Source organism: Podarcis erhardii (genome assembly GCF_964252035.2).
Source record: "Podarcis erhardii genome assembly, chromosome: 3".
Lineage (NCBI taxonomy): Eukaryota > Metazoa > Chordata > Lepidosauria > Squamata > Lacertidae > Podarcis > Podarcis erhardii.
The window spans coordinates 74,572,363-74,633,310 of record NC_138507.1 but is presented as its reverse complement, the minus strand read 5'-3'; the positions used below and the strand labels follow the sequence as shown (position 1 = coordinate 74,633,310).

The following is a 60,948-nucleotide window of genomic DNA, read 5'->3' as shown; positions in this document are numbered from 1 at the left end:
CCCCAAGCGGCCATCCAGAATCTGGACCCGTTTTGTCCCACCAGGAAATCTAATGTGATCATCAAATCGCTGGGTGAAAACAAAGGCAAAAAAAACCAAACACCCAAATTCCTCCCAAGTGTTTAGGAATGGGGAGGAGGTGTGACCATGCCTCATTCCTTTCTCCCTCTCGCTCCTCCCCTTCCCCAGACGAAGAGCTGCCAAATTGGGGTGGGGGGGGGAGGAGGGGGGATTCTTGTGGTTCAGGATGTGGCTGGATGTGGGATCGCCTTCCAGGTAGGCGAGCGAGCAAATTGTCCGCTCGGAATGGGGAATTATGTCATTGCCGCGGAGGGACGCCTTCCAAGAGCGTTTCCTCCGCTGGCTGATTGACAGGTCTCGCATGCGAGAGGAGCCTATATAAAGCAGGCGAGCCGAGCGCCGCTTTGAAAGGCAGCCCGCCTAAGAGGCGAAGCGGGTTTTTTTGCGCGCACCTCCGCGGCCGAGGACTTGCCCTTGCAGGGAGCTGAGTTGGCTTCGCGCTCTCGCCACGGGACTTTGGGAACTCGCCGCCTGCTCGGAGTTGCATTGGGAAGCGGCAGCTCTCAAGAGCATCGCGGGGGACTTGCGTGCCAGGTAACGACCCTGGGACCAGTGGGGACAGGTTAGAGCCGGATTGTGGGTGGATGGGTGGAGATCAACAGAGGGACGCCCCCGAGAGACCCAGGCAGCACCACCTCCAAGGACTGAACGGAGACTTGCTCCCTAGGGTCGTCTTAATAATAAAGAAAATGGGCTGGAGCCAAATCAAGGGGGCGCGATCGCAGGACCTAAGTCCCGTTGATTTCAAAGGAGATTAAGCGCAAGCATCCTGCGTATGCAGTTTTCCAACCTAGAAGGGTGCCTAGGACCGGAGCCTAAGGCTGCAATCATAACTCTGCTTACCTGGGAGTAAGGGCCATTGAATTCAGCGGGTGGTATGCAACTAAATTTTACTCAGAGTAGGCTCATTGAAATGAATGGACCTAACTCAAACGTGAATTCCAGTGCGTCTGTTTTGAGTAAATCGTATGGGAATGCCTTTCAACAGAATGGGACAATTAAGATTGCACTGGACCCAATTATTGTCTTTTCAACCCCTTTCCTTGGGCAGTTTCTCCGATTTTTTCCCCATTCATTCCCTAATTCTTCCTTGTAAAGAAAGCTTTTTTTTTACTTGGGCTCAAAAAGGGAGTAGATCTTTAGGATGAAGAAAGGGCACCACCCACCCCTGGGAAGTTTTCCTGTGCAAGCCACGTTGTCAGGAATGGCAGCTGGGAACACACACAAAAAGCAAATGCTCACAGCAGCTTGACAGGACAGGGGCCAATGCAAAGTCTGATCAAGATCTAGTGCATTGTATGGTGCAACCCTAGATAGCTTCCAGAAAAAATGTTCAAGGCTAAGATGCAGGAACTCCTTTGGGGCTCTGTCACGAGGAAGTTCTCATGTACAAACCCCTGTGAGAGTGATGGGAACTCTTTCTTTTCACTGGAGTTTAAGCAGAACAGCAGAGCTTCCTAAGGGGAAACTGGCCTTTGTCACTCTATATAGCATCACTGTAGACTCTCTGTGTCTGGGGATGGCACTGATTTTCTTATGATAAGGGCATGGGTTGATAAGGTGACTTCACAGTACGGTGCGATCCTTGTAGCCCGTACAATCCAACCATAATTAAGCAGAGGAATTAATTATGTGCACAACCCCACTTCTGGAAATATTCACCTTGCACAAAAATACCCAGTTTTGGTGTCTTTGGGAAAGTGCAGCAAATAAGGATGCAAGCTGTGGATGGGGGAGATTTACCCAGAAACAAATTCCACCTAGTTCAATGGGACACCTAGTGAATCTATTCTGGATTGCAGCTGCAAACCTATAATTTTGGCTGGGGCAGGTCTTGAGATTTAAATTTGCATCTCTTCAAGAAGTTTGGATATATAGAAATCATCAAGAAATGTATCCAGCAGAGGGCTAGGTTTACTCTCCTGAGTCCATTCAGACACAGGACAGATGTGTAGCCCATTCCTGTGCTTGTTTACTCAGAAGTAAATCCCACTGACTTTTCTAAGATCTGGGCTGCAGTTCTAATAGTGTCTACTCAGAAGTAAATGCTGCCAAATACAATGAGGTTTACTCCCAGGTAACTGGAGTTTGGAATGCAGATTGGATTGGAGATGCACCATCATTTCATCCTGATGTAACACAATTGGTATAGAGAAGCAGGCTGTCTCTGTCTTTCCAGCAGTAAAAGAGTATGTATGTGTGAATGAGTGTGACTGAGACAGGGAGAGACTGGAATTTGCTATTGTAGCTTAATATATAAGTTAAATTACATGTGAAATGCTGCTGGAAATGCCATTATCTTTCAAGAATGTAGCTCTACGGCTTGCCAAAAGTGGATTTAAGAGATGCAATAACTAGTAGACTATCTGAGAGCCCAGACGTCTCATGGAAAACTTTTGAAGACAATTCTGGTTGTATCATATATATTTCCTTGAATTTATTAGGAAGGATATTAAACACTTGAGCCTCCCCTCCCCCTCCCTGTGCATCTAAAGCGTGTGCTTTCACTAATGTTATCATAATCAAGTCAGGATCAAGCATCTGGGTTCTCACACATATAGAGGCATTGTCAGAAGTAACAAATGTCCTGTTTGCAGGGTATACCAGGATTCATAAAAAATGCCCCAATGATGGGTTGATTTTTAATCTTTGTCTACCGCACAACAGTGAAAGTTTTCTGGTTTGCAAGTTAAAAAATACAACAGTGAAACATAAATATAGAATGGCAATTAATTGATGAAGGACGATAAACAATAAACAATAAAATAGCATCTGACAGAACCAACATTTGCTTTCAAAATAGTTGTTTCTGTTGTAAGCTTGTGGGAGACATGGGAAAATTTAAAAACAGACAAAAGTATCAACAATTTGCACATCTTGCTTTGTTCCTAGGCATTATGCAGGACAGGAGCTGGCTGTTGTGGCTGACGATCTTGCTAGCTTTGTGGATTTCCTCAGAGGCTCAAGGTAGGTCTTTAAATATCTGTAGCATTGAGGCCAAGTATTTCCAGAGTGGACTAAAGCTCTGGCAACCATAGCCTGATGCTTAAAAGGAGCTTGGCTTCTGCTCACTCACTTGGCTTGGTCTTGAGAATAATTGCTCAATTATTTCTTTCCACAGCATGCCTGAAATATGAAACTAGCCTGCGTAGATAATATACCTTACTATAAATGCATCAAGGAAAGTGGAGGGATATGTATGTAGATCAAATTGAGGGTTGGCATCAATTGGTCAACTTAATCTGTGGTGTAAAGACCTCCTCCTTCTAGAGCACCAACTACTTAGTTGGCTAAAATGTATTTATATTTTGGTTCTCCTTGTTGGAAATTAGGATTCAGCTAGCAAGCTGAAAAACTACAAAAAAATGCTTTGTTATTATTGTTTGTTGCATTGATACCCTACTATTCCCTAAGAATATTCAGAGCAGCTTATATATGGCATCCCTATGGCATCCAGGTTCTCACTTTGGATATTTGCAGACAGTTTGATCTGAAATTTTGTTGGACTAGATCCAGAGAAGAATCCTACACAGCCAGTGGGGTTTCCTGGCTCCCTCCCAACTACAGTAGGGTTTCCTGCACCCCTCTTGCCCACTCTATTGTATCACCTCTGCCCCCCAAAATCAATCCTGAGAGTTGAGGCACATGATGGGGTCTGGGAGTCTGCAGCAACACATAGAAATTAGGAGAATTTGTTGGGGCAGTCATGCACAAGTAGAAATGTATATTTCAACCTGAGCGAGGCATCTCTGGATCTAAGCCATTCAGTTTCATGAAGGATATTTTCCACACATTTTCCAAGAAGCAGTACCAAGTAGATGGAGTCACTGAATTTGGTGTTTTGTGCCAAATGAACAGCCATTATTCACATCCCATTAGGAAGAAGTAATAGGCAAAGACACATAAGAGCCACCATTTTCAGATTGCAAGCATCTCAATTGGATGGGGGCTTCAATGGTAGGACTTGTAAGATTGCCTATATGTGGTCCCTGGTTCAATCTCAGATAGACGGGCTAGGAGAGAATCTTCTACAAGTCCCTTAAGAGGACTGCCAGGCTAGGTGGACTGCCAAGTTTGATTGATCACTCATGTGCATGGACTGCTACTACTGTTTCTCTATAATGTTTGATGGTTCCCTGAGCATGCACCCACCCTAAGCTTCAGATCATTTTCTTCATCATTTAAGTCAGTGTGGCTCATTGGAAGTGTGTTGGATTTTGATCAGGGAGACTTGAGTGTCCTTGGACAAATTAACTTAAATTTACTCCATCTGTGAAAATTGGAATATTTGTGACCTGCCTCATAAAGTGAGGGTGAATGAGAGCACCCCATGCCTTACATTTCTTTGTTAATCATGTTCCTTCATGTTGTTGCCTTTGCAGATGACGGCCAAGAGGACGAGTCCACTTTTGACTTGCTGCAAATAAGCAACATAAACAGGAAGACAATTGGAGCAAAAGTATTTCGGGGCAACAATTCCAGCCTCCCAGCATACCGCTTCATCCGGTTTGATCACATACCTCCGGTTAACTCAGAGAAATTAAAGCAGATTATTAAACTGATCCAGCGAAACGAGGGCTTCCTTCTTGTAGCCACCTTCAGGCAGGACAGGCTGGCCAGGGGCACCCTCTTGGCACTGGAAGGCCCTGGCACCGCTCAGCGCCAGTTTGAGATTGTTTCCAATGGCCGAGAAAATTCACTCGAACTTTCCTATTGGGTAGATGGCTTCCGGAAGAAGTATCTTTTGGAAGACGTGGACCTAGCCGATTCACTATGGAAGAACATCACAGTACAAGTAGCCGGGGAAAACTACAGTCTCTATGTTGGTTGCGACCTCATTGACAGTGTGAGCCTGGAGGAGCCTTTCTATGAAAACCTGAAAGCAGAGAAAAGTAGAATGTATGTGACAAAAGGATCTGCCCGAGAAACTCACTTTCGGGTAGGTAACCTACAACACCTGTGAGGTCAATGACGTGCAGTTCAATCCCTGTGCATATCTACTCAGGGGTTGTAATGAATTCAGCGAGGCTTCCTCCGAGGTTGGTGTGAATAAGACTGCAGCCTTATAATGAGATCCTGACAGAAGGCAGCCCACATAGTAGCCCCACTGAGACTTTTGTCTTGGACTGTGCAATGGGAAGGGTGGCAAATTTGCGCAGCAGAGGGATAAATCTGTGGGCAAGGGAAGAATGTGGTGAAATGGTGACTGCTCTGCCTCAGACAGAAGAACGTATTGTGCTGGTCCTGGATCCTGTTTAGTTTGCCTTATGTATGCTTAACAATGTAAACTCTTAGGCCAGAATTAGAGGGGATTCAATTGGCACTTTTGGAGAACCAGCTTCTCCCTTGACTCTGGTGCAATGACAGTGCTGTCCTCTTTCTGACAACTCTTCACACATACTTAGTCTAATTGTAAAGGGATGCAGGAATATTTGCCCCAAGTGAGGAAGGGGTATCTCTGTTTGATTCATCTTCGCTCTGTGCCAAGGTCACAGAAGTGAAAATGGAGATGTTTTCCATAAAGGTGGGTGAGCACTATGCAACAAGTCTCTTCAGCTGTTTGTCCAGAAGCCACTCCAAGATGGGAGAAGGAGTGTTTTAACCCTGACACTTTTTGGCCCACTTGCTATATCCAAACCTCTGAATGTCCACCAAGAGTTGTAGATTAGCAGCATGGAGGCCATATAGGCTTCAGTCCTCTACACACTTACCAGGGAGTAAGCTCCATTAAAGTCAGTGAGGCTCGCTCCAGAGGAGAAGTGTATAGAATTGCATTGGCAGCTTCTGTTAAGATTTGCTGCTCTAACATCTACACCACACTGGCTGTCATGTCTGGGGTAGGATGGGATGGGGGAATGACTCAATAATATCAGCCACACATTTTGTTAGCTACACTTGTGAGGAGAGGAGGGAGACACGGGGTTGCTGTTTTTGGCAGGAAACCATTGTTCTGCACTGCATCTTGTTCTGGCCTCAATGGCAAATGTCATGGTCAGGTAAAAATAAACCTGACCATGGCCATTCTATCTTTTGGCTATTAGAATGCTACCTTTGCTTTTTGTTCAACTGGATGATTCCTCAGAGCATGAGCCAAGAGCTCCACTTTCTGATGGCTAAAGAATTAACTTAACCACATGCAGTAGGGGCCGGTGTTCGTTGGGACGGCAAGGTGCAACCAATGACAGATGGAGCCAGCAAATTCTGGTTGTGTTCCTCTCTTTTGCTTTTCCCTGATGAAATTTTCCAAGGCCAACACTGAGGGGCAGTGGGAGGAGGCTGACAGGCAGTGTCATCCCACAGCCTGGATGTAAGGAAGGAAGCAAACAGGTGGGGGCTGGCTGAAGACAGACTGAAGCTGGTGGGGCAGTGGCTACTTTGTCCTAACATGCCAACCTCCACTGCTCACCTGAATTAACCAGAGTTTAGGTGGATGGTTTGGAGTGCTTTTACTGAAGCTCACTGGCTGATGCTCATTGGCTGCTGAACACTGGGATTTGGTTTGCATGTGACACTAAGCCAATCCATGTGGGTTCCCACAGCAAAAGTCATGACTGTTGCACTCTTCCAGTTCTGCCGCTGCCTTGTTACTCAGGACTAAGTCAGAGTTTGGCATAGCATTGCATTCAAATCTGGGCTCATGGTTTGTCTCACTTCAGGCAAATCATGAGTTGTAAACAAGGTTTGTTCTTCGTTTATTGCCTTTGGTTTGACTGGAGCAAAGGTGTCATCTTCTTAAGAGGATTGAGGAGGCCCGTGTCTGATGTTTTTCAATTTTTTTATGTGTTGTAAGCTGCCCAGAGTGGCTGGGGAAACTGACAATTAGAACTTCTGGCAATGCTGAAGAGAGCTGGTGGAATATTTTATCCCATGCTGAGAAATTACTGTCCTGAGCCAACATATTAGCTACAAACAATAGTATTTATTCTAGCAATTTGGATATGTGGTCACTGTGCCCCTGTGCAGGGATGGAGGACCTATTCGGATTGTCTGTGCTTGAAGACTGGTGGAATCTGATGGAATCCTGAATGCTCTGGGGGATTGTGTCATCGAGTACTGTCCAGCAGAGCTTTTCTGGGTGGTGGAACTTTTGGAGCCCTTGTAAACCTACCTTGAAAAGCTGCAAAGCACTTTGAGGGCAAAGTCACACACATTTGGTCTGACCTTGACACCACTGTTAATGCAATCTGCTGGAGGCATCTAGAGCACTGTCTTGGCTGGTTTGAGACATGGGAACATGGATAAGGAATTTGAGTCTTTGGCCAATACATCCCCTTTCCAAAGACCCTAAAGACACAACTGTCAATTAGTAGGAACTATCCTGGTTTTGGACAAGTTGCTGGAGAGGGTGGAGGCTGAGCAACTGCAGGCGTGCTTGGAGGAAGCCACTTATCTTGACTCAATTCCATTATGCTTCAGGCTTTGTTTTAGCAGTGAAGTAGCTTTTGGCCACCTGGATTGACAAGGGGAGGACAAGGGGAGTACAACCATATTGATGCTCCTCAAATCTCACAATGGCTTGTGACCATAGTCTCCTCCTGAACTGACTCTGTGAGTTGGGAGTAGGAGGTGGGGTTTTTCAGTGGTTTCTCTGGTTTCAGATATTACTATTAGCATTAGGGATCTATAGGAAACTTTTCAAAGCAGTCATTAGAAGATTCGAGGGAAAGTGTCATCACTATGCAGATGACAGATTTCTCCTTGACATTGGCCTCAGATGAAGCTGTGAAGATGCTTGACCAGTGTCTGAAGGCAGCACTAGGTTGGATGAGGGCCAACTAACTAAAGCTGAATTCTGACAAGACAGAAAGGTCCCAGGTTCAGGAATTAGGAAGGTGGCCTGTTCTGTAGGGGGTTGCATTCACTCTGAAGGACCAGGTGCAAAGTCTGAAGGAACTATTGGATTCAAGTCTGAAACTTGAGTTCCAGGTGATCACAGTGACAAGGAGTGCTTTTTTCCAGCTATGACTACTTCACCAGCTATGGCTCTTCCTGCACAGGGATTTCCTGGTCACAGGGACCCATGCTCTAGTAACCTCCTGTTTAGATTCCTATAATTCACTGTATGTGGGACTGCCCTTGAAGATGTTCCAGATACTGAAACTAGTTGAAAACGCTGCAGCCAGATTTTTGAGGTGTCTGTGTGAGTTCATGATACAGTTGTTCTTAAACACTTGCACTGGTTGCTGATTAGACACTGGGCCAAATTCATGGTTTTAGACTTGATTTAAAAATCCCTAACTGACTTTGGACCCATCTACCTGAAAAAAATGCAAGTTTTAAGGTTGTCTCTGGCAGTCCTGTTAGCAGAATTATATTTAAGGGAGGCTCATAGTTTGCAAGAGGGTCTTTTCAGCGAAGGCACCCTGACTTTGGAATACCCCCCCCCTGCACGACGTGTGGCTGGCACCATGGGTAATGTGACATCTGACCTGTTTTGATGACAGTGTTTGATTGGTTGTTATGCAGGACTTTTTTTTGCTTCATTTCTCTGTTTAATTATGTGGTGATCAGCCCTGGGGTCTGCTGAAGAAGGATGGAATATATGGTATTTAAATGAATAAAACAAACAAACAATTTATGCATGATTAAATTCAGTCAAGGTTGAAGAAATTCTGAAGGAGGCGGGAAGTAGACTAATGATCTGCTGTTACCTTAAATGATACAAACATTTTGTGCGTGTGTGTCTTCTTTGCAGGGTCTCCTCCAAAATATTCATTTAGTTTTTGGAACATCAATAGAGGATGTCTTGCGCAGCAAAGGATGCCTGAGGAGCCAGTCCGGTAAGAAGAAGAAAAAGTGCCATTCTTATTGCTCACAGTAATTTGAGGGAGTGGCCACACATACCATCAGTTTCTATTGGCTCCTTCCGATAATATGCAGAATGAAGAAACCAATTAAAATCTGTACTGACAGAGAGTTCTGCAAAGGCTCAGTTTCATGCTGCTGTCAGATGAGCTTCACCAACTGGGGCGACAACCAATCATGTCTACAGATGACCTCTGTGATGGAGCTTAGGATGGGTTTAGGCCAGGCATCCCCAAACTCGGCCCTCCAGATGTTTTGGGACTACACTTCCCATCATCCCTGACCACTGGTCCTGTTAGCTAGGAATGATGGGAGTTGTAGTCCCCAAACATCTGGAGGGCCGAGTTTGGGGATGCCTGGTTTAGGCTGTCTCTAAGGTACAATGGACCTAAATTGTTCAGGGCTTTGTATCTCCTTTGTACTATAAAGAATGATATTGCCAGGTGACTCTCTTGTATGAATGCTGATCTTTAAAGAAGCATCATTTATCCTTGACACACATATACAAGAGAGGATTTTAGGTCTAAACATCTCCCCAGACATGTTATTTATTACTTATTTTAAAAGGCTAAAGCTTCCCCCCTTTTTTGCCTCTCTCTTAAGACACAAAGCCTGAGACAAGTGAACGTCAACATTTGTGATCAAATGTGAAGTATTTGGTGAGCTGCATTGAAAGGCCGGGTTCTACTTTTCAATATGAATAAATAAAATTGCTCATTAGTAGTAGCATTTCTACTTGGAACCATTTTGACTTTCAGAGTAAATCGTGTTTACTACCGGGGAAAAAAACCAGAAAGTGGAAAGATGCAAGACTCCCATCATAGGCTGGTCCCAGATGTTGCCTTTCACTTCCACAGGCTGTCTGCCCTTATTGCTTCTGCCATAGCTTGTGCCAACAAAGCTACTGCACTGACTTTAGTAATCTTAAAAACATTCAGTTCAAAATCTGAAATTAATGATCTCAAAAGTGTCACATGTGGAACTTACATAAATTTTCATGGCAAGAATACGTCTTTTCATTGAGTCAAGATGACACTCAAACAAGTGGCATTTCATGATAAATTACTTAATTGTGCTGTGTTGCATTTTTAGAGTTTCCGGTCTACAGCCAAGATATTTAAAGTTCTTAGCACTGGAAACAATTCATTATAAACTTTTGGAAAATGTTTACTTAACTGTTGTCACCATGTTTAGATTGATTAGCTCCATTAGCTGCAATTAATCATTTCCCTGCCCAAAGTTTTTTGTTGATTCTTTAGCTGTATTTCTATGTCTTTGTTTATTTTCAGATCTAATATGCAGTTCTGCCCTTTATAATATTATTTGCTGTCCTGGAATCATTCCTGATTTACATTAATACATCAAGTCAGATCATGACCTTCTTCGATTATTTTTGTTACCGTGCCATTGATAGTACAAGCAAAGGAATAGAGTGACAGATTTATGAGCAAATTTTAAGGGCCACCCTCGAGTGGGCTCCTCCCTTTGTTGTAATACTGAAAAATAGAATGGCTTTGGCATGGTTTGCATGACATGGTAAGCCAAACTATGGCTTATTGAGGCCACATGGATGTGTAGGCTCCTCAAGAGAAGCTCTCAGCTGCTTTGCTCCTTCCTGGTCTTTTTTGTTCCTCATCCCACACTGTGATAAACTAAGTCGTGGTATGGCATCCTGTGTTGTCTGAACCAGGACATGTGGTTAAGCTCTCTCCTAACTAAGTCCAAGGTATCGTCAAGGTTTATTCTTAGCTGCAGCTCATGGGTCGCAAGGAGAGAGCTAAACTATGAGCCTGGGTTTGCCCAACATGCTAAGCCAAACCTTGTTTTAGCTCAGCAAAGTGCAGGGGTAAAAAAGACCAGGGATCAGCAAGGTAGCTATGAGCTCTTCTCTGGGAGACCACACGTTTGTGTGGTCCTGGTAATCCTTACTGCGAACGAGGCCTTTATAATGCAATGCTGTTTGGTAAATAAGTTTGTATTCTGTTCACCACCGCTAAACATATGGCTGCTTTAGTATTTCTTGAGGGTACCTAAGGAACATTAGTTTTAGTGAAAATATGTGAGGTATGATACGCAGATCAAGCCTACATGCTTACTCAGAAGTAGGTCCCAGTGGGTGGAAGCCAATATAGTGCTAAGTCTCTCCTTCCGTCAGGGCAAAGATTTCTCCTTGGAAAGTGGGATGTTTCTTGCTTTCCTCCCCCTGTTTTCCCCTAAATCTGTTCTAGGGGTTCCCCTCTGGAGCAAGCATTTGGGGAAAGCATGGGACACGCTGGGGGGAGGAGAATGCAGAAAGTCCTGTTACACAAATGGAGATCCTTGCACTGATGGGACACAGCAGTTATATACCACACACCAATTTCAGTAGGACGTCCTCTCTGGTACATATGCATAGCATCTACCTGACATCATAGAATGGGGATGGCCATGCTTGCCTGTGGCCTATGAAGTATTCAGTGCCCTCAACCTGATGAGTGGTAGGAGCGCAGCTTGCTCCAATAGCACAGCAGGGGTGGCTTGCCAGATGTGGTTGGACTCCAGCTCCCATAATCTCTGGTCATTGGCTATGTTGCCTGGGGCTGATGGGAGTTGGAGTCCAGCAACACCTGGAAGTCCAGCAACATCTGAAGGTCCACAAGTTCCTGATCCCTGATTTTATTTCTGCTTGTGATTTAGTATATAGTATGCTGTACCTGATGATGTGCACTCCATTTACAGCCGAATTGTGCCAATTTTATTGTAGGGTCTCTCCACTCCTGAGGGGGTTAGTTTGTGCAGCAGAATAAACTTTCAGCCCCCCCCAACTGCTCTCTTTAGTGGCTCCCAAGAATGTGGGAAATCACCACCTCAACAATAAAATATGAGCTCCTATAAGTCATACTGAAAGTTGCCCAAAATCATAATGATGTAAAGGTATCAGAGTATCGTCTTGCATATCTACAATGAGATGCATGTCATCTGAATTTGCACTATTTTTAAATATGTGGCTGAGACTCCAAGAGGATGACAGTAACACAGCTCCGTGCGTGCAAAGGAAATGCTTGCTACTCTTTCCCCATTCAGTGATCTGGTTTTGGCCAAGAAACATAACAACTAGGGGAGGAAGCGTCCCTGAGTTTACAGTCTGGTTATGTTGTCAGTACATGCTCTTTTGGCATAAGCACTGTGCCAGCAGCAAGTATGCTTTGACTGACGTATATTGCTGCCTGCAAAAGCATCTGCTGCAAATGCGTCTGCTTAGAAAAAGCTATGCTGCTTGTGCTTCTTCATTCCCTTCAGACACACATTTAAAATAAATTGTGCTGGGTAGGGCTATGCTGAACCTTTACTTCCTTGATTTTGGAAGCCAGAAAGTAGTGCTCAGAGAGAATAACATTCCCCGAAAAAAGAACCTTGCAAGGAAAAGCCTATGCACATTTACTCAGAATTAAGTTGCACTTGGTTTAATGGGCCTTACTCGCAACTAAAGGTGCATAGGGTTGCAGTCTTAATTCATCCTTTTTCATGGCTTCTTGCCACTGCTTATATCTATAGCTATTGCTTTCAATTAATCAAGCCAAAATGTTCCTCTTATCAGCACTGTGTTCTTATAATTCTTTGGGACTAAAATGTCAACAAGCATTCAACCCATTCTTGCCCCCGTGCCAGAGTGATCATGAAACCCTGGGAACATGTGATATTACATCATCATCATCATCATATTTGTATACCACCCTTTATCCATAGATCTCAAGGTGGTTCACAACATAAATTTACAATATAAAAACCACAAAATACATAATAAAAATAAGAACAAAAGCAAACTAATAATCCCCCTTCCCACAACACATTTAAAAGGGCATCAGATGTCAAACAGTTAGACTTAAGCTTTTAAGTGGATAGTATTTAACATTGCATATGTTCAATTGCCCTGTCCTGTGTTCCTAAAAGACTTTTCCATTGCCTCTAAACCTGCAGACCTCTTTGAGAGCTGGAATCTAAACTGTGAAAAGGAATGACTATAATTGGAAGGGGCCGACATCCAATCCTTCTGTTATACCCTTGAGTATAATTTGGCATCAAGATTGTTCCAAGAGAGATACAGTTACAATCCACCTTTAGTACCAATGTATAATTTGAGCCAAAAGTTGTAATCAGGGAAAAGCTGTTGCATATATGTAATGGGTTTTATTTTACTTCCTCCCTTCCAGCTGAAGTGAACACAATTAATGAGAGCACCGAGATCCTTCACCTTCCTTCTGTCATGACAGAGTATGTTGGTGAAAACACAGAGAAAAAGGCAGAATTCTGTGATCGCTCTTGTGAAGAGCTGGGGTCTATGTTTACGGAACTCACTGGACTGCGTATTGTTGTCAACAGCTTAACAGAAAAGTTAGAAAAAGTGGTAGGTATCACCAGTGTATTCTGCTCTAGATGTCTGCTCATTCATTTGCAGCGATTGCTCCTCAAGATCAGCAACAACAAATGAACAGTCAAGTCACTGGCACTACAATAAACCCTTTGTTTGGGTATCTACCAGACATTGATAAAGAGAACACTTATACATGTTGGAAACATACCAAAATATTGTATGAAAATTGTCTGAGAATAGTGGGATGGTGTATTAGTTCTGATGTCACCTCAGGAGATTCCCATGTTATGGGAGGACACACTAGGTAGAAAATTCTGAGTGCTGTGAAAGGGTGGAGTGGCTTGTGTTCTAGGTTCTAGCCATCCAGCCATGCCCTTCTCGAGGATGTTCCATTCCATTCTCTCTCCCTCAGCTTTCCATTCTCCCCCCACCCAACAATCAGTTAGCAATCTTCAGCCAGTTAGCCTGCTGGGGCTTTGAGTGTGTTTTTGTGCTGCTCAACACACAAGTTGAAAGACACTGCAAGGTGTTATATGTGGGTACCAATGTACACAGGTAGATCTCAGCCATGCAAGGAGGGGGACCTTCATTGGGCAGGGTCCCTGTTCACGAGAAGGAGCTCTACCAGCTTACATCTGTAGGCGGGGAGAACTCCTGTCATCTGTTGAACAAGCAGACATCCATAGAGCATGGCAATCATGAGTTAGACTGCTGGGCTCCGCAACCGGCTTCCATATGTTTTTTCAGCACATGGAATGATTCGTGTGAACCACATTAAGGACAGCCTTGATGCTGCTGAGACAATACTTTGTCGTGGGAGACAGCTGGATGATATTTTGTTCCAGTTGCCAGAGAAAGGATGAACACACAGGCCCCAAGGTTTGGGGGGGGCGGGGAGAGAAAGGGTGGAGAGAGAGGGTGACAATTGAGAGGACTAGATTTGCCTCCGTGCTCAAATGGTGTGGTTAGGTTAGTGCCAGGTGATTTGGCACCATCTAGATACCTGTGTGACACTGGCAAAACGGCCCTCTCCACCACATGCGGGGTACTGTTGCACTTGCTGGTGCAACTATTGCATTCCAGCAACTGCATTTAGGAGTCTGATTACTGGGACGCAGGGACTTGCTGGTAGGTAGCTGTGCCTTCTGGGACAACGTCACAGGGGCAGATGAGGGAAGGATAAGTGACCCCCTACCCAGTTCCATGCCTACCCAGCTCCTGGAAAACCGTAGTCCCTGGAAAGGCTCTTGGTGGCTAATCCTTAAAGTATTTGTGTGTTGCACATACTACCACTGCCAGGGGTGACATGTCCCATTTTGCCACTTGAGGTGACATGGAACGTGCCTGCTGCACTGCGCCACTGCCACTGGCAGAGAAGCAGCATCGACATCAGCATCAATATCCAGCGAGATCTCATGAGAGTTCACTGAAAATCACCAAATCTCTTGTGCTCTGTGAAATCTTGCAAGCTTTTGGTGAGATCTCACAGCAAATCAGCACTGATACTGCACGCCACTTCTCTGCCAGCGGTGGAAGTGGTGGGGCAGGTGGGGTGCCTTCAGGGGCTCCCACCTTCTGAGGTGGCTGCTTCACCCTACCTCACGAAGTCATCAGGCCAGCCCTGATCATTGCACGGTGTTAATGCATATGCAGGCACCCTGATAAATCATATAGAAAATACATGAATGTGCCTTGTTTGTCATTGCCTGGCTTTTGTTCCATTGTCTGCTTTAGTCTGTGTTATGAATCAACTTCACATATTTGAAAAAGACCTGAAGTAGTCTAGCACATGTCTCAAGAGTGAAATCATATTCCATTTTGAGGAAGATGAGTGATACTCTACAATCTCTTCAGTAGAATTTATGGAGATCTGTGTAAGTGCTGCAAGCCCAGATTGTAACATTAGCTGGGACGTTTGCACCCAGAGGAACAGTGCACTCACTGAATTGTTTGCTTCTTTTCTGGCTCAGTTTAGCTGGGTAAAAGAAGGAATCTGTTCTGAGCAGCTTAGCTTTCTATGCTGAGGGTTAGTAAGAGTTTCATCCTTCTCCGACTATGGTGCATTGCAAAAAGGCCAACTCATTGCTACCTGTTTCATTGTACAGTCTGAGGTGAATGAGAAAATTGTGTCGGAACTGCTTGGCCCCAACAAAACACTCAAGAACCAGTCGGCTTGTTGGCAAGATGGCCGTGAGTTTATGAATAATTCACATTGGGTTGTGGACAGCTGCACGAAATGTCACTGCCAGGTAAGGCATCAATGAATCATTTACCCTTCCCCACCCAATCACACGGAGTTTCTTTTCAGCTGCATCCAATCAAGTGTACATTGGTACTTTGGTTCCCAAAATCAATCCATTCTGGAAGTCTGTTTGACTTCCAAAACGTTCGCAAACCAAGGCGCGAATTCTGATTTGACTGATTGGCCCCGGAAACAATGCCAACAGCTGAAATAGACATTTGGCTTCCAAAAAACTGTTCGGGAACCAAGGTACCACTGTAATGGGCTATTTTAATATGCATCTATCTCTTTCTGTTGGGCTTTGCACTGCCCTGTAATTTCAATTTATTATTATTATTTATTTGGCAGGTTGCCTTTGCTAAACTGTTATGATGGACAGCCACATATTCTTGGGGTTGAATCAATAAATCTGTGGAGCAGACTGCCACTCACGCAATGGGATTTCCCCTTCCTCTTCCATAACCCTCCAGAGCAGATTTTGGAGGAATGTAAGGAGCTGCAGAGTGGCGAAGAAGAGCAATTCCCATTGTGTGGATGGAAATCTGCTCACCTCACCCCAAGTTGAAATCCTTGGCCTTTAGTAGCCAGGGCCGTCCTCTCTCCCTCATGCTGCACCACTAACTAAATCTGGCGTCATCAACCCTAATGGGGATGCAGCTGTACAGTTTGGCCCACCTGCTGTCACTGATGCAAAACTACAACTTTATTATTGATCGACTAGAGGGTGTTATAGCCCGTTCTTCTGTGTGACATCTCATATTGTCAGCTGCATAAGTCTCTGATGGAAAATAGCATGGTGCCAGTTGCACTTTTTGATGTGCATTTTTTGTCAGTAAGGCAAACTTAGGTACTCAAGCCTAATTCCTGCAATGAACATTTTGCCTTGCAGAGGGTTGGCCTGGAGAACCCTTGGATCCCTCCCAACTCTGCAATTCTATGATTATATTACTTTTTCCTTCATTTGAAGAATGTCCTGCCAAAAGATAGGGTATTTAGATTGACTGATATTGGAGTAATGGTTCCATGTGTCCCCCCCCCCCCTTTGCACATACAGAACTCTAAAACGATATGCAATAAAATCACATGCCCAGCTGTTCACTGTGTCAGCCCCACTTTTATTGATGGCGAGTGCTGCCCTGTCTGCTCTCACTGTAAGTATGGCATGCAAGGATAGCTTATTGTTAAAAGCTTGCATAGTAGGGAAGTCTCAGCTTGAATACCTCTTGCTGGGTCTACAAAGAGCAAGGCTGCAGATGATTCCAGCTAGACTTCCTATGTCAGTGTTGCACACTCAGCTAGCTATACACTATGTGCCGTTACTGCTTGGGTGATTCCTGAATGTTTTGCCATCTGCATCATTTTCTTCATTTGAGGAAACTACTGCAGGGAATAACATATGACAGAAGGAGGAGCAGGAGAGGTGCAAGATTCTGACTTCTGGAATGATTGCCATTTTGCTAAGGCAGGGACCCTGTGACCCTCCAGTTATTGCTGAACTATAACTCCCATCAGCCTCAGCCAGCATGGCCAGGAGTCAGGGCTGATGGGAGCTGTAGTCCACATTGAAGTGATCATCTTCACACAGGGATTTCCCACTTCAGTTTTTACAAGGGGAAGAGGTTGCCGGTTTACTGCTGTGTGATGCTCACGTTCCATGTGAACAAACCAAGTATATCAGCGAGAAGCCTTGAGAAACTACCTTTCTCTCAGAGAGGAGAGAGATTTGCATGTGGAGAGCAAATTTTCAAATGGGACACTTAAAAGAAGATATTATTGAAGTAAATCAAACAAAAATAACAGAGGTACAAAAAAGCAACACAGTATATCAGGGAGAGACTTACTATTAAGTTGGTAGAGTACTTAAGACCATTAGGAAATCTACATATCACATTGCACTGTGCAGAGGGAGTCCTTTGTGTCTACCTTGGTTGTATATAAAATAAATTCCCACCAAACCACATAGAATTTTTCCAGGGTCCATCAAGCCTTTGGCAACATGTAATTTATGAGTTGTTTTTCCCCCAGTTAATGCTAAAATCCATGTATTATTATACTAAAGCGAATATCACAAGTCCTGTAAGGATTTCCATTTGGGGGCAACTGAGGTTTTGGCAGCCACTAGTAGCCATGTCAAGAGGTCCTGAGAGCTGAAACCTTTCAAATTGTTTGCCCCATAGATTTTGTAAACAAAGTGGCAGTGAGGCTGGAATGTGATGTTTGAGTATTTTGGTCATTTCTTGACAATTGTCCAGAATTTGAATACTTGTGAGCAGCCCCAACACAGAACACTATCGGAGCACATAGCTTTACAGACCAAATGGACAATATGCTTTGATAGTGATGTGTAAGTCAAACAATGCCAACAATAATAATGTGTAGCTAGTTGGGCTGTGTCTATTCAGTGCTTCAGGCTGTATATGGGCTTAAGCTTTGAAGAGCTAACCCAACAGATGCATTGGTTCACCTGTTTATTTTGGCTTATTTTTTGGCTCCCTAATGTATCTGCAAATTCCAGCAGGCTTTTACATGTGAACAAGACCGTTCAGGGCACCTCTATGATTCTTCTGATTTGCAGCTGACGACAGTGAAGAAGGCTGGTCACCCTGGTCTGAATGGACAGAATGCTCTGTCACTTGTGGATCTGGAACCCAGCAACGAGGAAGGTCATGCGATGTCACCAGCAATACTTGCCGAGGGCCCTCCATTCAAACAAGAACCTGTTCCCTCGGGAAATGCGACAATCGCAGTGAGTGTTTGTAATGTCAAGCTTTTATCTTTGTAATTTCTCCTTTGCTTCTCAAACAAGCAAATGCTACTCTCCTGGAATCAATCTTGTATGCAAAAGAAACACACCCACACATGAAAGAACTTGTGTGACATTTTTTTTAGATTCATCAGATGTTTAGATGTGACCTGAACTACTCTCCTTACCCACAAGGCAAAGAGGTAGATAATAGATAATTGACAGGTGAGGACACCTCTCTTTGTGTCCCACATAGGACTATCCAGCTATGGTTAGCACATGGGGGCAGTAAACATATGGCCACTTTGACACTGATAGACATGGCTTAAAGTTGGTGTGGACTGTCAGATAATCACAGCTGCCAGTGGTATTTGTACTGCAGATACAGTTTTCCTTACGTTGCTAGGCATTAAAGGGGAATTTCCATTAGAGCCTTTGAGGATTTAGGGACAGGGCCTTGAACTGTGATTCTTTTTCTCTCCTTGATTAGTACGGCAAGATGGCGGCTGGAGCCACTGGTCCCCTTGGTCTTCCTGTTCTGTGACCTGCGGGGTAGGCAACATAACTCGCATACGTCTCTGCAATTCCCCCATCCCACAGATGGGTGGGAAAGGCTGCAAAGGAAGCGGAAGGGAAACAAAAGAATGTGAAGGAGTCCCATGTCCGAGTAAGTGTTTTGGTTTGCATTCAGCCTCTGATAAGGCTGCAGTCTAGATGTCAACATTACTTAAGCTGAAATAACCTAACCTATACATTTGGGATCAGTAACTGGGGCTCTGTTAGACTGAATCCACATCTACTTGGCCCTTCAGATAAAGTGATAAAAAGTATGCATGCCATAAAGGAATCTATGGCAGTAGAACTTTCTGGCACACTATTTTAGAGGGTCTGCCTTGAACGGGCAACTTTTTACTCACTTTTCAGAGAACCCCTTCTGGAAAGCTGGTTGCTGTGCAAGGCAATAAATAAATTATGTAACAGGTGGTGTGGGTGGCATCACTCATCTGACCTCTGGTCTACCAGGAGGTAGAGGGGGAAAGCATGAGTTGGCATGGTGGAAATGCACCAGTGAGAACACCAGATCAACTCATTCTACTGCCTCCAATTCCTGATAAGAGGTAGTGATGCAGAAGTCAGGTGACTGATGGTGCTCCACCACATGGTCCACTACTGAATAGAATATCATAACATTCTACTAGACTTAGGCTGCATTTCTGTGCACATTTATGAGGCAGTACGTCACACTGAATTCAATGGAACTCACCTATGTAGGGGTCCACTATTTGCTCAGAGGTTTCCTAGGTTTATATTGGATAGTGTAGATGTTCTATAATTGATGTTCTATAATGGAAGCCTAACATTACAGTATTCTCATTATTTGAGTTTAACATCTACATGAAAAGCATGTTCTCGCTGGAGAGTGTAGTCTACAGTTTCATATGTAACCAGTAATGAAATTCAAATAGAAGAACCTCAGTCTTATATCATGAAATTTGCATCTTCCTATTATGTTTATTTCAATGAAAATGGGCTGAAACTGCTATAGCCTGAGGATGTGCAATGTTTTCATAAACTGATATCTACCTTTCAACTACTAATTGCTTCTTCACAACCTATTTGTTGATCATTCTTCCTGATTTGTCTGCCTACAGTTTTCAGGGAGGTTAGACAATGTCAGCTTTATGGTGAGCATTCATTCTGACTAGGAGGCTATATAACAACATCTTCCAGATCTTTCCTCCATCAATTTCTGTACTGCAAAATGTATTGGGGTTTTTTTTTTGGGGGGGGGGGTTGGATGCGAGGGTAAAGCAGATTTGTTGTGCAAGAGCATCCAATCTTCTTTGATTGTGCAATCTGAATTTGCCAGGGTGCATCTGAATCCCACTTGCAAAATCACACCCAGTCTTTTCTATGAAAATGACATAATTCAGATTTGTTGCATGTATTTGTATATATGCATGGGCAAAGTCATGTGGAGAGAAACCTGGGGTAGATTACTATGTGGGCAAAAATATGCATTCTTTCTTGCACTGCATTTTCCTTCCGGAGTGCCAGTTGTCTTATTGGATTCAGGGGAGTGAAGAGGCTGCCATCTACAACCCTTTTGTTTTAACAAAACAAATTCCTTCCTTTTGTTTTAGTTGCCCCATTGAAGTGAATGGGGTACTTCTGAGGAGGAGGATTGTGGATTATGGCCAAAACAGAATTTGCAGTTTGAGCAGATTTGCAATTTGAGCAGATTCTTTTCAGTTTCCTTGACTAGACCAGAAAGACAATTTGTATTCATCATACTGGTGAAGTGGCCAGGTGAAATAACTTCTTGACATCACTGAATGACACCACTCTGTGTGGTCAGTGTGTTGTTTTCTTAACTGTACTGTGCTTGCCCATGCTAATTTTTCCTGTTGCCTGTCCTACTCCAGTCAATGGTCGATGGAGCCCTTGGTCTCCTTGGTCTGCATGCACTGTTACCTGTGGCGGAGGCATTCGGGAAAGATCTCGTCTCTGCAACAGCCCAGAGCCTCAGTATGGTGGAAAGGCATGTATGGGAGATGTCATACAGCATGATATGTGCAACAAACAGGATTGTCCAATAGGTGAGTGTGGAATGTGCTGGATAGTTAGCTGTGTTCTAAACAAAGATACCTAAGTATACTTCATGCCTCACATGGGATCTGGTACTCCAAACCATTCTGCTAGACCAGCCTACGATTGTTGGAGCAGAAACTACACAGTGGCAGAACATAGGATTTGTATGCAGCAGGCTTTGGGCTGGGTTCAGCTAATGGGTCCTGCCTGTGGAAGCTCACACAAGGACTTGCCAGCACAATGGGGCTTTCTCCCCACTCCCACTGATTGGCTTGGTATGTGTGTGTCAGAAGAACGCCAAGAACAGTGCACAGGGGAAGGAGAGGAGAGATTGCTCCTCTAGCACAAGCCTGACAGAACAATTTCCTTAATGCTATATTGAATTCCTTCTCTGAGATTCAGTCACTTCCATCTCCAGTTAGAAGGATCTTGGCTGAGAGTGCTAAGAAAGGCACCTGCCTGAAACTGGAGAGTGGCTTCCAGTCTGGAGTAGACATTTTGAGCTGGCAGTTTCAGACATACTCCATCCTTACTGCTGTGCCTTCGTATACAACTTGTCCTTTTGGCATCGTCGATCTGGGACTGGTATAAAATATATTTGTAGTAAATTTTAATACAGTTGCTTCGAAGTGGGTTGGGAGATTTAATATAGAAATGATGTAAAGCTGTTTTTCTTCCTCTGTATTCAGATAAGGAGATTGGCTTAGTACTGGCACAATTAATGCTCTTTCCCCTTGCTTTGGCAGATGGATGTTTGTCAAACCCTTGCTTTCCTGGAGCAGAATGCAACAGCTTCCCAGATGGTTCTTGGTCCTGTGGTGCATGTCCTGCTGGTTACCTTGGAAACGGAACAGTCTGCGAAGACCTTGATGAGGTAGACACAGTTTTGGTTCATACAGAAATGCCGTTTTGACCCCACCCAATGGAAACACTTAGCCAACTTCGTTGGAGGTTCCTCAGTGATATAACTCAATACTTCTTTCTGGTTGTATGTGTGTGTCTTTGTTTTTTGTAGTGTGCAGTAGTGCCAGACGTTTGCTTTAAGTTAAATCAGAACCACCGTTGTGTAAACACCAATCCTGGATTCCATTGCTTGCCATGCCCTCCTCGCTACAAAGGAAGTCAGCCTTATGGGGTGGGCCTAGAGGCTGCCAAGAAAGAAAAACAAGTAAGTGCTGTTGAAAGAAGGCCAGTAACGGGATGGAAAATGTGATACATCTGCTATAAAAGTATGGCACAAAGAGGGTGATGAAGTATCAGTCCTGAAGACTTCATTGTCTTGGAGCATCTCGAAATGAGCAAGAGTGCAGCTTGCATGTTTAATAATGTACTCCTTAGATTGGAAACCTGGCATTCAAAACCACTCCAAACTTTTTAATAAATTGATCTCAAAAGTCATTTCTTTATATTAAAAAAAAAAAAAATTAGGGCCAATTGAAAACGGCCAAGAAGGTGTAACAGTGCATAAGAGGCGAGGGATTAATTCTTCACATAGCACAGGATGTAATGATGGCTGCTAACTTGGATGATTTTAAAATGGGATTAGAGAAATCTATGGAAAGGCTACTAGTTGTGATAGCTATACATTATCCCCAGTAACAAAGGCAATATGCCTCTCTGACTGAACACAAACAGGGAGAGTGCTCTCGCGCTCATGTTCTGTTTCTGGGCTTCTCATGCTCATCTTGTGAGAACAAAATACTGGAGCAGATGGGTCTATGGCCTGATCCAGAAAGCCTGTTCTTATGTTAGCCCTTCAGCCACAGGTTCTTCACTAACATATTCTTAATGCATTGCACTTGAGAACCAGCACAATTAATATAAGGGATTGTTTGACACACTCTGTATGAAATAGGTCACTTTGGGGAGATCTTTATTCAGTGAACACGAGAAAATGCAACTAAATTAGATTTGATAAAAAGAAATTCCCCACCCTCATTTTAAAATAGTTTCATTGGGTTTTACTCAGTCCCTTCATAGTTCTCCATGTTCTGGCTGACACGGTTTGTGAAGTCTAAATGTGAAACATCCGTTAATGTTAAACTACTCTAGCAAAGCTGTCAATCAAAACAATAGCAATACAGAAGTACCAGTCACGACTTGTGGAAAAGAAATCACAGTCCATTAGGCTGTCTCTCTATGTAAAAACAAAAACAAAAACCCAAAGGCAGCTAAATAGCTGGTTTGGTGCTACATCCTGAAACTGCTGCAAAGGAAATGGGTGGGGTTGATTTACGTTAGTTAATGACATCCAGAATCAGCAAATGTAAGAGAATTTTTGTGAATTCTGCTTAAGGCGACTCTTTAGTTAAATAAAGCATTATTCATAATTACTGCATTGACAAACGTGTGCAGCTAATTAGCTCAGTCAGCAAGGAAATGTTCCTTGAGGCTCTGCCCAGGATTTTAATAAAAGGTTGTTAAATCTGGGCCCAGCTAAAGGATGTGTGGCTCAAAGCTCAACAATATTATGGGAAACTAAAACTGCTGTTTATCTACTCTTCTGAATAATCAGATATTTTGGATGCTTCATGTGTCATTTGAGGGTAGTGTGTTGCCTGCTTGACTATCGGTACTGAAAACTGTTTAAAACAAGGCATTTGAAAAACAGACATTTTGGGCCAACTTAGTTGAATTCAAATTTGGCTTTGAATGGTTTTTCCAGCACTATGTGGAACTGAGTAGGTCTTGCCATCCTAAGCATCTCTTCTCACCCACAATTCTCACCCACAGATACTGTTGTGGTCCCAGCCATTCCAGGCAGGTTTTCCTGGTCCCAGCCACCATATATTGTCCTGTTCCTAAAGTCACCTGTACTGCAGAAAGTATCCTGCAAATTCTTTTCAAGTATTGTAACTTGCTATGATGAGGATGACATCAAAGCAAATATATAATAAACAAGTTCATGTCCCTGTAGCTCATAATAAATTTATTTAGAGAAAATAAAATGGGATACCTTGCATCAAAGCATCACTGTCTCCTCCTCCAATTTAGCTGGGTCTGGTGCTGCAGTTATTTAGCTTAATTTAGCCCCAGACCCTTATGCCCCTACAGAAGCATGGTCTGAATGATTATGATTTGCTTTTTCAGGTATGTGAACCTGCCAATCCTTGCAAAGACAAGACACACAACTGTCACAGGTCGGCCGAGTGCATCTACCTTGGGCATTTCAGTGATCCCATGTACAAGTGTGAATGTAGGACAGGCTATGCTGGTGATGGATTCATTTGTGGTGAAGATTCTGATCTGGATGGATGGCCAAATCATAACTTGGTCTGTGCTGCCAATGCAACTTATCACTGCATAAAAGTAAGTAAGAAGCAATGGAAACACCATAAATGTCTCAATGAAGGGCAGTTGATGAAGGGCAAGTCTAGTGATAGCCTCCGGTGACCATCATTTTCTGAATGATTTGTTAAGCCACTGTTGAAATAAATATTTTTCCAAGGTTAGTAGGTCTCTCAGTTTAGAGAATCTGTCCATTTTGGGCTCCTAGTCTACCAAAATTATATTCCTCTTATGATCCACCAAAAAGATATGACTGGATAGACATGTCAGAATTGGGATCATTCCACTGAAATAGTTGAATGCACAATGTATTGTTGTTAGAATTAGAATTTATATACTGCCCTATACCTGGAGGTCTCGGGGCAGCCCATTGCTTCATGCAAGGGCAGTGCTTCTGTCACCTTGCTACACCATCCTTTCATCACAAAATACGGCTTAGTCAAGTTACTGATAACATACCCTCTCAACAGGTTAACCAAATAAACCAGTGAAAAGCAGACGAGTAAGTGCTGAAGATACCCTTTATCAAACCAATACAGTCAAAAACAATACAGCACCAAAGTATATCACACCCCAACAGCAAGTGAATTGAAACAAACCAGAATTTTGTGCCTTAATTTAAACTTACTTTAAACTGCGAGAAATGCTTGTAACTTGAAGCTGAATGTGACTTTATAAGCCTGGGGGATGGATCTAGTAATGGATTTCTCTTTTCCTGCTTTTCCATGAACAGGGAGGGAGTATTAAATGTTCCTTGAGCATACAATTGAGATGTCAAATTCTTTCTGCCCTGGCTAATGTCTGCTCATTTGTTAATGTCACCAACTCAGCATATATGGTTCATTCTTTCTTTCTTTTTGGTTCCTGTCACCAGGACGTACTTCATTTGATTCAAGAAGAATCAAGAACTGCTTTCATTAAAAGACAAAAAACAAAACTCAAACATGCGGAATTCATTTAGGGGAGGTTCTTCCCAAAAGCCAAACCCATTATTTTTGTAGTACATATGTTGATTTAATAAAGGTTAAATGCTTTCCTTTAAAGCAATCTAGCAAAAATATAAGGTGGTAACCATCATCGGATATCATTCCACTTTAGCAATATAATCCAACACAAACCAAAGACTGCCTAAAAGTGTGTGAAAATTAATTGAATACATATGCATGTTGACTTTAGAAAAGACTTCAAAATTCCCGTTTTGAATTTGCCCAGTGTCGTATTTTAGTCTCCGGAGAGGCATACAAACATTTAGTCAGAGTTTGGCATTATTATCAATTTGTGAAATAGAAGCGTGTGTCAATCTGGGGTTGTCTGTTTTTACAGGATAACTGTCCTCTTCTGCCTAATTCTGGACAAGAAGACTTCGATAAAGATGGAAAGGGAGACGCCTGTGATGAGGATGATGATAACGATGGTGTTGAGGATGATAAAGTAAGCTTGTTTTCATTAACCCATCTTCTCCTTTCAGAGGAAATAAATATGGACACCATTAAGAAGTTGTTGGTATATTTGCTGCATTCTCATTTCTCTACGTCTGTTGTCAGATATCAGAATTTAAACTGTACCATTTGGGATACCACTATTGCTTACAGATGTCACTGATCATTACTTGTTCCACATTTCAGACCAACAGAAATTCTCAAAGAATGGCACACTCTATGGGATTTTTACAGCTGTTTTGTTGGCTTGTCGTATTCATATGGGGAAAGGTTGAAAGACATTGAGTCTAGCAGAGTGTGTGAGAGAGTGATAGTCTTACATATGCCTCATTTGATGCTAATTTACTATTATTAGCAGTATTTACATGAAACCCTTGGGAACCCCAGTAGGTATATGCTATTTGATTTACAGAAAGGGAAAAGGTTGATTGGAAATATAATGGTCTCTGAGCTATGCTTACACATCTTTTCTTTAATCTTTTCCCTTTTTTAGGACAACTGCCCCCTGATTTTTAATCCCCGTCAATTTGATTATGACAAGGACGAAGTTGGTGACCGCTGTGATAATTGCCCCTATGTGCACAATCCTGCTCAGATTGACACCGATAATAATGGAGAGGGTGATGCATGTGCGGTGGATATTGATGGCGATGGTAAATTCTTATTCATTCTCATATATTTTGTTTCTGTTCAACGTGGGAGAAACTGGTTCAAAATAAGCTATTGCTGAGGGGGGCAGGAGAAGAGAAGAGGAAAGCAAGCATTTTCAACCACCAGTTATGTTTATGAAGGATTTCTTAATCAAACGAAATCTTAGTGGTGTACCTAAAACTTATGGTTTGGTGCGGTTTAATGGGCAAATAATTTCATGGTAAAGTTTTTGCCATTTCCTCAAACCAGTTCTGGAACAGAATGGACTATTTGCATAGTCTCTCTGACAAGTCTTTAATGATCTTATAACGGGAAAGGTACTCTTTAAGAACCCAGGTCCCATTTTTAAGAATATAACATTCACTTGATATAATAATTTCAGAAGTAATGAAAATTATGGCCCAGCAATACCCATATTCTTTCTAATTATTTATGCTGTCAAATATGCTCACATGAAGAGCCACACTTGAATCAGCAGCCAAATCAAATGTCTTCACCCAATGTGTTTGCCAAAACGCCTTAGGAGAAAAAAGGAAATTTCTTTTGGATGCTAGAATAATAAGGATCCCAAGTTACATTTTTGGCTCAGGAAGGAGGAAAAAACCAACAGTGACATTTCAGGTTATTAAACTGGCAAACCTGACCTGAACAGTAGCCCAGTACTGAAAAAACCTACCAACCTAAATATCTTTGGTGTTTTTGGAATGCCTCTAGGCTTGTGGTTTTTGGCATGACTTGGAAGCAGAAGCTTCAGTGTCCTTAGAGGGACGTTGCTGCTGCATTTCCTGGCAGATGAATCCCAGTTTTCAGCACTGGAGAAAAAAACCTGTTAAGCCTCAGATTTGATTCAATAAATGTGTAAAGTGTTGGGTGTGTGTATCAGTAGATATCTAAAACCCTTGAAGGTTTTCCATAGTATGGAGTTTCCATTAACACTCGTGGTTATTTATTTAGACATATCTAAATATCAAAGGCAGCTTACAATCAAAATATATATCATTGCAATAAAAATAAAAATATATAAACCAGTATTCCTGGAAAGGGTTTTCTTCTCATCTCCTCCAAATATTGTAAGAATCAGCAAAAACTTTTATTACTAAAAAATAAATGAAATCTGAAATCTAAAACAAACTGCATAAACCTCAGGTCAGCTCAGGGGATACATTTCATAGTAAATTTTATAGTATTGATTTAGGACATTTGTTGACCGCCTAATCAACAGATTCCTCTGGACTGTTTACACAGAGTTCAAACAATAAAAATATTCTAGGGGACTGCACAAACCACAAGATTTGGATCAGACCTCATTTTGCTGCTTCAGGAAATTGTTTGCCTTGGTCCAAGTTGTTTCATAAGCTGCCCATCAGAGTATTGCTCTCTCCCAATCACTATTGGATAAAATCTGAAAAGTTGGACTGCCCTATCTTGAAAGGTCTGGATGAATCGACTACCTTCAATTGAGAATGGAAGCTCATAGGTCATCAATTGATTTGTCACAAAATAGAGTGGTTTTGTTCTTACCTTCTCACTGTCACCAGAAAATGTGTCAGGCAAATCTTTTATGTGACCAAGAGTTGGGCAGAGAGGGGTCACCACAGAGCTGAATTAGGGAAAGAGCCATCCTAAAAGTATTTCACCAACCATGGGACCAGCTAGTACAACCCTACAGACTTTATAGTATTTATAGCCTTGTATAAAAGGGGTTGTAACTTAGGGAAGGCACAGCAAGACAAGCGCACCCCAGTTAACAAGCAAAGGACAAAGCAGTAGTGCTATCAGTTCAAGATATAATGTGTGCCACCTAGCATGGAGAGACCAGGCTTAAATACAAAAGCTCACTGGGTGACCATGGTCCCATCATTGTCTCTTGGACACACTTAGTTTCCAGTGAGAATGAAATGGGGAAAATTCTCATTCATGGTTGTGCTAGTTTCTTGGAAACCAGTGCATGTTGCTTGATGCAAGTGGAATCTGAACGCTTTTGTTTGAATTGCTTTTTTCCCATCCTGGCAGATGTTTTCAATGAACGTGATAACTGCCCATATGTCTACAACACAGACCAGAGAGATACAGATGGAGATGGAGTTGGTGATCACTGCGATAACTGCCCACTGGTGCACAATCCTGATCAGGTAAGTAGCATATACATGGGGGGGGGGGGGCTGTATGGATGTGAAGAACCTCTGCCTTCACCCTTGTAGAGGTACCACTACACCGTACTATGTACTATTAACACAGGCTGCCTTTTGCCTGCTTTGAGGGATATTTCAGCAAGGCTTGTTGTTCCTTTCTCCCCTTTTCAAGATCTAAATTCATACCTGGTTGGATTTAGGGGTAAACAAGGTTTTTGTTATTGCAGAGATACTCAGTGTTCCAATTATATGCTTTTGGGGGTAGATTGTTTCAAGATGCAGGAAAGCTAAAATAAAGAAGAGCTTTTGCTCATGAATAGTCTTCCATCCCTCTTCCTAACAGGGAGTCTTCTAGTTTGAGTTCATACATGCATCCAGCAACCACCCTGTGAGGTGATGACTTGTATGTGTGACATCATACATCCAACACCACATGTGGAGATTCCACTCCCAGCCTGCAATATTTTCAATGGAGGCAGCTCACACATTCAGTTCCAAGTCATCCACCACCAGAATCCTGTGCATGTCAACTCAGAAAATCTGACTCTCAGTTTCACCCCAGGAACATCTCCTGCTATTTTCTCAATTAAAGGTAAAAAAAGGACCCCTGGACGGTTAAGTCCAGTCAAACTTGACTATGGGGTATGGTGCTCATCTCGCTTCAGGCTGAGGGAGCCAGCATTTGTCCACAGACAGCTTTCAGGGTCATGTGGCCAGCATGACTAAACCACTTCTGGTGCAATGGAATACTACGACGGAAACCAGAGTACACAGAAATGCCGTTTGCTTTCCTGCCACAGTGGTACCAATTTATGTACTTGAAGTGGTGTGCTTTCGAAGTGCTAGGTTGGCAGGAGCTGAGACAGAGCAACGGGAGCTCACCCTGTCACGGGGATTCAAACTGTCAACCTTCTAATCAGCAAGCCCAAGAGGTTCAGTGGTTTAGACCACAGTGTCACCCATTTCCCTTTCTCAATTAAGCCCCAATATATACAAGAGATCACCCCTTTCTGATTGTCACTAGTTTCTCGCCAGGTTGGTTCTGATGAAGGAGAAGGTGGGGAGCACATGAGATTTATGTGTGAAACAAACTGTGCGCCTCTGGGAGAGATTATGTATATGTATGTGCTTTTTTATTTGGCCCACCAGGCACTTTAAAATGGGTAACACAACTCCCAGACCACAATGGGCTTTCCAGCTCTGCATTTCAGAAATGCTACGTTCTAGACTTACTTGTAATTCTATTCAGGAAGTGGGAGGGGAAACCACCCAGTTTACGTAGAATTAATATGGTTCTGTTCAGTCACAGGGCACATGTTTATATTAAAGGCAAATGTTGGTGGCAAACTGCATGGTTTGAGGTAAATTGAATGCCCAGGTTATTTTAAAAAAGAAAGAGTTCAGCTTTTCAAGTTTTCAAAGCTCTGACACAACAGCTTTGCCTTTGATTTGGATGAATGGTCTGGAATTTCTAATTGCGCAAAGTTATTGCCGTTGGCTTCTCGGGGCATATATATACATAAAAACCCTGAAAGCAGCTGAGGTCAATAGCAGTCACTCATAACATAAGAATGCTGCCTAGGCAAGAGAAGTTTCTCACGAGAGCAGCGCCACTTTTCTCATCTGCAAAATCTTACAAAGGGGCCTAAGGCTAGAACTGAGATCTGTTGAGGACGTCAAAGGTCTTCCTGTGTGTTGGCACCAATTTCATTCATTAAAATGCCTGCATTGCATTTTCATCTTGCACTCTTCTTAACAGATACTTTGGGGGCAGATGCCAAATGCTTACAGTGTGAAAACAGATGCAAAAGAGAGAGAAAAGACCACGATTCTGAAGAATTAATGTTATGTTGGAAAAAGTGTATGAGTTAAAGATCAGTTAGAAAACATCTCTTCAAGCATACCGCCACCTACCCTGATAATCTACTTTTTCAGCTTAGCCAGCCTCTGTTCTATGCAAGAAATCACATAGAAACCATGCTTCGCAAACTTCTGATAAATGACACATTTTGTCCTTCCATTAAAATTGGAGGGATCCTATGGGCTTGCATCTGTTTGCTTTTAGGACTAAAAAATGTAAAGGTAAAGGGACCCCTGACCATTAGGTTCAGTCGGGACCGACTCTGGGGTTGCGGTGCTCATCTCGCTTTATTGGCGGAGGGAGTCGGAGTACAGCTTCCGGGTCATGTGGCCAGCATGACTAAGCTGCTTCTGGCAAACCAGAGCAGCACACGGAAACGCCATTTACCTTCCCACAGGAGCGGTACCTATTTATCTACTTGCACTTTGACGTGCTTTCGAACTGCTAGGTTGGCAGGAGCAGGGATTGAGCAACGGGAGCTCACCCCGTCGCGGGGATTCGAACCGCCGACCTTCCGACCAGCAAGTCCTAGGCTCTGTGGTTTAACCCACAGCGCCACCCACGTCCCGTAGACGTGCTTTCGAACTGCTAGGTTGGCAGGAGCAGGGACCGAGCAACAGGAGCTCACCCCGTCGTGGGGATTTGAACCCCCAACCTTCTGATCGGCAAGTCCTAGGCTCTGTGGTTTAACCCACAATGCCACCCGTGTCCCAGGTGGGATATAAATTTGTTGTTTAGTTGTTTAGTTGTGTCCGACTCTTCATGACCCCATGGACCAGAGCATGCCAGGCACTCCTGTCTTCCACTGCCTCCTGCAGTGGGATATAAATACAACAGATAAATAAAAGTAAGTAAGTAATTAAGGGTATCGGCTTAAGAGTCAGTAGATTTAAATGAGGAATTTGAAGTAAGAATCTATTTTGCAAGTTTGGGATATCTCAGTATGTTTATAGAATATTACTTTTCAGATTGCCTTCATTATACATTAACATTTCTGAAGGGAACCATTAACAGTGTGATCATGTGGTTCCCCCGCCTTTTTTGGTTCACTGTTTCAAAAATTCAAATCTTGTTTCCTGTCCCCACCTTTAGACTGATGTGGACAATGACCTGGTTGGTGATCAGTGTGACAACAATCAAGACATAGATGAAGATGGCCACCAGAATAACAAAGACAATTGTCCGTACATTTCCAATGCCAATCAGGCTGACCATGACAAAGATGGTAAAGGGGATGCTTGTGATTCTGATGATGACAATGATGGCATCCCAGACGACCGGGACAACTGCCGACTCACATACAACCCTGACCAGAAGGATTCCGATGGTAAGACTATGGGCACTTTAAAGACATATACGGTGTCATATCCTTTTGTGGACTACAGTCACCTTCAGGCATGCAATGGTGTGCTCCAGGGATGGAGAACCTATTCTCCTCCAGATGTTGCTAGACTACAACTCACATCATCTCTACCATGCTGGCTGAGGTTGTTGGGAATTGGAAGCTGACAACATCTAGAGGGCCAGAAGCCCACCTTCCCTGCTGCAGTCCATGAAAGCTTATGCCATGGTAGATTTGTTAGTGCCATAGACTTGGGTGTTTCTTGAGTGAAGACTAAAGATGGTCCTCTCAATCCAAGCTGAGCCCAGCAGTAGATGGTGTGGTGCCCTTGATCTCTCTCTAGCTGAATCGGTGCTGCGTACTGGGACTGAGAGCAGGACAGGGGAGGTGGCGGTGAGGTTGGCCTAGTGAAAACATGCCAGCAGAAATGCCAGGTTGGCTCAGCCAGTGTATTTGCACAGTGTTTTTGCCTTGTTCTCCATCCATCTTGGTTTGCAGCAGTGACTCATCCACAGGGAGTGGAGGTCAGCAGTGCAGCCCTACCATAGCATCTGCTACTTGCTTGGCATATGTGTTGGAAAGCTGATCAAAGTTTGACTTGTTTCTATCACAGATGAGTCTGTCCAGGTGTGTTCGCACCCAGCTGCTGGCATGCCTGTAGTGTTGCATTCAGTTCTGAAAGTATTCCTAGGTCTGGAGAATTCACAGGTGGTCTCCTTATAATGGTGTACTTCTTTTAAGCGCAATGGCATTAGCAAGTTGATTTTGTAGGTGATCAAGCAGGAGGGCCATGACTGTTTTGTGATGCTCAGAGCATCCCTTTGTAGTAGAATCTGACAATACTGTAATGAAAAACATCCGTACAGGTTGTTTATGAGACATCTTCATAAAATATTCTTTGAGAAGCTAAGAAAGAAAACTGGGATTAATAATTTCTGCAAAGAATTATAGCTTGAACAGAGTACTGAAGTGAGATGACTAATAAAAGTAGCATTATTATTATTATTATTATTATTATTATTATTATTATTACTATTAATAGCCACCCATTTGACTGGGTTGCCTCAGCCACTCTGGACGACTCCCAACAAAATATTAAAAACACAATTTAAAAAAAACATTAAAAACTTCAGATGTCTTCTAAAAGTCAAATAGTTATGCAAGAATATGTTTAGCATCCCTTAGCTCATCAAAGGTACACCCAAACACATCTGTTTGCTGAAATCTTTATGAGGGTTTTCTGCCTGGAGTAATCTTACTAAATAGTTTGAATATATTTGAAAGTAGTGCTTTGAAAACGAGTGAGCCAATCCATAAGCCAGCTGCCTCAAGGTCATCCAGTGACCTCATAGCTGAGTGGGGAATTTGAATCTGGCTCTTCCTGCTCCTTAGCAGACAGTACACAACACTGGCTCTCAGGTTAACACCACAGCAGATCCTGCCCACTTACGTATTCTGCCCAGTTACGTCTCTAATCACACAGAGCAGGTGGAGCTTAGATTTCTCACCAGTTAGCTGTTCTGTGACAGATACTCCGCAGTGTCATTTGAATCTAGGGTCAAGAAATAAGGCAGAATTTTACTGTGTCCTGAACAACCATCTTCTAGAAAGCAGACCTCCAAGGAGCCTGTGGTCATGGCTGGTGGGGCAGATGCTTTCTAAACTTTTTGATGAAAAAACAGCCTTGTCAGCAATCAGCACCACAGGGAACGTAAGAAACATATGTGGTGAAAAATCAAAACCTCATTTGGACAAAGAAATTGCTTCTTTGATGTTGGCAAGAGAATAAAACTGGGAACATACACTTTCCCCCTTAAGTGTAAAGATAAACACGTTCAGGAGTATACAGCTGGTCAGAATTTGGAGTTCAACTTGGCAACCAGCCAGCCAGTCAGTCCGTGGAATGTGGAGCCATTTTCTCACAGAGATGAACTACAAAAAGCATCTGAGATGCTTGACTCTGTATTTTTTAAAAAAACTTTTTTGGCAGTTCCATAACAAAGTCTGTCCTTGAGGATTAGAATAGAAGATTGGAGTAGAGAGACAGTGTTCTAATGAAACATGCCTGCGAAACATTTGGTATGAGTCTCTACTGATAAGAGAAATGAATGCAGACAACAATAAGTGAATCTGCATAAACATAATTGGCTGAGATTCTCATCATTCTCCCCCACCCCCCACCCCACCAAGTTTAGTGTCCTCATGATTGGAGAGAAACACAGGAATTGTATTTCCTTATCAAAGAAAAAAGTTTGGGGAAAATGTTGTAGAATGTGTGCGCGCGCCTTTAAAAAGGACTTGTGGAACAGGATTTGCATGCTGTCTGTGAATACAGAAAACATATTTCATAGAATCATAGAATCATAGAGTTGGAATAGACCACAAGGGTCATCGAGTCCAACCCCCTGGCAAGCAGGAAACACCATCAGAGCACTCCTGACATATGGTTGTCACGCCTCTGCTTAAAGACCTCCAAAGAAGGAGACTCCACCACACTCCTTGGCAGCAAATTCCACTGTCGAACCGCTCTTACTGTCAGGAAGTTCTTCCTAATGTTTAGGTGGAATCTTCCTTCTTGTAGTTTGGAACCATTGCTCTGTGTCCGCTTCTCTGGAGCAGCAGAAAACAACCTTTCTCCCTCCTCTATATGACATCCTTTTATATATTTGAACATGGCTATCATATCACCCCTTAACCTCCTCTTCTCCAGGCTAAACATGCCCAGTTCCCTTAGCCGTTCCTCATAAGGCATCATTTCCAGGCCTTTGACCATTTTGGTTGCCCTCCTCTGGACACGTTCCAGTTTGTCAGTGTCCTTCTTGAACTGTGGTGCCCAGAACTGGACACAGTACTCCAGGTGAGGTCTGACCAGAGCAGAATACAGTGGCACTATTACTTCCCTTGGTCTAGATGCTATACTCCTATTGATGCAGCCCAGAATTGCATTGGCTTTTTTAGCTGTCGCGTCACACTGTTGGCTCATGTCAAGTTTGTGGTCAACCAAGACTCCTAGATCCTTTTCACATGTACTGCTCTCAAGCCAGGTGTCACCCATCTTGTATTTGTGCCTCTCATTTTTTTTGCCCAAGTGCAATACTTTACATTTCTCCCTGTTAAAGTTCATCTCGTTTGTTTTGGCCCACTTCTCTAATCTGTCAAGGTTGTTTTGAAGTGTGATACTGTCCTCTGGGGTGTTAGCCACCCCTCCCAGTTTGGTGTCATCTGCAAATTTGATCAGGATGCCCTTGAGTCCATCATCCAAGTCGTTGATAAAGATGTTGAATAAGATGTTGAATAAAGATGTTGAATAATTTGTGACATTTCAGTTTTGTTGTTTTGACATTTATTTGAATGTCTACTGTTCTTCAACCCAAATAACTCTTTAACCCAAACCGGTATAAATATTACATTCTAGGACACACAGCTTGCAAAGTATTTACCACATTGCCAACATCAGGGCTTCCTTATAACAGATCTGGTGGTTGCAGTCTCTGTTCACTTGAATGACTCTGTCTTAAATACCACATTAATCACTCAAGATTTCATTATAGCCACATTCCAAGTTTTAGGGGGGGAAATGATTATTTATCCCATAGCTTATCACTGCTCTCCCTCCCTCCCTCTCTCACAGTCTCTCATAAATAAAGAGTAGCCAAGAGCTGTTTTAATATGATTTACTGTAATGCCTTCTTCACTCATTTGCTACAGATGTGACAAAAGTACATGGTCACAGTCTTAAGTATTCATGACAGAACAATGCTGAAGGCATCTGATGACATGGAGATAATATGGAGTTTTAAAATTCCAAAGCTCCTTTTTAATATTGTGATTCTCCTGGCTTGTTGGGTTATAAGGGAGTCATTTGTTTTTGTCAGCAACTGATTTCCCAGATGGCCTAGGCCCATCCCCAGATTTGCACAGTCCTGTCTGCTCTGCAGATCCCATCTTGCACAGAAGGTTTGAGTAGTCACCATTACACCCACCAAGGTCCCTTGCAACTCACCCACTGCGCTATCCATTCCATTCCCCTGGAATGGAAGATGGTAGCCCTTCTTCCCTTAAATTTAATTCTGTTGTCTAAGAAGGTGGCATGGCTGCTTCCTTCCTTCCTATCAAACATGGCTTCTTCCTACAGAAAGAGAGATGTGTGAATATAACATGAAAATCATTCAATGTTTTGTGTGCATTTTAGGTGATGGCCGAGGTGACATCTGCAAAGATGACTTTGACAATGACAAAGTCCCAGATATTTTTGATGTTTGTCCTGAAAATGATGCCATTAGTGAAACTGATTTCAGAAAGTTCCAGATGGTCCCATTGGATCCTAAAGGAACAGCTCAGATTGACCCAAATTGGGTTATTCGACATCAGGGCAAAGAACTGGTACAGACGGCTAACTCAGATCCTGGCATAGCTGTAGGTGAGTATGATTCAAATTAATCAATTGATTAATTGATGATATGAACAGAATTACACCAAGAGGACAGAGTTTAGTGTTTCCCAAGGGCTTCCATGAACCCAGTAGCTTTTTGGACTTTGTTTTCTTGAAACAGACCCTCATAGCATATTATGAGGCAGTTTATATGTTCAGTTTAAGAATCTCTTTCTAAACTTAACATTCTGAAATGGATTTGGAAAAGTTGGAAGCACAGATAACTTCTGAGGAATGTTTGGCAATAATAAAAAGCTGCCTAATAACAAGTTAGCATTCATAGATGATTTACATTGGAGTGTGTGTGTGTGTGTGTGTGTGTGTGTGTATGACTGGATGGAATGTATTAATCTTTCTGCATCAGGCTGTAGGACATAACCCATAATATTGCTCTTGCATGTGGTATACAAGCATTTCAAAAGCATTCTGTAATTGTCACTTTTTTCTTTTTAAATATTTTGAAGTTTTGTTTTTCATGGCTGTAGAACTGAACTGAAAAATGTGAAGGTCCTTCCTATATCAAGGTCCATATGTGCATCAATAAATATGCCTATTTAAAAATGATTTCATTATAAAGCAAGTATGAAGTAACAGAAAGGGTAGTAATTGATAAAGCCTAGAAAAAGAACTGATAATATGATTGGAGAAAGAAGGGGTGAACCAAATCAAATAGCATCAAAATAGAAAGTAATGGCAAGTGCCTGAGACTACATGTCTAGCTTGTTTCTGCCCAAATTCTCAGCAAGCTGCAATCCCTTTGGGAACTGAACACCTACCGTACATTTTCTACCCTCCTCCAGGTTATGATGAGTTCAGTTCTGTTGACTTCAGTGGTACGTTCTATGTCAACACAGACCGGGATGATGACTATGCTGGGTTTGTCTTTGGCTACCAGTCCAGCAGTCGCTTCTATGTCCTGATGTGGAAACAAATTTCCCAGACATATTGGGAGGACAAGCCCACCAGAGCTTACGGTTACTCAGGGGTATCACTTAAAGTAGTGAACTCTACAACTGGCACTGGCGAACATTTGAGAAATGCCCTTTGGCATACAGGAAACACACCTGGACAGGTAAGAGGTATATGAGTCACATTCAGCTAAGTGTTCTTCGAATTGTCCCCTTCTCATATACCATCATGACATAGCATTGGAAACCATTGTTTTGGTCCTATCTTTCATTATAATGATCAATCAATGGCCAAGTTTTTATTTCATTCTATTTTTTTTTAATTGGATATTGTCTTGGAAACTTTTGGCCGGGATTAAACTGCCCCACCCAAGAAGCCTCCACCTCCAGGTTTGACTTCAATAGTGACCCTGTGTCCAATTATTTTCTCCCGTATTAGTGAATTGTTGTCCCTTGCTCTTTGCAGGAGAAAGTACAGTTTGGTACCTTCGATCACGAACGCCTTGCAAGTCTAATGTTTTGGGTCCCAAACACCGCAAACCTGGAAATGAGTGTTCCGGTTTACGAACGTTTTTTGGAACCCAAACGTCCTGGGTGGCTTCCACGGCTTCTTATTGGCTGCAGGAGTTTCCTGCAGCCAATCAGAAGCTGTGCTTCGGTTTCCGAATGTTTTGGAAGCTGAACGGACTTCCGGAATGGATTCCGTTCGACTTCTGAGGTAACACTGTACTGCGCTTGGGAATACTTTTGCCAAATGGGTTTTTTTACATCCAACCCTGAGCAGCCCAGGGATCCCTTTGTGTAGAAAGACAGTGCACCCTTTACAGCTACCCAAAATATGCAACACTCCCTCTGCTCCCTGTCTAATCACAACAGCATTTAGCTGGGAAAGCTGCAGAATGAACATCTCATATTAACTGACCAAACTGGAGGGGGGCATAGAAACTATGGCAGCGCATTTAAAATGTGGGTTGTGGTTTCTATCTAAAAGACAGAGTTTATAGGAACTGGATTTGCCCCACTTGTTAATGCAAATCACTCACTGAAGTGTTGTTGTTTTTTAACTTCTTCCACAGGTGCGCACCTTGTGGCACGACCCCAAGAATATTGGCTGGAAAGATTACACCGCTTACAGGTGGCATTTGGTCCACAGGCCTAAGACGGGATTAATAAAGTATGACATTTCTTGTAATACACTGTATTGCTTTTCCATCTGATCATAAATGAGGTTTTATTTAGTGGTTTGTAACCAAATTCCAGCACTGTCACTTCATTTATGGCAGACTTTCGGCACTGGAAGATTTGGGAGTGTTCCCCAGCTTTCCACGCCATCAGATGTGTTCAATTTCCTTCGAATGGCTCATATAAACACAGCCATTATTAGATAAAAAAATGATACCTCCAAATTTTTGGACTGTTTTTCTGTACTAATCTGAATTTTTGAAGAAAAAAAAAGAAAAATGTCAAAACAAAGCTAAAATGAAGATTGGAAGAACTGATTTTCCCCTTCTTAGAACTAAAGGGAATTGAGATTAAGGCAACTCTAAATATTTTCGTAGACTTGTGATGTTAGCTCTGATTTGTCTATCTGAAGCCAGTCTTAACTTAAATGCAGACATGCAGCCATTTATTCACACAAATTATTTCAGTGAAATACCCCCATTCTCACATGTTTTTTTCATGATAAAATGCCTGCAGTGTCAGGACTCCCATGCAAATGTGACATTGTGTGAGAATGGTGCAGGCAATATGCCTATTCAGTAAATAAAACAGACATTCTTGTCATTGGTAAACTCAGTCACATGGGTCCTTTAGGCAAATTCAAGTTTTTAAGAAATAGTATATAGTTTGGGCCTTTGTGGTTTACAATATAAAAGCACAAAAATATATAACATAGTAACAAACAACCACTATAGCACACACCACACCCCCGTTTAAAAGGCCATGTATTGTTTAATTAGCCAAAGGACTGGGAGAAGAGGAATGTTTTGCCTGGCATCTGTACATGTTGGGAGCTTTTTACATGGGGGGGGGGGCATTCAAACAGGTAATTGTCTCATTTCCCACTAGAGAGCACTTGAGGGAGGGCTTGCTTATGCTATATATATAATGTGCCCAATAAGCACATTTGCCCGGCAGCGCTGTAGCCCATAGATTGAAGCAAAATACTGGGCAAATTTTCTCTCTGCAATGGTCTCATCATAGGAAAAAGCTGTCCCATGAGCTCTTGCTGCAGAGAGGAGGGGAAGCCTATATAAGGCTGCTTCCCCTGGAGCACAGAGCCATTTTGCTTTGAGAGCTTCCTGCCCGCACACCCTTTTGTTAGAACCTTCACTGACCAATTTTGGGTCGCTGGTTGACAGGGCTGGAAATGAATTCCTCCCACCCTCTCAACCTGATTGGCACTTGGTTAGGTTTTTTCCCGCCTTTCCCTCAGTGAAATTATGGCTTCCTTGTTAGGTGGAAGAACTTTGTTTGAGTGTGGAAATGGCATTGGTCAGGATCAACATAGTATATGGGGGCCCCCATAAGGGGCCTGTGGGGAGGATTGACCGCAGCAAACCTAAGTGTGGGTTTGGTATCTGCCTGGTTGGAATCTGCACCCTGGTCCCTCAGTGAGACCTTGCTTGCTTGACTTGCACCATGGCAAGGTTCAACCCTGGCCAACTCCCATGGTACAGGTTTGGAGTGATCCAAACCCAGTGGATCCATTCCATCAACATGGGGCTTGTGGAATGATGAACGGTCGTGGGACCCAATGCCATGCCAACCTTTTGCCCTGCCTGCTATTGTCAATTAAAGATTTGGCCTGATTTTATCCCATCGCCATTGTACAGTCGGTTGTTTTGCTGCTCTCATGGGTCACATAATGTCCCCACCTGGCCAACCACATAAAATATAATTATGGCTCTGGTTAAATATCTTGGCACCTTAAAAGAACCTGTAGGGCACATATGGGTGGCTGTTAGCTATTGCAGTCTGCAGTTGAAGATGGGAACCTAGGTAGATTGGTCTAGCCCAATACAGTGGTACCTCGGGTTAAGTACTTAATTCGTTCTGGAGGTCCATTCTTAACCTGAAACTGTTCTTAACCTGAAGCCCCACTTTAGCTAATGGGGCTTCCCACTGCTGCCGCGCCGCCAGAGCACGATTTCTGTTCTCATCCTGAAGCAAAGTTCTTAACCCGAGGTACTATTTCTGGGTTAGAGGAGTCTGTAACCTGAAGTGTATGTAACCTGAAGCGTATGTGACCTGAAGTGTATGTAACTTGAAGTGTATGTAACCCGAGGTACCACTGTACAGCTGTTGTAGTTCTGGATGAATATGTAGCCATACAGCACACCAGCCTACTTCCTGGATTTAGCTATATTGTTTGAGGATATAAGAGAAGATTTCTCAACTGGTTGTAAGATATAACTTATTGGGCATATAACCGCATAAGGACACAGCAGAAACTCAACTTCTCCAGGTTATAGCTGGATCATCATTCACACACAGCCAGATGCATTCACACACAGCCATCTGTTCTTGGCACCGCTGAACAGTTGCTTATCCAGAACCTTTAAACTTGTAACATTTGTTAATTCATGTAGGTTTTTGCACTCTAATTTGACTCTTAAGAATAATTGAGCATTTTTCAGAAGTCAGATGCACACCAGATGCGTTCTGATGTGCATCCAATCTCCATGAGTCACACAGCACCCAGAATACACAAGTATGGACAACCAGTTCCCAGGAAAATTTGTCATCCCTTTGACCTTTTGGAGTTAGTGAAACTTAAGTTAATCATGGCTGACTTTTAATGTGGCTCAAGCATGGTAACATTCTCTAGGTTGGTGTTAAAGTCTGCCGTGGTGTAACCATTCTCTGGCAGGAATATATATATATATTTCTGTGAGTTTCTCTCACATTCAATTAGCCATCCTTTGACAGCTATATTTTCCCATGCTGCCACATCTAGAAAGCAGTGCCACAAACAAATCCTAATAATTATGTTCTCAGCAAAACCTAGGGCTTTGAAATAGAACACGTATACCACTTATTTCATTGCATAAGCCAACCATTAACTGTCTGAGGTTAGCGGGAATGTTTCTTTATGAAAACAGGCTAATGTATTATGGAATATTTAGCAATTTCAGCTGAAATGCACAATAACATCAGCTGTCAGAGATCACACAGTGCACAATGTGACCTCAAGACTATAGAGTTGTTTCTTCAACTTGTGTTCATGACAACAACAACAATGTTGGAAGCCACTCTGAGCAGCTTCCAACAGAATATGCATCTTACCCCTCCTCAGTATAGATTCACTTCATTGGACTTGGCTGGCCTAAATCAGAACTGGGAAATCTTTTTCAGATGTGTCCATAAAACTACTTCTGTGAGGAGTGTTTGAGCAGACTGTGTGTTAGATAGGTAGAAGTTGTAGACAAACCTGGGTGTGAATCTGATGTCACTTTGTTTTTCTTATAAGAGCTTTTACTGCCACTAGAAAGAAAGTGTATCATTTCAAGAATGGTGTCTAATCTAGACTTTGTTCCCCTTTCAAAGGGTTTTAGTGTACGAAGGAAAGCAGGTCATGGCAGACTCTGGACCAATCTATGACAAAACCTATGCTGGTGGGCGATTAGGTCTTTTTGTCTTTTCACAAGAGATGGTATACTTCTCTGACCTCAAGTATGAATGCAAAGGTAAGTTAATGCATTCATCATCATAATGGTAATAACTACTTTAGTGTTTGCAGGGGGTTGCAGACTTTTTCAATGGGAGGGACCATGGACCTGATCCAGCAGGGTCTTAGGCTTTTATGGCTCATTCAAACTTGCAGGTCATCCGATTTTGCAGTATCAAGTGTTGGCCATGTATTTGTGAAGCAACCCTCTGAGTGCCTTTGATTCCTTTTATTAAACAATCTTATATATATGAATCTACATTATGAATGAAAATGGATTCAGTGGGACAGCTTTCTTAATAGCAAATGTGTATAGCAATTAATAGCAATTGTGTGTATCCAGCTTGAGGCGAGAGCAAGCATAATCAGTGCTTTTCCCCCCTTAAAAAATGTTTAGGGGTACTATCATTTTCCTACTCATATTGAAATACTGCCCCTCAATGAGGCCAAACTTAGACTTACAAAATGTTTAGGGGTATGCGTACCCCTGCGTCCCTCTCCTCCGAAAAAAGCATTGAGCATAATTCATTGTCATAATCAGAGCCAGATTCCATGCAATAGGCAACCTGACTTGCATGGGCCACTCCTCATATGTGATGTCCCCCCCCCCAAGCAAATATGACCTATGACATAAGGCTAAGCATTTTCCCTGACCATCAATTAACTTAGGCATCCTCAACCTTTTCAGACCCAGGACCCACCTTTAACCCAAATATGCATTTGGGGACCAATTTCTGAATCGTTTACCCAATACTTGCATGGTGGTAGTGCTCTTGTCGTGATCACCTTGGGTCCATCTGCGACCCAAGACCAGAGAATCAACCATGTATTCTGTAGCTAGCAATATAGTCCAAAGGACTGGAGTAACACAAGTAGCAAGAGACAATGTAGTGGTGCGAGTAGAGTCTCAGACTTGGGAGACCTGGGTTCAAATTTCAGTACAGTCATTAATTTGGGTGACCCTGGGGCAAGTCACTATCTCTTAGCTCAACTTACATCACAGTATTGTTGTAAGAATAATGAGACAATACTGTGCAGGCCGCTCTGCATTCCTTGACAGAAGGGCAAGATGCAAATGGGATAAATAACAGCCCATTGGAACCCACTGGTTTTTACCTGATTTTTACTGTGCATATTTATTGCATTATAAAGTTTGCTTTTCAAAAGATGGGATTTAAATGTCCAAACACAAGTGACTCCTCCTCCCCATGTTTACTGCAATGCAATCCAAATGTGGGAATTGTACTTAGCAATTGCTTCTTTCTGTTGCAGATGTCTGAGGTAAAGCTGCTGCAAAACCAGCAAAGTACTGTAGATGCCGTTCAACTAGACACCTCTGTTCATCCTGGTACTCCAAATCCCTCACTTATTTTTCAACTCTGGCATGTTCCCCAGACCTTGTGCCTCCCTTCAGCCAGGAGAGATCCCTCCGATTCTACACCCTAGTGCCTTCTAAGAGCTTGGACTGACAGGGCCTAAATGTGACCATCAAACCCACCACGGAAGCAAAAACTGATTGACGTATAGAGTGAAAACTTGGCAGACACATTTATTCAGTCATTTGTTTAGGGTTGTTGTTGTTTTTAAAATGACGTTTACATATAAAGTGTAAAAGTGTAATTACTTATTGTATTTATATGGATATAGATATGGAAGAATGTGAGGGGGGTATTCTTACATCAAGAGGGAGGAAGTGGTTGTAAGTAAGACCACTTCTTCAGGCCACATTACTTGCTCAGATCAGGGCTGGGCCTGGGTGACACAAAATCTGGGAGATATAGTTCATCAAAACTGAGAAGGACCAAACCCTAAATATCCTACTCATTTAAGAAGCCATGGAAAACTAAGGCAACGGCCACCCAAGAAGATGGCTCCACAAACTTCAAATGTTACTAATCTTCTAACAGCTTTTTAGGTAAGCCACATGCTTGAAGTTTAAAATAATGCTTCTCTTCTAATGACAAATACTAGCACGTGAGCAGGCTGCAGAGAGAACGACGACAGCTTAACATCCAATGGGGCTCTTTAGATCTTGTATCCAATTCTGTTTTAAAGAAGTGAATTTGGAACTATTCTCCTGGGGGCATACAAATTAAAATGCCAGTTATTTCAGGGTTGTTCATTCAAAGTATGTGGATATCAGGGAATCTTGATACCTCATGAGCAGGAGCTGGCAGGCATCTAGTATCCTACTCACATATAATTTTGTGGGGAGTGGAGCAGGGAAGCTGCATCAACAACCCAACATTATTAAATGTTTATTTTGCATATGTCTCCAAAGTAATACTTCTAGTGGAAGTGCTGCAGCTCAGAGGTAAAGCATGTGTGTTACATGCAAAAGATCCCAGGTTCATGCCCCATAATCTTGGCGTAGGACATCTGAGTCACTGGTGAGCAACCTGCCAGTGTAGACGGATGAAGATGGACCAATGGTCTGATTTAGTACAAGGCATCTTCATATGCTACACTCTGGAAGAAACTGGCATTATATGAAGCTCAGCATCCTATACTCTGGAGCTGTTCTTGTGACTTTAGGACTGCCCTGTAATAAATTGGGGAGGGGGGTTGTGAATGTCAGCCAAAACTTGTAGATGCTCCTTTTTATAAAATGGGTTCAACTACTTGATGACCACTTTTCCATATGAATTCAGCCTTTGCCTCAAAGACACACTCAGCATATCATTGTATACCATGCAGTGTACTATGAAAGGTTGTGTTTAGAGAAAGGTTGTGTTTAGAGACATTTTATCCATGAGTGTGCATTGGGAGCCATGGAGATGCATGCTAGTAGTCACAGTCAGAGCAGACATTCTGAAATTAATAGACGGGCACAACTATTGTAGTGGGTCCACTCTGAGTAAAACTTAGTTGCTTATAACCCAGAGGGTGGGAAAGTAGAAAATGTGGCTGTCATATATAGCGTATAATCAGCCCTTTGAATTTTGTCCAGGAAGTTTAGCAGTGGTGAGAACTTAAATGTGCACTAATTGACCTGATGAACAGCAGCGTGCCTAAGGTGTCCCATGAAAATGGTTCCTGGCCAGGTGAAACCTTTTTCCTGACGCTGTTGCAGCAAGCACTTTGAAACCCCAAACTTTGATCCGGGTTTCTGATAAGGTGGCAATGCTACCATTAACAAAATCTGGTAACATATTACGGTTCCAGTTATAAGGACGTCGGTGCTATTTATTTATTGCGATGCGCGGCTACGTTCTCCAGTAACTTATTTGAAAGCATGCCATAGAGCACATTAGCCATGGAAGAACTCACAGAAGAGATAACTAAATAATGCCTTTAATGGTCCAACCGGTGAATATATGTTATATATGTAATTATATGTCACAGTAATCTTAAATTGCTCTGAAAATTGCCAAATAATTAAATAGCCCTCGAGACCTTCTAAGTGGAACCTTGATATTTACTATTGCCCACCATTTTTGTATTATTATTTTTTACGTATGTCTGCTGTATATAGGACTTTTAAAGAAAAGAATGCTGAAGGTATGTCAGCCTTTATCCTAACCAGATACAACAGTTATTCCATTATACAATAGTATGCACATATTTAACACTCTTTTTTGTTATTTTAAATTGAATGAACTTTGCCCATGAGGTAAACTTGCTGGTGTGGTTTTGTTCGTGGATGAGCATCACTAAGAGAAGAGAACAATGGCCTTGTTGCTGAGTCCTCTGTGCACTCTGCTGCATGTATCTCTCTGGATTGCAAAAGAAGAATCTAGAAACCTGCCAATCAGCTGTTGGGCTGGAGTCAGGAGGGCGCAGAATCCATTCTCTGTCACAAACAGCTGCCATGTGGGAATCCACATTAAGATATGTATTAAAGCGCTGGCTGCTTGGTGAGGCTGGGGAATCACGTGCAAACTTTTGCAGCCAGCCAGGGATATGCATGTGGATGTCTCAAGAAGGACTGTGGCAAAAGAATTCAGCCACAGATGAGTACTTCCAGTCACACAATTGTCAAAGCGTCTTCATGGCTGCAAAAGGATGCAATTCAAGCTCAGGGCTGTCCCTACCGCTGCATCAGAATGAATGCGACAGCTTCTGTAGCTGAGGCTTCTACATTAGCATCTCAGCTGCTGCACTCACAGCCAGGCTTGTTTTCAAACCAATTTCTAAATCGATTTTGATGTTATATACCTTTATCAAGAATCCAGTGCTTCTGGCTTTATTGCACATTCTTAGTTTTGCCATATTAACAACCTTTTTAATAGGCCTCTTAATGAGATTATTATTATTTTTTTTTTTTAAAAAAAAGCTTGTTCAGAGTGGTTTTTTGCAATTCATATTTTTAGTATTTCTAAAAGTGTAGCCCCAAGTCCTAGAGAGAAGTGAGGGAAATTTCATTCATGTAATAATGCTTATTGTATCCTTCAAATAAAAAGAAGACATCAGCGATGGGACTAAGATGTTAATATTTCGATTGTACCATATTTGCCTATACTATGTAAATTATTTATGACTGTTTCCTTTTTCCTTTGTATGTGTGAATGTGTGTGTGTGTGTGAGAAAGAGAGAGAGAGTTAGAGAGAGATGGTGGGGAGGGGAGAAAGAATATATGTGGATAAGCACAAGATGCCAACAAGACTTAACATTCTGTTTTGCCAAAGACTGTAAATAACTATTTATTTGTTTGCACGGATAGAATTTCACCATTTAATGTCCCTCAGTTATTCAAATCTTCATTTTTATACATTTTAATAATAGACAATAAACTGTAAAAAGGTTTTATTCAAAGTGTTCTCTTTACTTTCACATAGCTTAATATATACACCACAACCAAACAAACCCAAGAAACCCCTCTTTTGGAATTCATTGTTGAAACCAAACATATGATCTTAAGCAGCCAGAATTGGTAGCAATAGAATTCAGTTTGATCCTATTATATATCCAGTGAGGATTGACCAATATCAGAATTATCCTCCCGTGGAACCCCAGGCATTTGGAAGCAACTTGTGCTGGAGACATTCGTGGTGGACAGTATTTCCTTTATTTATTTTTCAGTGCTCAGAAGATTAAGAGCTTTAGTTGTTTTTATCAGCATCTGCACAATGGATGGATTTCTTCCCTAGGCTCATCTTTTCTGAACAGATACCCAGAAGCTGGCATGGTGCCATAGAGTGCCATTCTGACACAGGCATTGCTGCCGCTAGCTGGGCTGTGGTAAGGTTCAGGATGCATGGGTGTACTGGCAGAATCAGGACAGCACTTTTGCTGGTATATGCACATAGTCTGACCCTGGTAAGCAGCAGTGATACTGGTGTCAGAATGGCAGCTCCACCCCACCACCCCACCCTCTCCTCTCTAAGGTTTGTTGTTCACAGTATGAAAACTGCTCTCATTTGTACACGTTTATCAGAATCCATTTAGCCAGACCTAGAATCAAAGAATTGTAGAGTTGGAAGGGACCGTGAAGATCATCTGGTCCAAACCCCTGCCAGGCAGGAATAGGCAGCTGTCCATAAATGGGGATCGAACCTGCAGCCTTGTGGTTTTCAGTACCATGCTCCAACCAACTTTGCTAACCTCACAATCCACTGCAGCAGGCACCCCGAAACTCGGCCCTCCAGCTGTTTTGGGACTACAACTCCCATCATCCCTAGCTAACAGGACCAGTGGTCAGGGATGATGGGAATTGTAGTCTCAAAACAGCTGGAGGGCCGAGGATGCCTGCACAACACTAAAGTCGATGCACTATCAGAAACTAAACTCAGCCCGACACAGAAAAATCTTACGCTTTCAAAACATATACAGTGGTACCTTGGGTTAAGTACTTAATTCGTTCTGGAGGTCCGTATTTAACCTGAAACTGTTCTTAACCTGAAGCACCACTTTAGCTAATGGGGCCTCCTGCTGCTGCCATGCCACCGGAGCACGATTTCTGTTCTCATCCTGAGGCAAAGTTCTTAACCCGAGGTACTATTTCTGGGTTAGCGGAGTCTGTAACCTGAAGCGTATGCAACCTGAAGCGTATGCAACCCAAGGTACCACTGTATTGGTTAGCCAGGAGTTGGCTGCCACCCTGCAAAAATCCTCAAATCCAGATAAAGCAAAACAATTTCTCCATTGGCATAGGATAGGGAAATGCATGATTCTTGCCCCACTAAGCTGAGTTGAGTTATACCAAAGACTGAAGCAACTGCCTGGGCCTCACTGGGCTCGGCCTCCCAGCAATCTCTGCACATGGGTGTGGAAAGAGCTGGGAGGTAGACTTGTCCACAGGATTCCTTGTACCACAAAGCAAGTTGTTTTCTTTCAGAAACTTTGTTTCTGGCTCTACTGTAGAACCAATACTGCCATAGACCTGATCCTGAAAAGATTAAGCAGCCAATCTCACAGCTACAGTCATACCTCGGGTTAAATACGCTTCGAGTTGAGCGCGTTCGAGTTGCGCTCCTCGGCAACCCGGAAGTAACGGAGCGCATTACTTCCGGGTTTCGCCGCTTGCGTATGCACAGACGCTCAGAATGACGTCATGCGCTTGCGCAGAAGCGGCGAAAAGCGACGCGTGCGCAGACGTGCCGTCGCTAGTTATGTTTACCTCTAGATGCGAACGGGGCTCCGGAAGTACCACTGTACTTCTACCCGCACAGTCACAATTATAACTTCAATTCTAGGAGAGCACAAATGGCTAACAGGTAGTCTCCCATCCATCCTGTTCTAGAGCCAGTCTTGTTCAGCGTCAACAATAAAAATGAAAACCCTGTTACTCTAGACTGATCACCTGAAAAGAGCTAGAAGTGGTCACATATCCAGCTATCTGCTTTTTTTAAATGAATAAGTATTCTACTATGAGCAATCTTCTTCTAACCATTGGAACTCGCTCTGCAGATGTTCCAGATATGACCAAGAATAACTTACATGTTCAACAGCTGAAGCAGCACTGTTACCTAAAACCTAAACAAACAATAATTAAGTATGTTGTGTTTGAGAATATATTTGTTAAAATATATTATAATGTTAAAAATCTTGGCACACAGAGAGGGAGCCTGAAAAAAATCAGGACAATGTGTAGACCTATCATCATTGGAAATCATTAATATGCTTTTCTTTTCTTTTCTTTGCTGTGTTCTTAATTGTCCCTCATGACATTAGAGAAATCCAAACGCATAGTTTATGACAATGCGGATAGGAACTGATAATGCAAGCATACTATTCTTAAAGTACAACATACTGAATACAGTAATGCTGTTTCTTGGCACTGCAAAAGTTATTACTATTGGAAATACTTGCCAAATTGGTTAGTGTACAAATGTTTGGCCCGCATAATTTTGGATATATGACAAGTATTAGTCATTATCACATACTCTCAGATTGTAGAGTACTAACCTCCATCATTCTTAATGGTCATTTGGGACAACAAATTCAGAGTAGTGTAATCCTTGTTAAAAAATACGAAACTTTGGAGAGCACTAACACAGAATTATAGAAGAAACAACTTTCTCAGAGCACCTTTGCCCCCCCCCCTTTGCCAATACACAGTCATTACATATATATTTTTGAAGGTCACTGTTCAAAACTTGAGTGATGGAATTCTCCCCCCCCCCCATACATCTGTTTTCATTTCACTGTATGAAAGTTTACATTATGAAACAAATGCAGAGGAGCTAGCCAAATTGGCGTACGGTATATAAAGAGGCTTGTCAACTCATAGTTTGTCTCTGAGACATTGTCAATATATCACACAAAAAGAGAAAGGTTCAGTTAACCATTTTTATCAGCTTCAAGTATCACAAGAAACTTTTGAAGTAGGTTGCTACTACCATATTCATGGGAAGCTGAGGTTGCATCAATTAAAGTCACATATGTTGTTCCACTACCTGAATCTGGAGTGGGCAATAAACATGCAAACATTACAGTTTTGCCACGTGGATTCTTGATGCATCAGTTACTGTGAGCTACATTCAGGATGGGATAAAGTTCAGCTCCTCCCATAAATGGTTTGTACATAGGCAGCCTACATGTGAGGAAGAAACGATTTACAGTGGTACCTAGAGTTACAAATGCCTCAGGTTACAAATGCTTCAGGTTACGAACTCTGCTAACCTGGAAGAGTTACCTTGAGTTGAGAACTTTGCCCCAGGATGAGAACAGAAATCGTGTGCTGGTGGCGCAGCGGCAAGAGGCCCCATTAGCGAAAGCACGCCTCTAGTTAAGAACAATTCCAGGTTAAGAACAGACCTCCGAATGAATTAAGTTGGTAACTAGAGGTACCACTGTATTTTCAGTGCATATCCCCACAAAGTCTATCAAAAAGCAAGCACGCTTTGGGTCTCCCATATAAGGGGGTACATTCCTTCTCCTGCTCAGCAGAAAATGCGGGAAATTCTGGACATCTCTTAAAATTCAAAATTTCCCCCAGGATGCCATCTTAGACACCCAATTTCCTGGCATGTCCGGAATTTTCCAGATGTGTGGCAAGCCTATCTATGATAGATTACTGCAACATGTTATACATGGGAGCTGACTCTGAAGATGGTTCACAAACATCTGCTGGTGCAAAATTCAGTAGCCAGGATGCTCACAGGGGCAAGATGGTTTGAGCACATTAAACCAATCCTGGCCCAACTACCCAGCTGCACTGGCTGCCATTGAGTTTCTGGGCCAAATTCAAAGTGCTAGTTTTGACCTATAAAGTCTTTAACAGCTCAGGAATGTAATACCTCAAGACTGTCTCTCCTCATATGAACCAACCCGAACCCTACACTCATGAGAGGTCTTGAGAGTGGCAACATGCGAATGGCCTTTTCTGTAGTGGCTCCTTGTTTGTGGAATGCTCTTTCCTGTCACCTAAAGATATGTAAGGATATGCCAGGTGAAAATGTAGCTTGTAAATGTGTTTCTTTTGGGGGGGGGTATTGTTTATGATTTCATTATTATATTATGCAGTGCTTTTTTCCTAAAAGAATGTTTAGGGGTACTCTCATGTTCCTACTCATATTGAAATATTGCCCCTCATTGAGACCAAACTTAGATTCACAAAATGTTTAGGGGTGTGCGTGCCCCTGCGTCCCTCCAGAAAATCACCCCACTGATAATATGTATCTTGTGTTTTCATTTTGTATTTTTATGCTATAAATCACCCTGTGATTTTGGGATGAAGGGCAGTATATAAATTTAAATAAAAACTATTGTTTCACATCCAGCCAGCCACCACTTTCAAGCACTAGGCTAGCACCTGAACCACTTTGCCCAGTTCAGATGAAACAGAATGATTGAACTGGGAATTTTCCAGTTTCTACCCCCTCAGCTCCTAAAACACAGAAGTTAATACATGGTCCCTTTACCTTTTTTACCTTGGTTTTCGTGCATCTCGGAAGCTGAACGTTTTGGTTTTCAAATCCCAAAAACCCAGAAGTAATTGCTTCAGTTTTTGAACGTGCCTCGGAAGTCGAACAGCTTCCGCTGCGTTTCCCCCCAATTTTCTCCACTGACATTGCAACCAACCCTTTGTGCCTCAGTTGTTGAACGTTTCATAAGTTGGACTGTCTTCCAGAATGGATTACGTTCAACAACTGAGGTACCACTGTACTGATGAAGCAGGGAGGATATTAGCAGGCATATACTTTGCAAACTGGTTTGGTAGAAGAGTAGCTTCAGTCCATAGCAACTGGTAGCGCCAAATGGTGGGACAGATCTGATAATCTGTCCATTCGTCTGATAATAAATGTTGGAAATGTAAAGAAAATGAAGGAACATTCTTTCACCTCTGGTGGACATGCCCTAAGGTGAAGGCCTTCTGGGAAATGATATATAATGAGCTGAAAAAGGTATTTAAGTATACCTTCACCAAGAAACCAGAGGCCTTCCTTCTGGGTATGGTCGGCCAGAAGGTGTTAAAGAAGGACCGAACATTTTTCATGTATGCAACAACGGCAGCAAGGATACTCATCACTAAAAATTGGAAGACTCAAGAACTACCCACACTGGAAGAGTGGCAGATGCAACTGATGGACTATATGGAACTAGCCGAGATGACTGGCAGAATCCGAGACCTGGGAGAGGAGAGAGTCGAAGAAGATTGGAAGAAATTCAAGATTTACTTTAAAAAATACTGTAATTTGGTTGAATGTTAAGAAAGGATGCTAGATCATAAATAATTGTGCACCACTAAATTAGTGAGAATTAAGATGATAAGTAAATTTGAGGAAGAATTATAAACCTTTTGGAGAATTTATAGATTATATTTAAATGAATTTGACATAAGAGTGTAAACAAGATGATAAATTGCTGGCAAGAATTGGCAATGATGCAAATGGGAGCGGGAGGCGCAAGGAAGTCCAAAGATGTTATGAAAAGATGTTATGATATATGTTATACTGTTTTTTATTTTTGCATTTAAGTTTGAAAAATCCAAATAAAATATTATAAAAAAAAACAAACAAATGGTGGGACAGATCTGGCACCAGTACATTAGCATTCAGTGCAAGCATATAAATGTCCTTGTTTCCTATTTCTGAGTGACCACCTTGCAGGTGTCCCTTGTCTTCAGTGGAAAAGGACAGAAATGCTGAAGTTCTTCGTGGACTTAAGTCTGACCCACAGGAAGCAACAAAGGCTCTGTTGCCAGGAGAAGTACAGTAGCCCATCAAATTCCTGCTTGCCTTGGTTTCCACTCCATCTGTCAAGACAGGAGTCCTGCAAGCTGCCATATGGGCCCCTCACACATGGTGGCCTTATTTCAGATGTAGCTGCAAACCAGAGCTCCCTTTAATACTTTAAAAGCACACTGTAATTCAAAAGCAAACCCACAGGAAAAGAACCCGATTGCAGCATATAACCAAATGTAGCACATATTCCATCTCAACAATAAACGCAACCACTGAGGAACATTCCTGAGAAATTCTAGGAAAACAGGCAGGTCTTCAATAGAAAAACTGACGGTTTTATAAGAGCAGAGATGTGAAGCCACCAGGAGGAACGAGCACATGCATACCTTCCACAGATGAATTGTATATGAACATACACACGGCAGCCTATATCCCAATAAATACTATTTCCAATTTCCAAAGGGGAACTTTTAAAAGAGCCAACAGAAGGCTGCAAACAATGTGTGTCCTGTTACTAACTGCACTATTTTCCACAAAGATGGACTAGAGGTTCTTCTTAGGCATGCGAAAGGACTGTCCACCATTATTATGATACAAGCCCACAAGCTGAAAATAGTGAACCAATATTTCAGGAGTGGTATTCAGTCAGTGCTTGAAATAACATGCTATACCTGGGCTGAAGATTAGCTCCAGCTATTTAATTTAAAGCACTGGCTGCTTTAATGGTTTATACATATTTTTTCCCTTAATGGAATAGAAATGCAACAAATTAATGTAAAAATTATTGTTAATGTTGGCGGCATTCGCCCATTCCAGGGCCTGGCACACAAATGCCTTCCATGGACTCTGATACTGTTCATTCTTGTATCTTAAACTCTGCTCTGCCACTGGCTTTTTGCATCCATTTCAGGTGCCCCAAAGTTGATAAAATAACAAGTCAAATGTAGGTTAACTTTTCCGTTCCATGCTATCAAGGATTGAACTTGCTTTGGGTTTTGTTTTGGATTTTTCATCTGCGTCCTCACCCAAAAAGCATGTTGTGCTTGAATTGAGATGATGGAAACACATGCTTGGCACAGATTTTAATAATAATAATAATAATAATAATAATAATAATAATAATAGGAAATATTGTTTGTTTGCCTTTGGAAATTCTGCTAAAATGTAAATTATAGAACACTTCAAAATTGCCAATCATAAATATTTTTTATTGAACAGCTGTGCTTTTTCCTTTTGTGAGAGCTTTTTAAAATAATTGTTGAGCACTTTTTCAATTATTCTCAAAGCCAAGCCATGGGGGGGAAAGTCTGCTATGGGCTTATAAAACAAAATTTCCAATATCAGATATCATTGACTTGATCTTCCACATGTCAAACAATTTATTAGAGTCAGTTGGACTCCTGTGTGGAACTCCGTACAAGTTATTTAAGATGTGCTGAGTGTGTATATCTGACATTTGATCTATATAGAATGGATTTCTATGCCAAATGGACACTTGTGTGGTCCAGTAGCAAGTGTGCTCCCTTTTGAAGTAAAGGGCATTTAGTTCAAGCCCAGCATCTCCAAGGGCTCACCATGGTCATGACAAGATCTGGGAACACAAACTATGCACACAAAATGGCGACACTTTGGGGGACGAATTCTGTGCTCATTTTGTTGAAAGCCAAAAGGTGTTTTTTAAATGAAAGCATGTCTACTGAAATGTTGATATAGGTTGGAATGGGGGAAAACATTTATTTTGCTTAAGGGGGGGGGGGGACTTGCAGAAGCACTAGGATTAATTTGAAGTGAGAATTGACTGAGGCCGATGAAGAAAGAAGGGACTAGTAAGCAGAACACAAAACCCACAATCATTTAATTCTGCAAATTTATACAAACTTGCTCAGAGAACATCTGAGGTATTTACATATAACAGCTCCTGTTCTTTTTCATCCTTTCCCTCATCCCTTCTCTCTGTAGTGATTCTGGGAAGGTATGAAGAATGTTTATTCCCAAAGTGTGCTTCTCTGAAAATGAAAAATGTCTTCTTGCAGTGCCTTTTTTCCAGATCATTTTTCAGGTTTTAGGTTCCAGCTTTTTCTGCCTGAGTCTGTTTCTTTTTGTGGTCTAAGTTTGCTTTGAGTAGTCATGTAGCTTCTTCGGCCTGCTGAAAATATTACTGTTTGGATGCTTCTGTTTTGTATGAAGCACCTTTGTCTTTTTTGTATGTTATAAACTATTAAACCCAACTAAAAGATGCAATCGGGCCACTCTTACATCTAGTAAGCATCACAGGATCCCAACTCACCATCCCTTGTCAGAAGAAAAGCATGTTCTGATTAGGGACAAATATATATAGGCACAAAATGTCCCTATTTTCCAGGGACAGTCCTGGATTTACAGAAGCTGTCCCGGTTTCTGATTTGAACCTGAAATGTCCCACTTCCTCCATTAATATTAATCATCATCATCATCATAAAATTTTATTTATATTCCTCCCTCCCCAGCCAAAGCCGGGCTCAGAGCGGCTAACAACAGTAAAATAAATACAACATTCTAAAATCATTTCATTATAAAATTAATTCAAATCAGATTAATTCCTTAGGTTGTCCCTATTTTCATTGGAGAAATGTTGGAGGTTATGGATGAACCCAGTAGCTGCTGGTTCCTACTGCCAGTCATGGTTCTTAACAGCAGCTGCTGCTCCCCAGTGCCCTACATTCCAAGATGCATTTATAGGAAAATATTCCAACAGTGCCTTGGTCTGGTCTGGTGCAAAGAGGCAAATGTGGGTTGCTTCCTTTTAATCATAGAATCATAGACTTGAAGAGTTGGAAGGAACCTCGAGGGTCATCTAGTCCAACCCCCTGCAAGGCAGGAATCTTTTGACCAATGTGGGGCTTGCACCCACAATCTTAAGATTAAGAGGATCATGCTCTACCAACTGAGCAATTTGAGCAGGTAGGAAGTTGCCTTGTACTAGGCCAGACTCCATCTACTCCAGTGTTGTCTACTCTGACTGGCAGAAGCTTTCTGGAGTCTCTATCAGAGGTATTTCAAATCACCTTCTTCCTCCCTCCCTCCCTCCCTCCCTCCCTCCCTCCCTCCCTCCCTTCCTTCCTTCTTAAAAATTCAAGATACAGTGGTACCTCCGGTTACAAACGTAATTCATTCCGGAGGTCCATTCTTAAGCTGAAACCATTCTTAACATAAGGTGCGCTTTCACTAATGTAGCCTCCTGCTGCCACCGCGCCGCCAGTGCGCCACTTCCACTCACATACTGGGGCAAAGTTCGCTACCAGGAGCATCTACTTCTGGGTTAGCGGAGCTCATTACCCGAAGCATTCATAAGGAGGATGGTACGTAACCCGAAGTTCCACTGTACTGGGGACTGAACAAAGACCTTCTGCCTTTCCCCAGTCTGTGCATATGCAATCTTACTAAAGTTCTAGAGAGCCTCACTGCTAGCCCATTCTATAAGCTTTCAAATAAATACTGTATATAAATAGTAAGAATGTGCCATCTCAAGTACAGTGGTACCTCGGGTTACATACACTTCAGATTACATATGCTTCAGGTTACAGACTCTGCTAACCCAGAAATAGTGCTTCAGGTTAAGAACTTTGCTTCAGGATAAGAACAGAAATCATGCTCTGGCAGTGCGGTGGCAGCGGGAGGCCCCATTAGCTAAAGTGGTGCTTCAGGTTAAGAACAGTTTCAGGTTAAGTACGGACCTCCGGAACAATTTAAGTACTTAACCTGAGGTACCACTGTAAGGGGAATAAATGACTATGAGATCTAGGATGGCTTCTTAGAGGATTTAGATAATTCTTGTTCCCTTGGCTGGTACCTGGCTCCCCATCTCACTGGCAGCACCTTCTGCACTAGAATCTCATTTATTATCTGCTTCTTCTCTCAACTGCTGCTTCTCTGATCTCAGCGGTCCCTCCCCAAATGACGTTTCAAGTTTTAAAAGGGCCTTTGGGCTAGCTTACATGTATAATTCAGCCACATGAAAACCCTTGACCGCCTGAAAATGGGGGAAAGGGAGGAAAAGGTTGCTAAAGATAAATTTAGCTGTTACTGGAAAATTCTTCTGTGAAGGAAAACGTAATTATAAAACAGATCGTTTCACAGCTTGCTTAAAAATATTTGTGAACAGATTTATTTTTTACTCATTTTGTCACCTTCAAGCTATGAAACTCCGGCCACAAACATCCTTGTCAAAATTGTTGAGATAACCACAGAGGGTCCCAAATGTGCAGAGAACCTCAGAGAAAGGGAGGGATGTGCCAAAAAAGGGAACCTCATTGCTTCCGCTTCTAGAGCCCTGCAGGCATGTGGTCAAGGATGAGGAGAAGGGCATTCTTAATTAGTGTGGATCGGAATACATGCTGCAGAACATAAATTAATAGGTTTTCAGTTACACTGCGGGACTGGGAAGAGAAGATGTGGAACAACTTGCACAGACATAAAACAGATTCTCTCCCTCTGTCTCTGTCTCTCTCCCTGGGTCCCTTAGGATGTGGTTGGGCAGATGGATAGATACATATGCACAGAAAGCCTCCGCAATACAAGGAAAAGAGCAAAAAGGAAAGTATGTTATGTAAGAGAAACGTAAAGCTATTCTAATGAGAAGGCCAGCATATGCATGCGAATTAACTAGACTATATAGCATACTTGATTTAATTGTATTTGGAAGCAAAGAAGCAAAATAGAAGTTTTGGGTTTGGCACTCAGTGTTTACATAGAAACACTTTCCTTTTAAAAAAAGGAAAGAAATGGAGACTGTTTCAGATGGAGAACAGCACTAATTAAAAGTACCACAACTATGTTTCCAATTAAAGCATTTGGCACAAATGCTATTCACCATCATTTTTGTGTCTGTGTGCTTGAAGGAAACTCGGTAGAATAGTGGAGCGATGCAACTTTAGCGATGTTTACATTCCGAGACAGATCAGAATCTTCCTTGCTTGGAATGCAGATTGAGTTTTTCTTCTGCATTATCTCCCACACTGACAATATTAATATGCAAAAGAAGAATCTTGGGGGAAGGAGGGAGAGGGAGAGATTTCAGATGTGCCTTAATTTTAAAATGGAACATATATGAGAGATTCGCAGGCTGAAAATCAAAAAGGTGCTCTTGTTGCGTGCAAATGTCAGCAGGTATGCATTCACTCTTTTTGGCAGCGTCTAAAGCACAGGCCACTTATAATTGTGATTTAAAATGTAGTAAACTGAAGAAGTTGCTGAACTTGCGTGTGAAAACCCCCAAACCCCCTCCAAAATAAATCACACAGGAAACAGAAGATTTGTTTAGGATTTTTGGCATTAATTTGGCCACAACTTTATTGTTTACAGCATGTGAGTGGTTGCTTAGGCATTGGTTCAGACTACCTGAACCTGCACTGGCAGGAACAGGACTGACAACTGGAACCTCCAGAGGTCAGTAAGGGAAAACATACTGGTGGAGCACAGAGGTGGATTTCCGCCTCTTAGTTCACCCCAGATGTTCCCAGGAACTCTGGCATGGGCCTACCCCGAGAGGGGATTGGACAGAGCAAATCGAGCCCCTGGATTCCTTTAAGGGAATTCCCTAGCAGCAGCAACCAAATTGAGGGGCAGGCACAGCCAATCCATAATCCCCTCCACCAAAGAATGAGCCAATGCCTAACCCCCAACCTTACAAAGTTGTGACAATTTGCCACACGGTAGGCAAAAACCAAATGGCACCAGCCAATCAGCCAAGTGGCAAAATTCCTACCGGGCCCCTGCTCCAAAAACAGATGACCCCTAGACAGGCATAGCAAGGTCAAAAACACAACCTAAAATTATAGGGAGGGAGGGCAGGAGATCCACTGCCCAATGCTTCGCCACGTGCAGCCCCTTAAATAGCCCCTTATGTGCCAATCAAACCCCAAGCGACAGAAATCTGCCCCAGTAACACAGGGGTGAACAATGAGGCAAGGAGGTCATCCAAATGAGCCCACCCCAGCAACAAGAAGGCAGTTTGGTGATCTCATCGCAACACGTGGCTCTCCATGATTTGGAGGACACAATTTATGGAACTGTCACATACTAAGGCAGACTATCTAAAGGATGTAACTCAGCAGCCTCTTATAGCCCTGTTACCTGGAGATGCAGCTGTCAGCTATGCCTGAGACTTCATAACATGTACACTACTGCTTGATCTATGGCTTCTTCCCTAAGAGACCTTTCCCCTCAAAGGGACATTGTTCTCCACATGGGACTTGAGCCCTTCTCTTGGAGTTGGACACAGCTGAATATCAATAGCCTAATGTGAATTCTGCTGAAAGACAATAGATTTCCCCTGAAACTTCTTGTAAAATGTTAGCCTTTTAGCTGAGGTTTAAAAAGAGATCAGGTGCTTCAGAATCTTCTGGCCGTTATGGAAACCTGTGCAATTGAAAACAGCTCCAAGAAGACGACAAAAGACCGTTTCGTTCTCACCCAAGGCAAAATAGAAGGCAAATAATGAGAACCAGAAAAAAGAATAAACAATCCACTTTGTCAGTATTTGGAGTGGATAAGGTTCTAATCCAATATGTTTCAAGGAGATTGTTAAAGAATTGGCCATGGGCACATTTCTAAATACAGAGAATGGAAAAATAGACATTATTAAAAGCTCTTCATTGTGCAGAGTTCCAACCGGCAAGATTGTGCTCACTAGGCAGAAACCTCACCCCCAAACTGTTGGAGTCAACAATTTCTGCAGTGAATTAGCTGTGAATTAATTAACAGATGATCCAGATTCACATTCTGAGCCCTCGAGGCAGCCAAACACTTTGCATAATCACAGAACGAACGATATGGAAAATCTTCAACCACAGTTACACCACAATGGCTCTTCAGGGTTATGGCCTGTGCTGAGGCAGGTCTGCCATATCAAGGGGCTTTTGGGTTTTTTTTATCCTTAGAATATATGTAAAGCAAGATTGTGAGTCCACAATGAAGGTGAGTTATCTGTGTTCCTCCTCTTCTGTCCAATGAGAAAAATGAATTCCACCTTGTAGATTCAGAAGGAGGGATGAGACCAGAGCGGACTGCCCATTGTCCACATGCAGTGAATGTGGGATCATGCCAATGGGCTCTGCTGGCCCCACCACAAATGACAATATCTGAAAATTAGAACTCATGCTCATTTTGTAGTCCAGTCACAGGCTCCCCTTTACAGATGCTGTGCTGAACAGCTGGATTGTAGGGGTAGGACCAGAAAAGTGTGCATCATCAGTCTCCCTGCGCATGTATAAAGAGATTATGGCAAACACACACACACACACACACACACACACACACACACACACACACACACACCCTATTGGCTCAGGTAGGACAAACTATCATTTGGAGTCTTTCCTTTCAAAACAGTTGCCAGAAGGCACCAGCTTGCCTCCATTTTGTTCTGACTAGTCTTTGGAGTTCTCAGTTTTGGGTGCCTGTCACTACCCTCCAACTCACTTCTCCAGCAATCCTTGCCTGGCAAAGCCTTGCCATGGCTGGGAAAAGGCCCGTTCTGCCTCTTCTTGTATTTACCATGACAACAATGAATACACCTTCTATCCCCTTGTTTCTCTGGCTGAATATTCACCATACTTGTAAAGCACATTCAAAGTGCATTGCTTCCCTCAAAGAACCATGCTTTCCACCTCACAGAACTACGATTCCTTGGGGAACTGGTTGTCAAACAGCAGGATATAATTTGGAATATGGACACACGCACACACAGAGCGTCATCTGAGCTTTCTGTAAACACCTCCAAACCTCGCTATGCCTGATGCAAAAAGTCAGGACGAATACCGCCTGTTCTGGACTGGAGCAGGGGCTCATTTTTCTTCATGGCACACAAAGGTGAAGACTGTGGAAGAAGGCAAATGGCACCCTCTCCGGAACATTTTGTGGCACTGTCAGAAATCCTTCTTTCTCACTGAAAGATGATTTTCCTCCCAGCTGTATCTTTCGATTAAATCCATTAGTTTGGCTGGGCTGAGAAGCCAGGAAAACATATCAGGCTTTGAAAGTTTAAATCCAGGACTCAGTGTGAAATATTTTATAGTAATGGTGAGACAAGGTGTGTTGCCAATTTCAGACTGGGCCATGGATGTGTGGTACTCTGAACGTGCAGTTGACTGTTATTTATTGTGTATTAGAGGGTGCAGCGTGTGGGGTATTTTGGCATCCCTTCTCCTTTGCTTTGCCGATTGTCTTATTTACTTGGATATGCTGAAACGGGATATTTTTTTTCTGCACTTGTTTTAAGTTCTTATTACAGTGCTGCCTCCAGGCCCTTGATGGTGACGAAGCACCATAAAAAGTCAAAGTAATGGAATTATATCATTCCAATATCCCCTGAGGATCTCCTCATTGTTGTTGTGTGCTTTCTGCCACTCTCTAATGCTCTTCCAGGATCTGTAATTCATGTCAGCTTGGAAATGGATTTCATTCTCATTTCCTCTGCCTTCTAATGCCAGAGAGAACAAGCCAGACCCCTTCTTGGGTGTTATACCCATCCAACACAAAAATGGAGGAAAAGAAAACAACACAATATACATTTCACTGATCACCCCCCCCCCACACACACCTCCCGACATTGAACTGAAAGTAATTATAGTGTCTTTTGGAGCTGCTGCTTGGTGTTACTAGCAGAACCTTCTTACAATGTTAGGGCCCCCTATCAAGAATTCAGGTTGTATACTGATAATCTTAATTGTAGTCATGTCACCAGATATACCCCCATTCCAGATTGAGGGTAGAGTGGTACCTCAGGTTAAGAACTTAATTTGTTCTAGAGGTTCGTTCTTAACCTGAAACCGTTCTTAACCTGAAGTGTGCTTTCACTAATGG

General features: G+C 42.5%; 1 protein-coding gene across 1 annotated transcript; it reads left to right on the top strand.

The window, feature by feature from the left end:
• The first annotated feature begins 279 nt into the window (after positions 1-279).
• THBS2 (thrombospondin 2) lies at positions 280-46,294 on the top strand. Its single transcript, XM_081855807.1, has 22 exons — positions 280-615; positions 2,974-3,048; positions 4,464-5,020; positions 8,777-8,861; positions 13,077-13,270; positions 15,343-15,486; positions 16,534-16,630; positions 18,055-18,225; positions 18,713-18,889; positions 20,649-20,822; positions 21,561-21,688; positions 21,830-21,982; positions 23,905-24,123; positions 25,426-25,533; positions 26,035-26,194; positions 28,206-28,324; positions 31,278-31,512; positions 35,720-35,947; positions 36,760-37,031; positions 37,944-38,041; positions 41,419-41,558; positions 42,812-46,294. Exons 2-22 carry the CDS (start codon positions 2,979-2,981, stop codon positions 42,817-42,819), a joined length of 3,537 nt encoding a protein of 1,178 aa, XP_081711933.1. The 5' UTR covers positions 280-615; positions 2,974-2,978; the 3' UTR covers positions 42,820-46,294.
• The last annotated feature ends 14,654 nt before the right edge of the window (positions 46,295-60,948 follow it).

Bases quoted from the DNA above. Each gene is read 5' to 3' on its own strand.
- THBS2 (XM_081855807.1), top strand. From the start codon at position 2,979: ATGCAGGACAGGAGCTGGCTGTTGTGGCTGACGATCTTGCTAGCTTTG. The intron at 13,271-15,342 runs GTAGGTATCACC...TTCATTGTACAG, and splicing joins CAGAAAAGTTAGAAAAAGTG to TCTGAGGTGAATGAGAAAAT. The intron at 25,534-26,034 runs GTAAGCTTGTTT...TCCCTTTTTTAG, and splicing joins ATGGTGTTGAGGATGATAAA to GACAACTGCCCCCTGATTTT.